The 60,948-nt window shown below is 42.3% G+C and overlaps 1 long non-coding RNA gene across 1 annotated transcript; it reads right to left on the bottom strand.

The window, feature by feature from the left end:
• Window positions 1-13,754: 13,754 nt before the first annotated feature.
• LOC105026380 lies at window positions 13,755-28,815 on the bottom strand. Its single transcript, XR_829190.5, has 4 exons — window positions 28,742-28,815; window positions 28,274-28,357; window positions 15,682-15,751; window positions 13,755-13,898 (listed from the first exon to the last, which is right to left on the bottom strand). It is a non-coding gene; the product is annotated as an uncharacterized LOC105026380 (long non-coding RNA).
• Window positions 28,816-60,948: the final 32,133 nt, after the last annotated feature.

Below are 60,948 nucleotides of genomic sequence, written 5' to 3'. Positions count from 1 at the left end.
AGTGTGAAGCGGTGGGGATGAAAATCAGTACCTCCAAATCCGAGGCCATGGTCCTCAGTCGGAAAAGGGTGGCTTGCCCACTTCAGGTTGGTGGAGAGTGCCTGCCTCAAGTGGAGGAGTTTAAGTATCTAGGGGTCCTGTTCACGAGTGAGGGAAGGATGGAACGGGAGATTGACAGACGGATCGGTGCAGCTTTTGCAGTAATGCGGTTGATGTATCAGTCTGTCGTGGTGAACAATCTACGTTCCTACTCTCACCTATGGTCATGAGCTTTGGGTCATGACCGAAAGGACAAGATCCCGGATACAGGCGGCCGAAATGAGCTTTCTCCGCAGGGTGGCTGGGCGATTCCTTAGAGATAGGGTGAGAAGCTCGGTCACCCGGGAGGAGCTCAGAGTAGAGCCGCTGCTCCTCCACATCGAGAGGGGTCAGCTGAGGTGGCTTGGGCATCTGTTTCGGATGCCTCCGGAACGCCTTCCTGGGAAGGTGTTCCGGTCCCGTCCCACCGGGAGGAGACCCCGGGGAAGACCTAGGACACGCTGGAGGGACTATGTCTCCCGGCTGGCCTGGGAACGCCTCGGTGTCCCCCCGGAAGTGCTGGAGGAAGTGTCTGGGGAGAGGGAAGTCTGGGCATCCCTGCTTAGACTGCTGCCCCCGCGACCCGGCCCCGGATAAGCGGAAGAAGATGGTATGGTATGGTATGGTAATTTGACAGCAAAGCACATTGTTGCGCCAACCCACAGTTAATTTTTATTTAGTTCAACTAGCCAACAATTCAACATCTGGGGCCGTATTCACAAAACATTTCATCTTACCTCCTAAACAGCACAAAAAGTTCCTAGTTAAAAATGTCCTATTAAAACCTATTCACAAAGTGGCTAAGATCAACTTTTTACTAATCTAAAAGAAAGGGCGGGGTTGACCCCGTTGCTATGGATGATATTGTGTTCCATGAAAAAGCTTACTATGCCCACAGTGATTGGCTGATAGGGGAGGGGTCTGTCAGTGAAGCAATTCATAGTTTTCAGTCACGTAATTGCTCTGACAGCTTGTGACCCATATACAGCCCCACTGCATTATTTACATTGCTAAAAACTGAGCTGGACTTAAGGGAATGTTTGCATATACGTAGAATCCATACCTTTTACGCACACTGTTACCAAAATTAAAGTGTACAAAAGTACACACAGCTATCTGTACATTCGATCAAGGTGGGTCAATAATGCAATTGTTTGGGAGGTGAAAGAGAAGAAATTTTTCATTTTCAACGCGAAGTTGAGTGCTAATTTACCTAAATTACCATTTGTTCTAGGGGTGGTCAGTAAAGCGCCATGCCGCCAGTATAACACAGAATCTTGAAAAATGTACCGGTAATAATATACATTTTCCCAGTGTCAGGTAAACCATTCCTACTGTTTAAATGACCCACAATTGGCATCCTGTGTTGCTGTGGAGAAGGTTGGATTGGTGTGATTTTCTCCTGTATTAACTTTGTTATTAATTTAGCTAACACTATATGTTTAACATGAAAAGTTTAGCTAGCCTAAAAACTTAAGCTAGACCATTGGAGTTGGTTGCATCAGTGCAGATGAAAACAGACCATGTCATTCATTACACTGATTACATGTAGATATGATTGCAAATAAAATATGCGGTTAGCACATCCAATGGAACTGCAACGATCTGGCATTTTGTATGATAAGTATAACTAGTAAAAGTATTACTAGTAAAAGTTATCAGAGGTGGGCAATGGAAGGAGACTATTTTTCCCGCCAAGTGGGCGTCCCCATATACACGTGAAAACTATCATTACTGAGAATGTCATGTGTTGAAATAAAGATATAAAAATTAAAATGTAGTCACTAATTAAACATGAAACCAAGAATGATATACTGACCAGTCAAGATACGTTCAGCTAATTGTCAGTCTCTTATATGTTTGGCAGCTCGTAAAGAAATGCAAGTTTTTTTAAAACTTTATTTTAACAAGGAAACCAGATGGTTTCCCGCTGCCTCGGACGGATACAATAAATTTTCTATGAAACGCGTCAAGGTGTTGTTAATGGTTTTGCAGAGTATCTCGGGAAGGCATTGCGGCCGTTTGAGCTGTTCCGGTGCATCAAGATGTTGGGCCATGGTCAATATTATGCAAATGAATTTGTCAAACGCGAAGCGTTTATCCAATGGAAGTAGAGCTAATTGTCAGTCTCTTATATGTTTGGCAGCTCGTAAAGAAATGCACGTTAATCTTTTGATGGTGCAATAATTTGTGCAATTATGTGTTCCGCCACCTACTACACCGGGTGGTCGGGCAATATGGCCATGAAGTCGGCTTTGTTTCTTTGTATTTGGAGAACATCATGAGGAAACTGAATGATTTGTCATACGATATGGGGTCAGGGGAGGGCATTTATTGTTTGATGTAATATTCTACTGACAGATGACTGAAATACATGTAGTTGGTCTGAGCTGCATAGCTGCATTTTCCCTGCGGCCAAGTAGCGTAGAGTTGTCACAACATTGATCTCCAGTGTTATTGGGTTATTTCTGTTTTTTGGTGAAGTGACAGTATTCACTGACTAGCTCTACTATGATCATAATATCCTTGTGATTAAGGCAATACCTTTTTAAAAGCTCAGTATCAGTAAATGTTTCTAAAACATTTACCTGATTACGAGGTGGATTGCCGGCAGCAGTCCTTTTAGGATTGTTTGTGACTTGGTCTTAGTGATTTAGGAGTCCTCTTGACTACTCCTAACTACTCCCAGATTTAGGAGCTGGTTTTAGCGCTAACACACTTTGTGAAATACTATTAGACCAAACGTTTTTAATGTTTTGTGAATACGGCCCCTGAACTGTGCCTTAAACTTTTTACCTCATTAAACTTAAGTTCATGTCAGCTTACAGTAATATCTTCTATCAAAATCACACGTAATTAAAATGCAGACTGCTTTATTGTCATTAAATAAAATGTGTAGATATTGCCTGGGCAGATAGTAAATACAGAACAATGCAAGAAGGATAATGCATTCAAGAACAGCACTATTGCTATCATATCTTCAACCAATACATTGAATTCAGTTAAAGCCCAAAAATCTAAATGGATGAGGGATACAATCTAATACCTTCTAATTACATACAGTGAAAACACTTTAGGGAACCATAGAACGTCCCTCAGGCAATAACAATCATAGACATATCCGACAGCGATATTTGATATTTTTCCTTCACTCAGAACAACTTAAATGCACAAAAGTTAGAAATTGATCAGGATAATTGCATTAAAAATGTGATATTTTTTGGGAGTAGTTCTTAAAGTGGAAGAGAAGGGGATCACTACTTGCCATGCAGTGACCTGACATGCTACTCTCTGGGTAGCCCTGTCTGTATTTGTCTTCCTTTTTACCACTTTTATTCTCTCCGGGGGCCCTGATTGGTACAGCAGTACAGTTACTACCTCATAGTTAGCTGGGCCATTGCAGGAACTTGAATCCTACTAGCAGTTTAGCCCGGGGGTCGCACTGAGGGCTATACAATTAGCCAGCACGATCTGAGTTTGGAGGGTTATTAATCGTATATTGTTGCCTTGCCTCATTGCTCTAGAAACTCTGCTTGGCCACTTGGGCACCTGTGAGCTCAATCAGGACAGAAAACCTGAGAATGCTTTCTGATCTAGACTTCCTTGTTGAATGAGCAGCGTAATAAGAACCAGAATTACATTGAATCTGCTTCGGAGGGGACAAATCTCAACACTGACTGTCTTAAGTTGGATGGGAGTTGCTGGGATTAAGTAGACTTTAATCAGTAATTAGATATTATGTAATATGTGAGAAAAAATAAGGTAAAAGCAACAAACAAAAAATGTATTTTTTTTACATTGGTCTTCCAACCCGAAAGTCATGTGAGTCAACATGTTACTGACCTCAGTTCGCTTTTAGATAAACTTGAGTGCTACTGGTAGACATGGGAGCACAATTATAATTTTTTTAAACTTTATTTTAACAAGGAAACCAGATGGTTTCCCGCTGCCTCGGACGGATACAATTAATTATGAAACGCGCCAAGGTGTTGTTAATGGTTTTGCAGAGTATCACGGGAACCCATTGCGGCCGTTTGAGCTGTTCCGGCGCATCAAGATGTTGGGCCATGGTCAATATTATGCAAATGAATTTGTCAAACGCGAAGCGTTTATCCAATGGAAGTAGAGTCTTTCATAAACCAGAGACAGACTTCCTTGTTGGTCCATTGTCGTATTGCAACCATAGACATATTTAAGAGTAGACGTCGCATCGACTGCTACTGCCTACTGGCGCTGATGAGCCGTGGGGGCACCATTTTGGACCGGTCAGCCGCTCCATTCAGTGTAATCTGTTTTAGCAGGTGAAATGAGCTGTCAGCGTATTTAATTAATCATACCTCAGTGAATACCTTACTGATTTTCACATGTTTTTTTTTTGCTGCAAAGGTCATACATGTAGCTATGATACAGGATACATGGTTTGGCGTATTTTAATATTCATAGTGGGCTTAACAGTAATAGAATATTCTGATATATGATATAAAGTGACCAGACGTCCGAGATCAGAACTGGGAACATAATCCCCAAAAAGGGAGAAAAACAGGGAGATTTCCAGTTTGACTATCATTCTGATTGAAACACCTAATGTGTAGATAGAGAGAGATCTGACTTTACTGCCACTATCTCTCTCTCATCTCGCAAACCCAGTGTAAGGCAAAGGAGACCAAAATCTGGATTCCTGGAGACACACACCATGAGGCTAGAGTTCATGAAACACAAACAAACCCACCAACACTTACAGCAGTATTCACATATAATGTGACAGACCACTGTTTCCAGGCAGTTTTAAGCCATTGCTTTCAATTTCAGTGTTAATCTTGTCAGAATGATGACAGATATGACATAAAGATACTATGTGTGATGAGTAAGGTTAAAGTACAGATATAAAGCTGAGAATTAGTTTTGGCATGCCGGAATTTAAAATTTAAGTCTTGAATTGTCGTGGAACCACACACACGCTCTAAAACCCCTGAAAGAGGACAGTTTTGCAGAGCTTCTTCCTCGTGCTCCCTTTCTGCAGTTCAACAGAGGTGAGTTTGGCAATGTGGTGCAGCCTTATTTTGAGAAAAATAGACAACCAATGACAACAAGTCAGAATGATGGTTGTCAATGCCAAACTGTGTCTCCTCAATGTGTTCCCCAAGCAGAAAAACATCCTCCGTTCCAATCTCCTCCCGAACGATGTGTGTGACTGTCGACACCTTAGGACCTTGCATTGGGGAAGCTTGGCGGATCACCCTCTCTGCAGCTCTCAGCACCTTATTAAAATAATAATTTAAAAAAATACATTATATTTATCCTCTCCTTGAACTGCCACCTTAACGTGGTGGAGGGGTTTTGAGTACCCGAGTGACCCTAGGAGCTATGTTGTCTGGGGCTATATGCCCCTGGTAGGGTCTCCCAAGGCAAACAGGTCTTAGGCGACGGGTCAGACTAAGAGCGGTTCAAACCCCCCTTAATGATGAAAAAAATATTGAGTACCGTGACGTCGCCCGGTATGGCGCAGCCGGGGCCCCACCCTGGAGCCAGGCCCGGGGTTGGGGCTCGTATGCGAGCGCCTGGTGGCCGGGCCTTCCCCCATGGGGCCCGGCCGGGCTCAGCCCGAACGGGCGACGTGGGGCCGCCCTCCCGTGGGCTCACCACCCACAGGAGGGACCATAAGGGGCCGGTGCGAAGAGGATCGGGCGGCAGTCGAAGGCAGGGGCCTAGACAACCCGATCTCTGGACACTGAAACTAGCTCTAGGGACGTGGAATGTCACCTCGCTGGCGGGGAAGGAGCCTGAGCTAGTGCGTGAGGTTGAGAGGTTCCGATTAGAGGTAGTCGGGATCACCTCTACGCACGGCTTGGGCTCTGGAACCACACTCCTTGAGAGAGGATGGACTCTTCACCACTCTGGAGTTGCCCATGGTGAGAGGCGGCGGGCTGGTGTGGGTTTGCTTATAGCTCCCCAGCTCTGCCGCCATGTGTTGGAGTTTACCCCGGTGAACGAGAGGGTCGTTTCCCTGCGCCTACGGGTCGGGGATAGGTCTCTCACTGTTGTTTGTGCCTGCGGGCCGAACGGCAGTGCAGAGTACCCGACCTTCTTGGAGTCTCTGGGAGGGGTGCTGGAAAGTGCTCCGACTGGGGACTCTATTGTTCTACTGGGGGACTTCAACGCCCACGTGGGCAACGACAGTGACACCTGGAGGGGCGTGATTGGGAGGAACGGCCCCCCTGATCTGAACCCGAGTGGTGTTCAGTTATTGGACTTCTGTGCTAGTCACAGTTTGTCCATAACGAACACCATGTTCAAGCATAAGGGTGTCCATCAGTGCACGTGGCACCAGGACACCCTAGGCCGCAGGTCGATGATCGACTTTGTTGTCGTCTCATCTGACCTGCGGCCGTATGTCTTGGACACTCGGGTGAAGAGAGGGGCGGAGCTGTCAACTGATCATCACCTGGTGGTGAGTTGGATCCGATGGCGGGGGAGAAAGCTGGACAGACTCGGCAGGCCCAAGCGTACTGTAAGGGTCTGCTGGGAACGTCTGGCCGAGTCTCCTGTCAGAGAGATCTTTAACTCCCACCTCCGGCAGAGCTTTGACTGGATCCCGAGGGAGGTTGGAGATATTGAGTCCGAGTGGACCATGTTCTCCACTGCCATTGTCGAAGCGGCCGCTCGGAGCTGTGGCCGTAAGGTCTCCGGTGCCTGTCGAGGCGGCAATCCCCGAACCCGGTGGTGGACACCGGAAGTAAGGGATGCCGTCAAGCTGAAGAAGGAGTCCTATCAGGCCTGGTTGGCTTGTGGGACTCCTGACGCAGCTGACGGGTACCGACAGGCCAAGCGGGCTGCAGCCCGGGTGGTTGTGGAGGCAAAAACTCGGGCCTGGGAGGAGTTCGGTGAGGCCATGGAGAAGGACTATCGGCTGGCCTCGAAGAGATTCTGGCAAACCATCCGGCGCCTCAGGAGAGGGAAACAGTGCCCTACCAACGCTGTTTACAGTAGAGGTGGGCAGCTGTTGACCTCAACTGAGGATGTCGTCGGGCGGTGGAAGGAATACTTCGAGGATCTCCTCAATCCCGCCGTCACGTCTTCCATTGAGGAAGCAGAGGATGAGGGCTCAGAGGTGGACTCGTCCATCACCCGGGCTGAAGTCACCGAGGTGGTTAAGAAACTCCTCGGTGGCAAGGCACCGGGGGTGGATGAGATCCGCCCTGAGTACCTCAAGTCTCTGGATGTTGTGGGGCTGTCTTGGCTGACACGCCTGTGCAACATCGCGTGGCAGTCGGGGACAGTGCCTCTGGGATGGCAGACCGGGGTGGTGGTCCCTCTTTATAAGAAGGGGGACCGGAGGGTGTGTTCCAACTATAGGGGGATCACACTTCTCAGCCTCCCCGGGAAAGTCTATGCCAGGGTTCTGGAGAGGAGAATACGGCCGATAGTAGAACCTCGGATTCAGGAGGAACAGTGTGGTTTTCGTCCAGGCCGCGGAACACTGGACCAGCTCTATACCCTCTACAGGGTGATGGAGGGTTCATGGGAGTTTGCCCAACCAGTCCACATGTGTTTTGTGGATTTGGAGAAGGCATTCGACTGTGTCCCTCGTGGCATCCTGTGGAGGGTGCTTCGGGAATATGGGGTCCTGGGTCCTTTGCTAAGGGCTGTCAGGTCCCTGTACGACCGAAGCAGGAGCTTGGTCCGCATTGCCGGCAGTAAGTCAGACTTGTTCCCTGTGCATGTTGGACTCCGGCAGGGCTGCCCTTTGTCACCGGTTCTGTTCGTAATTTTTATGGACAGAATTTCTAGGCGCAGCCAGGGGCCGGAGGGTGTCAGGTTTGGGGACCACACGATTTCGTCTCTGCTCTTTGCGGATGATGTTGTCGTGTTGGCCCCTTCAAGCCAGGACCTCCAGCATGCACTTGGACGGTTTGCAGCCGAGTGTGAAGCGGTGGGGATGAAAATCAGTACCTCCAAATCCGAGGCCATGGTCATCAGTCGGAAAAGGGTGGCTTGCCCACTTCAGGTTGGTGGAGAGTGCCTGCCTCAAGTGGAGGAGTTTAAGTATCTAGGGGTCCTGTTCACGAGTGAGGGAAGGATGGAACGGGAGATTGACAGACGGATCGGTGCAGCTTCTGCAGTAATGCGGTCGATGTATCGGTCTGTCGTGGTGAAGAAAGAGCTGAGCCGTAAGGCGAAGCTCTCGATTTACCGGTCAATCTACGTTCCTACTCTCACCTATGGTCATGAGCTTTGGGTCATGACCGAAAGGACAAGATCCCGGATACAGGCGGCCGAAATGAGCTTTCTCCGCAGGGTGGCTGGGCGATCCCTTAGAGATAGGGTGAGAAGCTCGGTCACCCGGGAGGAGCTCAGAGTAGAGCCGCTGCTCCTCCACATCGAGAGGGGTCAGCTGAGGTGGCTTGGGCATCTGTTTCGGATGCCTCCGGAACGCCTTCCTGGGAAGGTGTTCCGGTCCCGTCCCACCGGGAAGAGACCCCGGGGAAGACCTAGGACACGCTGGAGGGACTATGTCTCCCGGCTGGCCTGGGAACGCCTCGGTGTCCCCCCGGAAGAGCTGGAGGAAGTGTCTGGGGAGAGGGAAGTCTGGGCATCCCTGCTTAGACTGCTGCCCCCGCGACCCGGCCCCGGATTAAGCGGAAGATGATGCGATGCGACATTATATTTATATAGGGCTTTACACAGTGCTCAGACACTTTACAAAACAGAGAAAATAAGAACAAAGCAACCTTAATATACAAAGATTAAAATATATATTTTTAAAAATATTATAAAATCAAACCTTCACTGTGCCTTGTGATGGAATCACTAGGCCGCCATTGTTTTTCAGGGTTAGAAGGTGGTAGCTCTTGTCAAATGAATATGGTACAGCATCTCTGACCAAGCTCGCACCGCACACACTTGTGTAAAATTAGCTGGCCAATGTTATACCAGTAATATTTGTTTTATTTCTACAATAGCATTTGTGTGTCAGTTGTAATCTAAATCAGTGTTATGGAATATGACTTATCAAGTCTCAGTTCATAGCTGGGTGAACACACGTTCAGTAAACATAGCCTAGCTAGCTGGCTACGATTTCAGTACAGTAATATCAAAGATCCTTGCTCCTTCTCAACTCTTTGGTAATATTCTAGTCACAAAATACAACCAATAGTACGGTAATGTTAAATCTTACTTGTGAAAAGTAATCCCCCGAGCCCTGCATTCGATGGTCCGCCGATTTGAGCAGGAATAGGCTGCACAGTGCTCTGGCATCGTTGTTTCTGCTGCTACGCAACTAGGAGTATGACCGGTCCAAGATGGCGGCCGTATTTCTTGCGCCCAGCAGCCAATGCAGCTTCTCATTATAACGTGTCTTTTTATTTTGCCCAAGAGTGAGAGAGAATTTTGTTTGGTTTCATGTTAAATTTAAAAAAGTTCACGAAGGGATGTCAGCACAGCCCTCGCCCGTCCATAAGCGGCCGTGCGTTTGCAGGCAAATAATTACAAATAATAAAAGATTTGTCACACAAATAGTTTATAACAACATAACATTCCAACATAAGGAATTCTTCTCATATTAACAGGTATTCATATTTTTGCATAACTGTCTGAAAACTGTCCCAAACAGACAAAAAAATAGGCTCAATCATTTGTGCTCTGTTTGTGCCGCTAAAAGGTTTGTTTTGCTGCCACAGTTTCATACTGGATAACGCACTGGCTTTACTCTCTTTCCACTATAGCTCTGTCACTATCGGTAAGAAAGCAGTGGTAAGAAAGCAGTCGCAAAAACCTTAATCAGCAAAAAAGGAGCACAAATGATTGAGCCTATTTTGAGTGAATTTGACCAATAAAATATCATTTAATATCCAAGAAATGATAGTAGCACAAACAAAACATTTTATGGCACAAACCTGCACGAACGATTAAGCCTATTTCGCCGTAGATTTGCGCTGGATAGGGGACCCTCTTTACAGAGGTAAATACCTTTAATCACTTCTGCTCCAGATGTGCTGCTGTCATTTTAGATATTAGTCCTACATTTTTATAGATAATTCTAAAGTCTCTCACCCCCCAAAAGTATTGTTTGTGCTTCGTTTGTGATGGTTTGTGCCATTAAAAATGTTGTATGTGCTGCTTCGGTATTTTATATATTATACATTTAATTTTAGTTGATGTCGCTCAGCCCCCCAACATGCTCCAGATTGACTCAAAATAGGCTCAGTTGTTTGTGCTGGTACAGTTTCTGGTCCATAAACTGATTTTCCACTGGATAGCACATTTACTCTCTTTCCACCATAGCTCTGTCATTTCTTCAATGGTTTTGGTAAGAAAGTAGCAAAAACTATATTTTAACCGGCACAAACGGAACACAAACGATTGAGCATATTTTGAGTGAATTTGTAGCATGTTGGAGAGCTGAGTGACCTCGGAATGATCTATAAAATGTTCTTTTGGACTAATTTCTAAAAAATGACAGCAGCACAAACGATTAAAGGTATTTTACCGGTGTAAAAATGGTCGCCACCCTACTCAAAACTAGGGCAAATAGGGTTAAATTCTTTAGATATTGAATAATATTTTATAGGTCAGATTCACTCAAAATAGGCTCAATGTTTGTGCTTTGTTTTGGTCTATAAAGTTTTGTTTTTTCTACTGCTCCCTTCTGTTTCTCACTCAAATCCTTCCTTTTCATGGAAAGAAAAAGGTGCAGTGGTCTCTTAATTTTTTCCAGAGCTGTATAGCAGAGCTATAGGGCTAGTGGAAAAAGAAAACCCATTCATTATCCAGTAGGAATGCAGACTATTTACCAAAAACTATAGCAGCACAAACAAAACTTTAGCGACGAACGGAGCACAAATGATTTAGCCTGTTTTGAGGCAGTTTGGAGCATGTTTGGAGGCTGGTGACCTAAAATGAAATGTCTAATATATAAAACGCTGCATTTTCAATGCACAAACCAGCACAAACGGAGCACAAACAATTGAGCCTATTTAGATGGAATTTTGACCATGTTGGGGGGCTGGTGACACTATACCCTACAATAAAATATCTAATATTTAAAACACTGAAGCAGCCCAAATGAAAGTTGTATTGGCAAAAAGTGCCGCTATCATTTGAAATATTTTATAGGTCAAATTCACTAAAAATAGGCTCAATCATTTGTGTTCCTTTTGTGCCAATAAAGGTTTGTTTTTGCGACTGCTTTCTTACGGATTGTTACAGAGCTATAGTGGAAAGAGAGTAAAGCCAGTGCACTATCCAGTAAGAATGTAGGTATGTACCAAAAACTGTAGCAGCACAAACAAACCTTTCAGCGGCACAGAGCATAAATGATTTAGCCTATATTGAGGCAGTTTGGAGCAGGTTGTGGGGCTGGTGACAGCTAAAATTAAATGTCTAATACATAAAACGCTGCATCAGCACAAAGGAAACTTTTAATGGTGACAGAGCATAAGAGATTCTCTCACGGTGACCTAAAGCCAAAGGGAATCACTGACGGCGACGTTAAGCCAAAGAGATTTGCTCACGGCAACGTTAAATGAGAGCAAGTTGACAGTAGATCGCTTATCTCGATCTCTATGGCAGAATCCACCCCCCATATATGGCAGAATCCACCCCCCATATAGCGACGGCGTTAACATTTCTTATGCCTTATCGTGAGTGATTAACATGTGCAATGTCTGAACGTCGCCGTGAGTGTTTAACCATGTGCTATGGAATGCCAAAGGGGTCAGAATTCATGCGTTCAGAATTCATGCGTTGTTTAGCACATATGGCTGTTAAGCAAACGTCCGTGCCTGTTAAATAAGCGCTGCGCCTGTTAAATAATTGCGTGCTCCTGTTAAACTAACGGTACATTCACACTATTCGAGATGGTTCAATTCATTTCAACGAAGGGAAGCGTGGCGAGCAGGCTGATGCGTGGGATTCCTGAGAGGCAAAGAAAAAGTTTTTTCAACTTCATGCAAATCACCCGCGCCTATCGCTGGGGACTGACCAATCACGGCATTTTGCGTTTTGCGTTGTGAAATGCTCTGCGTAGGGTTAAAGGAACTTAAACAGAACATATTTTGCGGTCCTTTTTAAAAGATGGATGAAAAGATTTAACAGGTTTTAGTAGCAGTGATGGGGCTATACGATTGCACGCTATTTTCATACAGGGACGCAAACAAAAAAAATTTAGCATGGGGACAGGTGGCCGAGACAGTTGGTGCTTCTTGTGTCAGTATTATAAGTTATATACGTTAACTGACTGGTGGCTACCTAATTGTAGCACGCTGGTTTGCTAGCTAGCATTGCAGGTTGTAAGAATTACATTAATTGAGGCATATGCATAGAGTAATGTATTAAAATAAGTTTCTATTCCAATTTTAACCGTTGTAATAATCTGACATTTCTTCATACAAAAGTGCTATTCTCAAACCTTAATACACAGCTGGTGTTATGCCGCTAGTTCGCGCACAGACACATCCACAAGTATGCTACAGGCGAAGCACACTGAGCAATGCTAGCGTTGGCTATCCCAAATTCGTGAATAGTGTGAAGGCACCATAACGCGTACATTTGCACCTGTTATGGTAACGCCTACGCCTGTAGTCAACGCCTGCTAAAGTAACACTTGCGCCTGTTAATCTAACGCCTACACCTGTCACCAACGCTTACTAGATAAATGCTTACAGGTGCTAGATAAACGCTTGTCTGATTTATTATGCAAAGTTTACCACCGTAGCATGCTCCACCTTTTATTATGTAAATATCGTACTCACTCCTTACTATTCATGACTCTCAAGAAAGCTAGTTAGTTTGCAAGTCTTCCCTTGAGAAAAAAACTAAACAATTAAACATTTCATTGCCTAGCACAGTGTGGACTCTTAAAGAATTGTTTTCACCCAAAAGCAGTCAATGTTTCTCAACTTGTTTCTTGTCTTTTAAATAAAAATGTAAACGCTAAAGTAAGAAAAAAGTATACAGTAACGGCTGTTGTACATGCCTTGCTGGGCATCACTTGATAAGATACCCAGTGTCCAGGGAATTTAATTGTGTGACAGATTTTTTTAGACTTATTTCATGCAAAGGATAAGAAACCAAATACTAAACATACATAAGATGACAGGAGTCCAAATATCAAAAGTTGAATTTATTGAATATACAAGGAATTACAAGGAAGCTGATACAGGCTAGTGCAGGCTGTCAAATTGACTAGAGAAGGTCCGACCACAAGTTCTTATAAAAAGGGGAATGCCTCTGTGGCAGAGGCTGGGAATTCCTGCTGGAATGTTGAGTTGGGTTGGGAGGTTTCAGGTCATTTGGGCCAAGTTTCTTGTCTCATCAATCATATACCACAATGGCTTTGAGGCACCACCGTTTTCTTCCGTTGCGGATCCCCTGAAACCAAATTAGTTAAACCTTTTAGGTTACCCCACAGGAAAGATTAAGACATTCTGAAACAACATAATTTTGGTCATTTTATTTTTATTGATGCAAATGTCTGATTTTATTGTTTAATATGTCTTTCACTGTACTTGACTTTTATTAATGTAAAACAATTTGAGCTGCATTCCCTGTATGAATGGTGCTTTATAGATAAAGGTTATTATCATTATTAAGTTATATGATTTCATACAAATACACTTGGTGTCCTGATATTATATATAAATGTTGCAATGTTCAAACCCTACATCCCTACACAGCTCTTTGTTCATCCTTGTCTTGCCTCCTGGTCGTCCCATGCCTTTGGGAAGCCACCTCCCGATCCACGCAGTCAAGACTCTTCTCTGTCCTGATTCCTCAATTTTGGAACCAGCATCCACTGGAGGCTAGTATGGCAGAGTCCCTACCTATTTTCAGGAAACATTTGAAAACATTCCTCTTCAATGAGTACACGATCTCTGTTGTGTTAAAAAGCTGTGTTATGCCTATTTATATGATCTTTATTCCAGCACTACTTTTGCCCATGGATTGTCCAAATATTGAATGCTCTTACTACTGATTTGTTGTTGTTTCACCTAGCTTCTCTTAAATGTATGCACCTTTTGTAAGTCACTCTGGATAGGAGCATCTGCTAAATGTCCAAAATCTAAATGTAAATTGTGCTCTGCTGCTGCTACTATGAAAGGTCCCCTCGGGGATCAATTAAGTTCTATTCTATTCTAAATGTGACCATTAAAACCCATAACATCAAAGACCCACCCCAACTAACATCCCCAATAAATGGGATGTAAAGTGAAAGATAAAACATACTTTAGGCCTTGTTCAATCTCTGGGCATTCTAACATTGCTGACATGACAGATTTTACAGTCTTGAAAGGTGTTATAACAATGTAACAGTTGATATCTGGTGGCATGGCAAACTTGGTTGATGCATGCATCATCTGTGCAGTGGACCAAGTGGTGTAGGTGTTGCCAGTGAATGAATGACAGCTGTCTGAGGACGCATCTAATTTTGTCACTTTTATCATGTTTTTGGGACAGTAGGCAAACGAAAACTGTATTTAAGGTCAATTATATGTTATTGCTCACATTTCCTTTCAGTTTATTTAATTTATGTTTTAAAAAGTAGGCCACCTAATAAACATGGTGAAATCTGGTTAATATACGCTAGCTACTGTTACCGAGTTGAATCGTCTTTTTTCACTCAGAAGGAGACTAGAAAAAATAGCTAGCTTTCTTCAGACTCATGAATAGTAAAGAGTGAGTACTATATTTACATAATAAAAGTTGGAGCTTGCTACGGTGGTAAATGTTGCATATTAAATCAGACAAACGTGTATCTAGCACCTGTTGGTAACAGGTGTTTATCTAGCGTTTATCTAGCAGGCATTGGTAACAGGTGTAGGCATTACTTTAGGCACAGGCGTTAATCTAACAGGTGTAGGCGTTACTTTAGCAGGCGTTGGCTACAGGTGTAGGCGCTTATATAACAGGTGTAGGCGCTTATATAACAGGCGTAGGCGCTTATATAACAGGCGTAGGCGTTACGGTGCATTCACACTATATGGCTCAATTAATTTCCATGAAAGGAAGCGTGGCGAGCGAGGGGCTTGTGGGACGATGCATGGGATCCGTCAGAGGCGAAGAAAGAGTTAAGATTTTCCAACTTTATTCAAATCACCCGCGCCTATCTCAGGGGACTGACCAATCACGGCATTTTGCGTAGGTGGTTGTGAAATGCTCTGCGTAGGGTTAAAGGAACTTAAACAGAACATATTTTGCGGTCCTTTTTAAAAGATGGATGAAAAGATTTAACAGGTTTTAGTAGCAGTGATGGGGCTATACGATTGCACGCTATTTTCATACAGGGACGCAAACAAGCATGGGGACAGGTGGCCGAGACAGTTGGTGCTTCTTGTGTCAGTATTATACGTTATATACGTTAACTGACTGGTGGCTACCTAATTGTAGCAAGCTGGTTTACTAGCTAGCATTGCAGGTTGTAAGAATTACATCAATGAGGCATATGAATTGAGTATAGACGTATAAAATGTATTAAAATGCATGTTACAATATCCCTCTGTGCAACTTGTACCGCATATAATGCTTTTTAGAAATTCATGATCTGCTCACTAACTTATTTGCAATACCTGTAATGGTGTCATTATCTTGGTCTTCGGAAGACATTACCTTGTCTCTTTATTTTCCCTATTACTCCATCGCTCTCTTTTTCTGTAGAGTATCCACAGGGGTCACAGTGCTGTAAAAAGGAGTTCCTGGTGTCAGTCACATTATCCTATTTAACATCTTCTCTGTTCTCAGAAAATATATACCCACCAGGGCTGGGGTTAATCTCATTTTAATACAGTATCTTGGTTTAATAATCAATGTACTTCAGAAATAGAAAATCTTCTTGAAAGATGTTTTTGTTTTTTAATTACACATCCTGAACTACTACTGTCATGACTGTCATACTGTCATGACCCCATCATTATGCTTTATTAAACAGAAAATTGGTCAAAGTAATTTTTTGCTCAAAGAGTAATGGGACAGGTTCAAAGTTCATGTGCACTGGAGGGAAGTGGCCTAGACTGTTGGAGCATCTTTGCTTAGAAGATGTGTATATATAAAAATATGCATTCAGATATACTTCACCACAAAATATAATTGGCACCTAACATGGTTACAAAAATGCAACTTGATGAGCCTATCTACTTTGATAAATATTAACTTTGCGGCTTTTGCATAACATTAATAATTTAGTCCTAGTTGCATGATGACACTGACATTTTATAGGCTACTGTTCTGCAGTCATTGCATGCAAAATCCAAATAAGGAATTTGAACCAAACAAGCTTTAATAACGGCATCAACAAGAGCGTCACAAAGGCCGTTTTACAACAGTGAAAGCGCCGTTTTGGATGGCGGTTGACTGGGGGAACGGCGTATTTTGCGTGTCATTGGACGACGTGGGACGCCGTAATGTGTCATGTTTTTGACTCACTTGGCCTTCCATAGATAAACAATGTGCAACATCGGAACGTCGCCGTGAGTGTCGCCAAGAGTAAAACATGTATGTAGCAAAATAAAGATTTAACATTTCAGTCATGGGCCGTTTATCAATACGCAGTTATGTACTTATAAACTCGTTTGACGTCATCTTTCATGGCCTAAGTACGGTTACAATCCAAAGAATGCAAGTGTGTACTTGATCTGCCTCTTTTATCGAGGATGCATGGGTTGGGTGATATCCCAGAAGTCATTGCAAGATGTCAGGAGAGCAGGAAAAACTCCACAGCTGTAATAAGTTTTAACTTTTCTTATTTCAGGTAAACGGTACCTGTAAATATATGACAAGAAATTAGATGAGAAATGGGCATTGTAGTCACTGAATATTTGCTTATGTTATTTAAGAAACGGATAATTTATAAATTTACTCTGACTTTTCGATCAGCTAGCTAACGTTATTCAGTGCAGTAGAGAGGCTAAGTTAAGTAATTACAGTACCGGTAGAGAGGGACAGCTTTTTTAGAATTGCAGTTGATTTTCACTTAAAAAAAAAGTAATATACAAATGTCATATATCATATGATTATGGCTATAGTCTCCATTCAACCTTCTTCCGTTCATATTCACATTCATATTTTATTCAGGGACTACAAGGAGGTTACAGCCCTCATGGAGTGGAGGGGTATAGGCTCTGTGCACAAGCGTATGGACAAACTTCCGCTTTAGCCAGATGTTGGCATATCAGTTTCCGGTTTACTTAAGGCGATCACCTGCATCGCCCCAAAATTTCAGTTTTTAGTAGATGTCTCCAAGACCAGCCTAAAATAAGCATTAGTGATGTCCATCGAATTGTTGATGTCTGGTCCCCTGCTCCAACAAGCAAGCGGAACAAGGGATTCAAACTCTACGTATCGAGTTATCTGCACAACTATGAGGGTAAGTAGTTTACTGTGGTGTGCCGGCCTGCTATCGGCTAAGCTAGTTAGCGACGTGTTCCTTTTTAGTGTAGTATTAGGCAGGACAATAGAATGCATAAAAATTCACCCTAGCCTCAAAAACGGCAAAAGAATGCTGGCTGAGCTGGAACGCTAGCGCATCCCCATAGCAAGTGAATTGAAACGAACCTTCGTTCAGCCTCTTCTAACCTGAATGAAGCTTAAAATTCCATAGCCGCAAAAAAGCCCCAAAGCAGGTCTCCTCTTTTATTTTACTACTGTAACCTCATTTCACAACGAAACTGAAAAATAACAACTGGCATAGGAAGTAAACATCTGGTCCTATATGGTAATAATTACACTTAAACCTGTGTTAAGTGACGTATATTATATTTCTTTTTTTTCCATACAAAAGCATCACTCATCTTGTTGTGAGTTTAGGTGTTCACTAAAGCGGATGACTATTAGTAAGTAAACCGGAAACTGCAATGCCGACTTCTAGACAAAAGCGGAAGTTCATCACTACGGTGGTGCACAGAGCCTATTGCGCAATAGCCAAGTACACATGCATCTCAATCCAGATAGGCGCGTTCTCTGTCCTCGCAAACTTGCAAGACTGTTCTCGCAAGTACGCTTGGCAAGAAAGTTCTTCTCAAGGATGCAAGTACGTTCTTAGCGTACTTGGAATTGATAAACAGCCATGGGCTTAACAACACATTTGTAAAATAGTATTGTCAGTGAAAATAATTGTCACACAGATAACAACATGATATTACAACATAAGGAATCCTAATAGAAATGAACATTCAATTCACGGGAAATCGCTCTGGTGGAAATTCCTGCAGTCAGCATGCCAATTGCACACACCCTCAAAACTTGCGACATCTGTGGCATTGTGATGTGTGATGGGATGGCACATTTAGAGTGGCCTTTTATTGTGGCCAGCCTAAGGGACACCTGTGCAATAATCATGCTGTCTAATCAGCATCTTGATATGTCACACCTGTGAGGTGGATGGATTATCTTGGCAAAGGAGAAGTGCTCACTAAAACAGAATTAGACAGATTTGTGAACAGTATTTGATAGAAATAGGCCTTTTGTGTACATAGAGAAAGTCTTAGATATTTTAGTTCAGCTCATGATAAATGGGGGCAAAAACAAAAGTGTTGCGTTTATAATTTTGTTCAGTGTAAAACATATTAACAAACATAAATTACGTGGTATTACTATGGATCAAAATACACAGTTGTTATTGTCGAACCTGCATTGTTTATTGAAGATATATTTCCACTCATGGTTATTCAGAATATATGCTGCTAAAGGTGCATTTGTATATAAGTATGTATGCACCCAGAAAAGTAGTTTTTTGTTCAGATATGTACAGATATGAACAGATCATACATTAACATGAATTTCGTTAGTTCATACAGTTTTTAACCCTTGGGAGTTGATTTTGTGTTTTTTACCATTTTGCATGTTTTTAAATGACCTATTTTCTATACACATTTCTATGTTTTTCAATGTAACTTCTCATCTGAAAATTGTATTGGAGTGCAATGATTCGTTGAATGTATTATTACTTACAAACTAATTTGAGCGCAATGTTCAGAAAGCATTTTGTTCATATTTGATCAATGGTGCATTTTGGAATGCTGTTTTGAAAATGTGCAAGGATTCATTGTATCTCCTAAACAGATTTTCGAGTTGAGCACAATCGTACAGACTACCAAAGTTATCTGTGGTGGATGACAGAATAATTATTTCCCAGGTCAATAAAAACCCCTTCTTCGCCAGATCAATAAACCCTCAGTGATTTAAAAGAAAGATGGGAAGGGAGCAGTAATGAGAAGGTGAGCAACTGCTTATGATCCAAAGCATACCACCTCTTCTGTGAAGCATGGTGGAGGAAGTGTTATGGCACCTCTTCTGTGAAGCGTGGTGGAGGAAGTGTTGTGGCACAGGCATGTATGGCTGCCAATGATCTGACTGTTGAAAAAAGCACCCATCAATCACCTGACCTGCATGGACTTTTTTTTTGCTGGAGACAAACCTGAAGGCAAAAGGCCCCAAGAACAAACAGGAACTGTAGGTTGTTTCCACACATGGGGAGGGGGATTATCCAGTGATATACTGTCAAACATGGGTCGGCTGGTGCCCCCAGGCCTTCATGGCCATGCAAACTCTCCCCTTACTGACTATGAAAAGTGTCTAGGCTCCAAGAGATATTTGTGACAGAAATTGTTATCTCATGAACACTCTCCTCCAACTGGTAGTTATTCTAGTAGAATGGTGGTAGGAAGAACCAATATTCTATTTTTTATGAGATGCACCTGTATACAATGCATAGAAAGGGCATGTAAATTACACCTGCCCAATAATGGCTGATTGTGGTCCACAGGGATGTCTGGGCTGTGGTGGATGTGCCATAAGTTGGAGTTTCAATACCTGGATTTACAGTCTTGATCTTCCAATATACAGTATCTCACAAAAGCGAGTACACCCCTCACATTTTTGTAAATATTTGAGTATATCTTTATATTTGACAACACTGAAGAAATGACACGTTGCTACAATGTAAATAGGCGAGTGTACAGCTTGTATAACAGTGTATATTTGCCGTCCCCTCAAAACAACACAGCCATTACTGTCTAAACCGCTGGCAACAGAAGTGACTGCACCCTTAGTGAAAATGTCCAAATTGGGCATTTCTTCAGTGTTGTCACATGAACAGATATAATCAAATATTTACAAAAATGTGAGGGCTGTATTCACTTTTGTGAGAAACTGTACAATGAACTTTCAAAAGTTCAAATTTACAGTGCTCCATATAGGAGCTATAGAAAACGGTACGTTATTCTTAGAGGAATTACAGAATATGAATGTTGATGTAGCCCAACCTTCAATTTGTGTAGATAACAAATATGCAATGAACAACCAAAAGTTGTAATCTACTTAAGCCAAAGAAATTCACTCACGGTGACGTTAAGCCAAAGAGATTCACTCACTGCGACGTAAAGCATAAGAGATTCACTCACGGCAACATTAAGCCAAAGAGATTAGTTTACGGCGACATTAAATGAGAGCAAGTTGACGATAGGTCGCTTATCTAGATCATTATGGCAGACTCCACCCCTCATAAAGTTGTGCCGGAACTGTGGACATCCACCCACTTCACCGCCACCGCGGCCCTTGTGCAGGTGCCTTGAGCCTATCAGTGGCTAAGTCATGATATTATGAAAAAGGCCTTGATTTTATAAAATACATGTGATGATGAAAATAAACATTTTAGGAAATACAATGTGTTACTATGAAATATCATACCACTATTTTAAAGAGGCTTTATAGCAAGATTTCCTATTAAATGTGACACTTAAAATATATTTATTTAATTATTTATATATTTAATTATTGCATTTTGAGCCCTTTGGTCCTCCATACATTATTGTGTACAGCTGTTAAGCAAAATGTAAAATCCATCCATCCATCCATCCGGGGCCGGGTCGCGGGGGCAGCAGTCTAAGCAGAGATGCCCAGACTTCCCTCTCCCTAGACACTTCCTCTAGCTCTTCCGGGGGGACACCGAGGTGTTCCCAGGCCACCCTTTTCCGACTGAGGACCATGGCCTCAGATTTGGAGGTACTGATTTTCATCCCCACCGCTTCACACTCGGCTGCAAACCGTCCCAGTGCATGCTGTAGGTCCTGGTTTGAAGGGACAAACAGAACAACATCATCCGCAAAGAGCAGAGACGGAATCGTGTGGTCCCCAAACCTGACACCCTCCTGCCCCTGGCTGCGCCTAGAAATTCTGTCCATAAAAATTACGAACAGAACCGGTGACAAAGGGCAGCCCTGCCGGAGTCCAACATGCACTGGGAAAAAGTCTGACTTACTGCCAGCAATGCGAACCAAGCTCCTGCTTCGGTCGTACAGGGACCTGACAGCCCTTAGCAAAGGACCCAGGACCCCATACTCCGGAAGCACCCTCCACAGGATGCCGCGAGGGACACAGTCAAATGCCTTCTCCAAATCCACAAAACACATGTGGATTGGTTGGGCAAACTCCCATGAACCCTCCAGCACCCTGTAGAGGGTATAGAGCTGGTCCAGTGTTCCACGGCCCGGACGAAAACCACACTGTTCCTCCTGAATCTGAGGTTCTACTATCGGCCGTATTCTCCTCTCCAGTACGCTGGCATAGACTTTCCTGGGGAGGCTGAGAAGTGTGATCCCCCTGTAGTTGGAACACACCCTCCGGTCCCCCTTCTTAAAAAGAGGGACCACCACCCCGGTCTGCCATCCCAGAGGCACTGTCCCCGACCGCCACGCGATGCTGCAGAGGCGTGTCAACCAAGACAGCCCCACAACATCCAGAGACTTGAGGTACTCAGGGCGGATCTCATCCACCCCCGGTGCCTTGCCACCGAGGAGTTTCTTGACTACCTCAGTGACTTCATCCTGGGTGATGGACGAGTCCACCTCTGAGCCCTCATCCTCTGCTTCCTCAATGTAAACAGCGTTGGTAGGGCACTGATTCCCTCACCTGAGGCGCCGGATGGTTTGCCAGAATCTCTTCGAGGCCAGCCGATAGTCCTTCTCCATGGCCCCACCAAATTCTTCCCAGGCCCGAGTTTTTGCCTCCACAACCACCCGGGCTGCAGTCCGCTTGGCCTGCCGGTACCCGTCAGCTGCCTCAGGAGTCCCACAAGCCAACCAGGCCTGATAGGACTTCTTCCTCAGCTTGACGGCATCCCTTACTTCCGGTGTCCACCACCAGGTTCGGGGATTGCCGCCTCGACAGGCACCGGAGACCTTACGGCCACAGCTCCGAGCGGCCGCTTCAACAATGGAGGTGGAGAACATGTTCCACTCGGACTCAATATCTCCATCCTCCCTCGGGATCCAGTCGAAGCTCTGCCGGAGGTGGGAGTTAAAGATTTCTCTGACAGAAGACTCGGCCAGATGTTCCCAGCAGACCCTTACAGTATGCTTGGGTCTGCCGAGTCTGTCCAGCTTCCTCCCCCGCCATCGGATACCAACTCACCACCAGGTGGTGATCAGTTGACATCTCCGCCCCTCTCTTTACCCGAGTGTCCAAGACATACGGCCGCAGGTCAGATGAAACGACAACAATGTCGATCATCGACCTACGGCCTAGGGTGTCCTGGTGCCACGTGTACTGATGGACACCCTTATGCTTGAACATGGTGTTTGTTATGGACTTACTGTGACTGGCACAGAAGTCCAATAACTGAACACCGCTCGGGTTCAGATCAGGGGGGGCCGTTCCTCCCAATCACGGCCCTCCAGGTGTCACTGTTGTTGCCCACGTGGGTGTTGAAGTCCCCCAGTAGAACGCTGGAGACCCCAGTTGGAGCACTTTCCATCACCCCCCCCAGAGACTCCAAGAAGGTTGGGTACTCTGCACTGCCGTTCGGCCCGTAGGCACAAACAACAGTGAGAGACCTACCCCCGACCTGTAGGCGCAGGGAAACGACCCTCTCGTTTACCGGGGTAAACTCCAACACATGGCGGCAGAGCTAGAGGGCTATAAGCAAACCCACACCAGCCCGCTGCCTCTCACCATGGGCAACTCCAGAGTGGTGAAGAGTCCATCCTCTCTCAAGGAGTGTGGTTCCAGAGCCCAAGCCGTGCGTAGAGGTGATCCCGACTATCTCTAGTCGGAACCTCTCAACCTCACGCACAATCTCAGGCTCCTTCCCCGCCAGCGAGGTGACGTTCCACGTCCCTAGAACTTGTTTCCGTGTCCAGGGATCGGGTTGTCAAGGCCCCCGCCTTCGACTGCCGCCCGATCCTCTACGCACCGACCCCTTATGGTCCCTCCTGCAGGCTGAGCCCGGCCGGACCCCGTGGGGAAAGGCCCGGCCACCAGGCGCTCGCATACGAGCCCCAACCCCGGGCCTGGCTCCAGGGTGGGGCCCCGGCTGCGCCATACCGGGCGACGTCACGGTCCTCAAAATGTTTTCCATCATAAAGGGTTTTTGAACTGCTCTTAGTCTGACGTGTCGCCCAGGACCTGTTTGCCTTAGGAGACCCTACCAGGGGCATATAGCCCCAGACAACATAGCTCCTAGGGTCACTCAGGTACTCAAATCCCTCCACCATGTTAAGGTGGCAGTTCATAGAGGACAAAAATGTAAAATAGTTAATCAAATAAATTGGTACTTTGTATGCTATGTGTCAAAACTGGAACACACGTAGATAACTTTATGAGGTGTCTTTCTAAGACACGTCTAATGCACATTGTTCAACAGCTGGAGACTGGAATATGACTAGATAAAAACTTGTTTTGATTGTTTTAGTTTGTATTCAGCCATCTATACAACCCATCTATCCCCTGCATGGTTTTAAACACACCTGTCTAATTATAATATGACACAAGGAAAATGGGAAATGTCACATGAGGAAGATAGGAAATAGATAAATTATTCAAGTGTTCTAGGCCTGAAAAAATATTAAAAGTGAGGTGTTGAAAAATATTAAGGGTGAGTAAATGATAAATGAGTTAAAGTAATTATTTTTTAATTTATTTTGTTGGCTTATAGTAGGCAAAGGACACGATTTAACACTTTTATATTTAACTATCCTTTTAAATAATATACTTATCAAATAACCTTTTACTGACATTTGTCATTCCTGGGAAATCCATAGCATTAAATTAAATGTTTCAGTCTTGAACCCCACAAGGACCTGTTGCCATAACCAATCAGAGCTACAGTAAGACTTTATGCAAATGTGCCATTTGCTACAACACCTATGTCAGTTGCTGCAGCAAAAACTAAAATGTAGATAATTAGCAATCATTGTTTGTTAATGCAATGGTGATGGGCATTCCGGCTCTTTTCAGTAAGCCAGCTTTTCGGCTCAGCTCACCAAAAGAAGCCGGCTCTTTTGACTCCCAAACAGCTCTTTAAAAAATATGTTGTATTTTTTCAAGTCAAACAGTTTGCGATAGTTTGACTATGGTTGGTGTTCAAACTATTCTAATTAAAAAAATGTATTAAGTCATACTCGACCTGAACCACAATATATTTTAAAAAGCTTTGTTATGAAAATTTGTTATGACAAGGAATGCTATTAAACAAAAAAGCATTTAAAGTATAACATTTTAATGTATATAAACAAAGTGCATATAAATCTAACCATTTAAAACAAATACAATCTGAACATCATAATTGAAAAATGAATTACAATTAGCAAAACTGCAGCATCCCACACATTGAAATAAATGTAAAAAAAGCATGCTATACACATGTACATTTAAAGTATAGCTTTTTTATGTATATGAACAAAGTATGAATGTAACAATAAATGTGACATACATATAAATGTAGTCATGTATAAATGTAACAATTCAAAACAAATACAAACTGAACAACACAATACAGTGTAATTTCCATATACAGTTTAATTTCTAAAACCTTTGTCCTCCATGATTGAAAATGGCTGGAAATCGTTGGCAATCATTTTAGCCAATGCAATATCAATTTGGCCTTGTTTTGCTACAGACAGACTTTGGCATAAGCTGGCACATAGAAGACAGGTGAGGCTGTTATTCTGAGCAGACAGTCCAAACGAATGTGTGCGCTTGAACATTTAGGCCTATATTATTTTATTTATTTATTTGAATTAGTTAATTCTATTCATTTAAATATTTTGATTATTCATATCATATTTGTTTATGTTTTTATAAAAAGATTCGGCTCTTCTGATATGTGAGTCGGCTCCCAATGTTCACCTACAAGAGCCAGCTCTTAGAGCCGACTCGTTCGCCAATGACCCATCACTATAAAGTAACAAGATTCCTCTGAATGTTTAACTATAAATATGTAAGTACCTCAGGTGTCCTCTTACATTTGGGAACATACCAGTCCTGATCGTGAAACCATTCAGGCCCCCCCCCCCCCCCCCCGTAGCCCTACCAGTGCACATCAACCGACGTTACTGTTACACAACCACATCAACTAGCTACAGTGATTAGCTACAATCTATGAGGGAAAGCACATAAACCTTGTAAACATTTTCATCTGGCGGTCAAATTTCGCTAGCACCGAATCTGTTCACAATGCATATACAACAATATTAACTTGCCTGTCTGACTGTGGCTCCCATTTCATCGATGCCAATTAATTTGATTGGCACGGGATATGCTAACTGTGGGTGACATTAATAAGGCCAGTGTAAACGAGCTAGATAATAAAGTTATTCAACTTTCTAGATAGCTTGTCCACCAATTTGAACAGAAATAGTGTATAATTCCTAATTGCTTGAAACAGCAAACAATGTCATTCACTTACAAACTGATAACTATTTGTTTGACTAACAAGCAAACTATATTAATAATTTATTGAACTTCATCTGTTCTGCCAAGAATACCTTACTATGTCATGCTGTGTGTATTCAAACTTTTATCAAGTTTGTATATAACTATTGCTATATTTGATGTATTTTACATATACTACCTAATTTGTATTTGCTTTATATCTGTAAATTACTTCAAATACTTTCCTATTTAGAGGCAGTTATTTATTTTACAGACAGGTCTAGTTATATACTTTAATATGGCAATAATCAGAGTCAGGCTCTAATGTAAAAAAACGTATGAATGTATTCCTGCATTGAACACTACATAAAGGCTCTTGTATTTGCTCCATTATTTAAATCAAAAGCTATTTCTGTATGAAGATGCTATAGGATTTGCTCCACTGTTTGTTTGTAAGACACTCGTTACCTGAATGGATACAATGGCCTGGTTTATCAGTGAATATAGTATTTTTTATCAGTGAATATAGTCTGGTTTATCAGTGAATGTAGTCTGGTTTATCAGTGTGTATAGTCTGGTTTATTAGTGTGTATAGTCTGGTTTATCAGTGGGTATAGTCTGGTTTATTAGTGTGTATAGTCTGCTTTATCAGTGTGTAGGCCTATAGTCTGGTTTATCTGTGTGTATAGTCTGGTTTATAAGGGTGTGTAATTTGGTTTATCAGTGAGTATGGTCTGGTTTATTAGTGTGTATAGTCTGGTTTATCAGTGTGTATAGTCTGGTTTATTAGGATATGTAATCTGTTTTATCAGTGTATTGTCTGGTTTATTTATGTGTATAGTCTGGTTTATTTGTGTGTTTAGTCTGGCATGTTTGTGTGTTTAGTCTGGTTTATTAGTGTGAATAGAGGTTATTCAGGAGTTCCCCTCTAAATTATGGTTGAATAGCTTTTCAAAACTGCTTTTGTTGTATGTTTGTTGTATTTCTCCACCCTATTTCTCCTTCTCTTTGACTTCCTGTGTCAGCAACATGGTAACATACCATAAGCCAAGCCATTCCACAGACCAATTAAGTCTCTTGCATTATCTCAGGTGGGTGGTGATAACTACCTGTGTGTGCTATACCATTTATTTTGCTTTGCTCAATGGATCATTTGTTGAAAAGATGTGCTCTGTCCATCCTTGTTGATGGAAATGTTCTCCAAATGAATAATGAGAACATCTGGGTGCCAGAAGTGCCATTCAGGTATCAGTGGGCATCTCTCTGAAAACTAGAAAATTCTTTTTATACACCGCACTGATTCATCGCTCTAAAATAGCTCAGTAAACAGGCTAGGATATGATGCAAAACATTGACGATTTACTAATAATAGGCACTTCATCTAAAGATAACTTTATGAGGGCTACCGTAGGTATTGCAGACATTTTATCTAACAGTTTTTCACAATCGTTAACACAAACTGGTTTTATAAACTAAATAAAATGTATATAGTTTTTTTAATCAGGGAATTTGATTAAGAACCAATTCTTATTTACAGCAACAACCTTGGGTAATATTACAGGGGGAGGAGGAGCTATTAGGGTTATACATTTTGCTCAGGGACAGAATTACATAGCTTTAACTTTGAATTAGGAGGGGGATTATAACCTGGGACCTTTCAGACACTTGCCTCAACCACTAGTACACCTTGGTGTCCTTTATACACAAAATCATCTTGCTGTGAAATAACACATGGATTCATTTAGTAACCCAAAATTTGTTAAACTAATCAGAATACATTTATATAAGTGGTCACCCTTTGTCTTAATGACATCTTTGCACACTTTACATTTTTTGCAACATTATTTGTTGAGTTTTTCTGTTTTTCTAACCTTACCCTTAACCTTCATCCTAACCCTAAGTAATCAGTACTGTGATGCCTAACCTTAACCTTAGTCCTAACCTTAACACCAGTACTGTGATGCCTAACCTTAACCTTAGTCCTAACCTTAACACCAGTACTGTGATGCCTAACCTTAACCCTCAGTTTTTCCATTTTGATTTGATACATTAAGGACCAACAAAATAGTGGATCATTAAAATGCAACGTAATAGCGAGTCATTAAAAACACTGGAGACATGTTGATATTGAATGTAATTGCACCGTTTTCTGTCCATTCTGAACATAATTGTTGTTTACAAAATAATTCCATTTGAACGTAATTCCTGAGAGGTACGGTCACCACAACACTGGATTGATCAGTGCTTCTAGGGCACTTCAGAGTGATGTCAGTGGATCATGTACCCTAATAGACAGATGTGCTTTTTTAGTGTTTATTATGATTGTGTTTGGATTTTTGGGAATAGTGTTTTGCATGCTGCGTGTTGTATATTTCAAGTGTGTATTGATGTATAATGTGTATATTGCATATTTCAATTCTAAAATAAAGATGACATGAAACTATCAGAGCAAAGTGCGTTTTAGGAGACCAGGGTGAGCTGACAAATTCTCAATATGATTCTCCTTAACACATTCAAACAGAAAGGATTGTCCAAGCCAGGATTTTGAGAGAATTACCTCTTACATTCCAGAGCAGATCTTCCGTGGGTAGACAACTGTGGATACCATTACTGATGTGGTGAGGAGGAAACATCTCCATAACTGAGAGAAGGAGCAGAACAGATGAGTCATCCAGAACAGCCTGCACACTACAGGAAAAACATCAAATTCCATTTGACAGATATTGATTGGCTACTTTGGCCTTCAAAATCCTTCAAGCATTTCATTTTGTTTCTTTCACCAAATGGGCCTTTCAGTTTTTCTCTTGCATATCGCACAGTTGACTTAAAGGGAAATCGGTACATTCATTAAACGTGGCCAGAAAAAACAAGCAAACGACAAATCTCATCAATAACACATGCAACAGTCCAACATTTGAAAAGCCTATCCATATTTTATTTATTATAACTAATGAGAATAAATATCAAATGGTCAGAAGAGGTCTATAGTTAGACAATAAGGGTTTGTGGTATATTGCCTATTTACCTGTGCAAAAGACAATTCCTGTCACGTCCTGCCTCGGCAACCTTGCTGTGCCAGTTACTCCAATGCCCTCTCTCCCTCACTTTATCACGGACACCTGTTTTGTTGATTATTGCCCGCACCTGTTTCCCTGATCACAGACACTATTTTAGTTCCTGCAGCTCCAATGTGTGCTGTTGGGCTTTGTTTTGGTTTACCCAGATGTTACATTGTTCTGTTTGTTTCTGTCGCTTTGTTTTCGATTTCGTCATGTTTTTGTTTCTTTATTAAATGTCCTCTATTTTCCCTGCGCCTGTGTCCTGCATTATCTTTCAACGTGACAATTCCTAAGCATGCTTTACGTGGAGTGTCTGGATACAGTCCTTAGCTTTTGGCTATGAATACAAACCCCCAAGATATCTTATCAGTAAGAATTCTGGCTTGTTGTAAATTACCAAAGTTATACATTTTCAGTAATTGTAATAATAATAATTATTATTATGCCAATAACGCTGCCTACAACTTTTTAAGATACAAATACAAAAACAACTTTTAGGAATACACTGGTCCCTAAATGGTCAAACTCCTTGGCCAATTAAACTATCCTAATTTTAAACTGTCTAAATTGTATACACTATAAACAATTATAATTGGCATATATTAAAAATGTATCTCATTAACAGTAACTTTATGAATGTTAAAGCTAAAGACACTAAACTAACTTCAAGGGCAATGCTAACATCAAACTGTTGGTAACTGTTAGTAACTACTAACAACAACCAACTAAATCTGAATTAATTTGACATAAAATAACCCACTACTGTAGTTCTAGAACTGTTTAAACTCCAGACACTAAACCAACTATAACACTACAGAGTATACTATCCAATCAGTCAATAACATTTTTACTTCATGAACTTCACTGATTAGGGGTTGACCAATATGCTTTTTTTCAGGGCCAATACCAATTATTAGTGATCAATGAGAACGATTACCAATATTTGGGTCCGATATTTTACTGTCAAAAGTTTACATTTTTTTAATTATATTTTGAAGAATAAAGTGCAGGGAGCTCCTAGAAGCTTTTCTTGTGAACTGGAATTTTATATACATGTAGATAAAATAATTAACTAAATCGCTCCCCTAATCTGGTACATTTCACTTTAACTTAAACTTTTCTGTGGGGTAGCCATCTGCAATGAAAGGGGGTTTCAAAAGAGTTAGAGGGTTGAAAAATTTAAATATGGTTAAATTATTAGAGTACAAAAATGCTTCACTCATTACAGAAAAAAAAGCATTGCAAAGCATTGTAAGTTGGTTCCAATGCAATGAATATAATGTCAGTCGCGATCTGTACCATTAGTCAAGGTAGGCAGCCGCCTATGGCCCCAGAAGGCTTAGGGACCCGTGAAAATTCTAACTGTAATACAATTAAAAACAAGAAAAGGAACCAGGCAAGCCTGGTTTGGCCGGCCCGCGATTAGAAAGGATGAATGTTGTTGCCCTCGCTGATTTCGAACTGGAGTTGTCCCATGTGACAGGCTGTGTCTTCAACCACTATGCTATGTGCCGAGTGTTGGTATAGGGTCTCGACATTAGATCATTTTGTCATGCATTAACATCATGCCAAGTTGGAATGTTTAGCTAGACACCATTAAGCATTGTGTTAAACAGACTAATGTTTCTTATTTAATTTACTTCCACCACAAATAGCATCTATGAACTGTATGGCTTTTGCCACTGGCTGTTTTAACAGCATATTAGCCAGTAATAGGCTTAGTATCAACTAACTTACTGCTTGGAATAGTCATAAGAATTGAGCAATTTCTAGCGAGACTGAAGATGAACATTACACTGCCAAATCTATTTAATTTGATGACACAAAAACGTTCATTCGTGAATGACATTGATACAATAACTGTCAATATAGATGACAATAACTTACATTTCCGTCGTGTGAAAAGACGAGAGAATCTTGGAAACCCTGCCTCTTTTTCTAAGAAAGGGGTCTATATTACCCCAAAAGCAAGCACGGGTGCATACTTCAAAATCCAACAGAAATAGTGGCAATATAACTGTAAATACTTTTATTTTAGGCTTACTACAACTTAGCTACTGAAGGTTGTAGCCAGCAAAGTTTTCGTATATCCTAAACAAATCCTAGTGCATAATTTGTTTTGAGTGTGGTGAGATTCGAACACCAGTCAACTGCTAAGGGAACCTGTCATTCCAAACAACATTATATTGGCAGAGTATTTCTGCTATTGCGTCATGCTAACAGAGTATGACCGGCCTTGGTATAAATTGTGGGATTTCTTGCATAGCGCATTCCATTGAACGTATTCTAATATATGAATGTGGGGGGAAATCGAGAAGCCGCGTTAATCTCAGGCGTTTTGTAATAGACATGTTATGTGCGAAACAATAAAAGGTGCAACAGAATTTCCTCACAACGGAGGTAAACGCTTTAACGTTAGCAAAGTTGACGTTACGTCAACTTTCTGTGGTCAGTCAACCACGGAGTGTGGAGTGCCGGTCAAGGTTCTATATCGTGAATCTTTGCCCATAGGGGCTTCGCTCCTATTGCTTTATAAGAGGGACCTCCTCGGCGAAGTACGCCAGCCTGTCCATCCTCACCTGTAAAGGGAGGACAGCACAGCCGGTGCACACAAGCTCGTCCTTGGCGCCGTCGCAAGCATGCAGCGGTCCCAAACACGCACAGCACAGTGTGTGCGTGTCGACCGCCGCATCAAGCTTGGTACACCGGCATGCCAACCGGGAAGTCGGCGGCCGGGGTGCTGGACTAGCAGGGACCGCTCCAGCAGTCGAAGGTGGTGAAGCTATCCTTGGCTTAGTGGAAATCACCAATGATTGCATACTAAGCTTTTCTCGTGAAGAAAAAAGGGAGTCTGAGTTGAGTGTGACAACCTCTTTTATAGCCATGGGGCAGATGGCCATGAGAGGTGTGATTTGGATGTTTACATTTTCAGTGACTGCCTATTGGCAGACAGGTAAACCAATAGGAGCGAAGTCCCTATGGGCGACGCTCCACTCATAGAACTGGAGTTATGACAGTAACTATCGTTATATCTATGTGCAGGTGGGTGGACTACATAGGGACCGGGGTAAAGGTGCAGAATTCTGAACGATGGCTTTTTATGATACTTTTTCATGGTAGCTTATTTATGGTAGCTTATTACTTGGAATACAGTGGAGATTTTCATCCCAAATCTCATCAGTGTATTCTAAATTACATTACCTACGAGCCTAAACTTTGAGGCACAAGTTATCAATAGATTTTTACTAAACATTTTAAAGTTCCCTTTTGAAAGAGCTTTTTCAAATGTTGAGATTTTCATCCCAAATCGCATCAGTATATTCTAATAGTTTAAAGTTTCCTTTTGAAATAGCTTTTTCTAATTTTGAGATACTCATCCCACTTCTTAACAGTGTATTCTACATGACATTACCTAAAAGCCTCAAGTTTGAAATTGTAAAAATCATCAAGCATAGACTTTTTACTAATATTTTACATTTTCCTTTTGAAATAGCTTTTTAAAAAATTCTGAAATTCATCCCAAATCACATCAGTATATTCTACTTGATATTGAGATCCTCAAACTTTGATTCTTCCAATACTGATGCAGGAAAATATTTACTAGAAAAAGATGAAACCCTGTACACTCAGCGTAACATATTTTCTTTTTGTTATATTTTGGGGGGGTTATTGTTATTATTTGAATGACAGGACAGTATAAAGGAGCAGCTAGGGAGACCGGTATATTAACTTGCAATCTCTGCTCATGTCAAACATTTTGCTGAGTGTACACCAATGATATTTATGAAGTTGATGGTTTATTGGATAATGTTTCACAGCACTGTCATTCTATTCTTTTAATCTTATATGATTTAATTATATACTGTACGTGTGACAAGGTGACATACATCTGTAGCAATCTGAAGAACCCAAAATAGTCACTAAATGATGAATGACAAAACCCATGAACGTTACCTACATTTTAGTAGCTTCCAGTGACATACTCTCCCTTTGCAACCCTTCGCATATTTTTCTATAAGGACTGCAGAAGTCCTAAAACGAAGAGAGAGAGGGGGGGGGGGGGTGATTCCAAGGTTCCCTCCCCTTTTTCATTAAAAGAGATGTACTGCAGAATTCCTTAACCACTTCATATTCATGGAGGTTATATGGTATGTATTCTTCAGTATTAGGCAGTAAAAAAAATGTCTATGCCTGGTTACAGGTAAGTGAGAAGGGATGTGGTGGGGTGAGGGTATGGCTGCAATGGGTGGAGCAGGTCTGTGTGGAGACAGCGCTCGCCTCATCCCCCATTTCTCTGATCTGTCATTTCACTGGCATTTACTGCATATTTCATTCCGCCTTTCCGTAAAGACTGTTGATTTCTCCCCACAATTCCATTATTAACATAAGAGGCGAAATGAGAATTGCGCACACGCACTCTGTCTCTCTATTTACCTCCCCCATCCCCCTTTCGGCCTCTGTTTCTGGGAGTGAGAGGTAAAAACTGTCCAAGCATGACAACATCTAGCGAGCTCTCTTATTTAAAGTTACTTAACCCATCACAGGGCTTGAAGACTTTGCTAGCTCTGAACACTACCTGATGGCCTAATAATCTTCTCTCTGTAGTGTAATGGGTGCCAACACTTTGTTGGTTATTATTTATTTTATCCTACATCACCTTATTGTCCACCAAGACCACTCACCATCCATACCCTGACATAACCTGACATTTCCAATATGGAGGACACACACTCTTTGGAAGATTCTGGAAATGTACAATGTCTAAGGATAATGTTTTCTAGCTGGTGTTCTGCCACATCCCGGTGCAAATAGTGGCCATGTAATGGTTCAGCCCCTCACTGATTTTATGTGGAGACATTTAAAGAGGCATTCTGGTCGAGTTAATGCACACTGAGGTGTGTCAAAAAGACCCAGCAGGTTTCCTGGACCGTTTTTAAGAGACAGGTGTTGTATGGCTTCCATAGTGATGTATCTGTAGTAGAGGGCTCTGGGGTTTGCTGGAGCCTTGACAGAGATAATTATTCAGGGAAATGGAGGGGTGAAACAGCTTTAAATACTGCTGCTCCACTGTTTTAGGCTTCACTGCATAAGCAAATAACGCTCTGTGTCTCTTTAAAAAGGCATTCCTTTTCCAGTGAGCTCAAGGGGAAAATAGCCTCGCCAAAAAGGTTTCTACAAGATACAGCTTTTTTTTTTTAGCTGACAAATAAATTGGTTCCAATTTTAATGGTTTTTGCTTTGGAAGCACTGCTGCTGTTAAAAAATACATATTTCAATGCTCTGCAATGTCATTTCTGAGTAATTGCAACTGGTGGAGGTGTTAATAATCCTTACACCAGTAATGGATTCACTTAACCACTTTACTCCAGGTACCCTAGGTTTTTTTGTCAAATCCCTTGATGATTATATAAATGTTTTACAGTTATACTTGTTCTGTCAAATTAGTTCTTTTAGCATCATGCATTTACTGAAATTACAGACTTTTCCTATGCTAAATGCAGATCGTGAGGGCCCGACGTTCTCTACTGGGACCTGTGCTCACAGGCCAGCACCATGCAGCTCGATTGGCATTCGCCAGAGAACACCAGAATTGGCAGGTCCATCATTGGCACCCCATTCTCTTCACAGATGAGAGCAGGTTCACACTGAGCACATGTGACAGACGTGAAATACTTTGGAGACTCTCATTTGGAGATGATGTTACAACATCATTCAGCATGACCGGTTTGGCGGTGGGTCAGTCATGGTCTGGGGAGATATATCCTTGGAGGGTCGCACAGACCTCTACGTGATAGCAAATGGTACTTTGACTGCTGTTAGGTACCGGGACGAAATCCTCATGCCTCCTAGATTCCTCCTAGTGTAGGACAATGCTGGTCTCATGTGGCTAGAGTGTGTAGGCAGTTCCTGGATGAAGAATGCATTGATGCCATTGACTGGCCCTCATGTTCCCCAGACCTGAATCCAATTGAGAACCTCTGGGACGTTAGGTATCGGTGCATCCAAATAGCACCACGGATTGTTTTTATCCCTGAAACTGCTCTGTGAAAATGGGTGTTTGGCTAGTTTGAGATGACAGTAAATTGGTTTGATTGGGCTGAAGTTTTCTTTTTAATTTAAGAAAATAATAATTCAGGTCACATCCTATATCATATAAAAGGAATCAAACTTTGGTTTCCTTACCTGCCAACTTTGGAGCATGGTTGTACTGACATACTCTAAATTCATAGGCTTCTAGTCCTCCAGTTTAATAGGCATCTTAGATATCTGCTTTGCCTTGTAACTGTGAGATGTAAATGCCTATATTAACAATGCCATGTCATTTAAGATGCATGACTTCACAGTAATGTAATCCATCATTTTACAATGTGAAGTAAATCCATGTGAATATAATTAAATTATTCTTGCAGTCGGGTCATTGAATTATATTACTTGCTGAAATATCTCATATTTATTCTTTAATCGGTTAGTCATATTTTAGAAAGGGCTGTTCATTAATTTGTATAGTGATATCTGAGTCCATATGAGGTTTCTACCTCACATGGAATGAATGAAGCATTTTGTTGTTTGGTTGAAACGGTTTTCTAAGCTGAGGTTTAAAAAAAAAAAATTACCAGCAGTAATCATATGATGCAAGAGGTTTGTTTAATTTCCTGAGAAGTCACTGCGGATCTAGAGCCTAATCATCCTGGCTAGGGCAAGAGGTGACTCCAGGTCTGTGTTATTTTTGCCCATCATGATCTTTTCTTTTTATTGGCCAGCCTGAAATGAGTTTGCGCTGTTCTGTGAGGGGAGTAGTACACATTGTTGTATGACATCTTCAGTTTCTAGGCAATTTCCTGCATGGAATAGCTTTCATTTCTCAGAATAAGAATAGACTGACGAGTTTCAGAAGAATGTTCTTTGTTTCTGGCCATTTTGAGCTGTAATTGAACCCAAAAACGCTGACGCTGAAGATTCTGAACTAGTCTGAAGAAGGCCAGTTTTATTGCTTCTTTAATCAGCACAACAGTTTTCAGCAGTGCTGCCATTATCACAAAAGGGTATTCTAATGATCAATTTGCCTTTTAAAATTATGAACTTGGATTAGCCAACACATTGTGCCATTAAAACACAGGACTGATGGTTGCTGATACTGGACCTCAGTACACCTGTGTAGATATTCCATTGAAAATCAGCCATTTCCAACTACAATAGTAATTTACAACATTAACAACATATATTCTGTATCTCTGATTCATTTTATTTTATTTTAATAGACAAAAGATTTGTTTTTATTTTAAAAACAACAAGGACATTTCTAAGTAACCCCAAACTTTTGAACTGTAGTGTACACTCACCTAAAGGATTATTAGGAACACCATACTAATACTGTGTTTGACCCACTTTTGCCTTCAGAACTGCCTTAATTCTACGTGGCATTGATTCAACAAGGTGCTGAAAGCATTCTTTAGAAATGTTGGCCCATATTGATAGGATAGCATCTTGCAGTTGATGGAGATTTGTGGGATGCACATCCAGGGCACGAAGCTCCCGTTCCACCACATCCCAAAGATGCTCTATTGGGTTGAGATCTGGTGACTGTGGGGGCCATTTCAGTACAGTGAACTCATTGTCATGTTCAAGAAACCAATTTGAAAGGATTCGAGCTTTGTGACATGGTGCATTATCCTGCTGGAAGTAGCCATCAGAGGATGGGTACATGGTTTTCATAAAGGGATGGACATGGTCAGAAACAATGCTCAGGTAGGCCGTGGCATTTAAACCATGCCCAATTGGCACTAAGGGGCCTAAAGTGTGCCAAGAAAACATTCCCCACACCATTGCACCACCACCACCAGCCTGCACAGTGGTAACAAGGCATGATGGATCCATGTTCTCATTCTGTTTACGCCAAATTCTGACTCTACTATCTGAATGTCTCAACAGGCAACATTCTTCCAGTCTTCAACTGTCCAATTTTGGTGAGCTCGTGCAAATTGTAGCCTCTTTTTCCTATTTGTAGTGGAGATGAGTGGTACCCGGTGGGGTCTCCTGCTGTTGTAGCCCATCCGCCTCAAGGTTGTGCATGTTGTGGCTTCACAAATGCTTTGCTGCATACCTCGGTTGTAATGAGTGGTTATTTCAGTCAAAGTTGCTCTTCTATCAGCTTGAATCAGTCGGCCCATTCTCCTCTGACCTCTAGCATCAACAAGGCATTTAAGCCCACAGGACAGCCGCATACTGGATGTTTTTCCCTTTTCACACCATTCTTTGTAAACCCTAGAAATGGTTGTGCGTGAAAATCCCAGTAACTGAGCAGATTGTGAAATACTCAGACCAGCCTGTCTGGCACCATCAAACATGCCACGTTCAAAATAGCTTAAATCACCTTTCTTTCCCATTCAGACATTCAGTTTGGAGTTCAGGAGATTGTCTTGACCAGGACCTCACCTCTAAATGCATTGAAGCAACTGCCATGTGATTGGTTGATTAGATAATTGCATTAATGAGAAATTGAACAGGTGTTCCTAATAATCCTTTAGGTGAGTGTATATATTCACACAAACCAATGGCACATATGAAAGCAAAACCACAACTTTCGCCCCTGCAAAGACACAATGAGCAACTCAGTGACAACAGAGAAATAAAGTTTGTGAGGGAATTAATGTTAACTCACAATATAATTGATGAATTTGATTCCTTCAACAAAGGATAAAGAAGAACAATCACTAATGCAGTATTAACATATTCTTTGCAGTGGTGGCCAGTTACACAAGTACACAAGTACAAGACATCGTCCAGTCAGCCTCCTAGTGACAAACATTGTATATGATGGAGTGTCGCACTCAACAACTTGGCAGCAACATGAACAAATTGATTTTCTGACAGATTAAAAAAGATTAAACCAGCCATAAAAACAACAGGAAAATGCTTAATGGACCATATGCGCGCACTAAGCTTTTATATGTATTATTTTCCTTTCCTTCATTGCCATTCATCTTATTTATGCTGACAGGACGGATAGCTGTCAATACAAGCCAATCTGTCACACTGAATACTGTGTCCTGTGGATGAGTCCCTTAAAGGGGAAGGCATCTTCATTTTTGATTCTGGGGCTCTCTCAGACAGGCTATTTGGAATGTCCACTTCAAAATAGTTCTGCATGTGAGCAGTCTCCAGGGGTTCAGTCCCAGGTCAGCTAAGGAAGTTACTTGCCATGGTGACCTGTGTTTAAAGAAGTAATTAACCAGTAATTAACCAGGCTGGCAGACAGTCAGACAACCCACTGATTGAGTTCAGGAAGTGTTTAGAAGTACTGTGGAAACTTAAAGTTTAGTTATTCCATCCATACATAAGGTTAAAACCATAATTAATGTATTTAGTCCCTGCCCTACACAAGTGACTCTCCCTTCAGTTGTGGTCCAAAACTCTGTTCAAGGTCAGAAATATGGCCAGTAACATAAACCGATTACTTTAACTATTCAAATCTCATACGTAATACATACAACCTCTAAATTGAGGAAAGCAATGTAAAAAGAAGTGACCTTAACTCTGTACTCCTAATACCGTTTAATTTCATAGACATTCTCTATAGGAAAGAGATGGACTTTCAATTACATTGTTAATACAACTATGTAGATCTCCCTGCACTAATCTCCTCTGGATTTACAGCCTAGACAGCAACGTTGCCGTTCTCGAGCTGTGAGACACACGTCTCCCTTCCTTAGATCTGACTTTATTATTGGAGTTACTAGTAAGGATCCAGCGACTTTCTCCAAGCCTACCAATGGCATTGCAAAAATCAAACAACCATATCCCTCCATAACATCCCCCTCTTTTTCTTTTCTTCTCCTTTTCTTCATTCCTTTCACTATGTTTCCCTTTCTTACGTTTTCCTTTTCTTTCTTAAATCCATGACAACTAAATGCTGTCCCTTCAACACAGATGCCTCTGTAAAACAGAGCATACGGGAGGCCATTACATGAAGCTGAGTGACTTAAAAAGCAAATCCTTTCTGCTCAAAACTGCGTGAGCCGGCTGCCAAACCACAGGACAGGTTTTCCCTGAAGGAAAGGTGTATTTTGGTTGGGGGAAATAAGAACCGCAAAGTGTCCGCGCATAATCCTATTCCAGATGTCAGTTTCTCCCAACTCTACCGATCACTCTACAGAGTTGCTTCCCAGCTTTCTCTCCTGAGGAATAAAACATGGAAGGAGTTACAAAGCTCTGAAAACATGCCTGTTTTTAAAACTGTCTGTAAGCATATTGTAAAACAACCATCACATTCTCAAGCTTCCCTTTTCCTTAGCAACACATTTAAATTTTCTTCCCATTTCCATCTGAACAATTGCATTTTGGTCAATGAAATGTAGTCCGAAAGTCTGCTTTTTTGTTGGTCTCATTCCTAGACTCCTCAGATAAAACTTGAGGAAGGTTTGGTGGATCCTTGCTTAAAATTTGGCCTTCCATAGCCTTTGAAGTATACCATCAGATATCAACAATGAAAGACACAAAGCAAATGTATTTGTGAAAGTTTGACTGCCATTTATGAATTGCCTCTTCTCACTTGGTCACGTAGCCATCATGGTCAAAATTTGTAATTACTGTTATGCAAATTGCATTAGGGAATTGGAAATATACTGACATTGCTAAAGTGGGTCAATATTAAATAGAAAGTAGCTTTACTTCATTCACTAGCAAAACCTGGAGACGAGATTACTTGTTTGTTGGTCCTGTCTGTCAAGTATCAAAATGAGAATTCTTAAAGTGAAACTTTTAGTATTAAAACACACACTGGTTTCTGGGTTGCACCAGCAGTAAAACTCACAACTCGTCGTCGTAACTGCCATTCTTACTTTGTGATTGATTTGTACTTTTGCCTTATCAGACGGGTGGCCCTGAAGTATTCACCCACCTTGGATTTTTCTAATTTCTATTGTAATATTATAAAATCAAAATTGATTAAATACATTTTTGCCACTGAAAAATACATTAAGTGAAAAATCAGAAAAGGAACCAGGTAAGCCTAGTTCAGCCGGCCCGCAATTGAAAGTGATAATTGTTGTTACACTCACTGGATTCGAACCCGGGTCTCTCATGTGCGGTCCAGCCGATTGTAGGTATATTGAAAAATGTGACCTGAAGTAACCCCTATCTGTCGCTTGTAAACAAAAAGGTGCCCTGAAATGACCCCTCTTCCAGACATCGGTTCAAATCCTACCTCAGGCCATTTTTCAATTGAACTTATTATGAAAAAAATAAAGACATGATCAAGTCCTGAATCAATCAATCAAATGTATTTATAAAGCCCTTTTTACAAAAGCAATTGTCACAAAGTGCTTTTACAGTGACGCCCGGCCTTAAACCCCAAGTAAACAAGCAAAAAACAGTTGTGTTGAATTTCAGTGGCTAGGAAAAACTCCCTAGGAAGGCCGAATATTAGGAAGAAACTTAGAGAGGACCCAGGCTCAGAGGGGTGACCAGTCCTCTTCTGGCTGTGCCGGGTGAGATATTAAGAGTCCAGTTGGAATAATTAATACATTTATCTGGGCTAAATCCAGAGTCTATTTAACTTTAGACTAGGTCAGAAGTATGACCAGATGGACAAGAACAGGGACAGCAACGTGGCCCCCAAACCAGTTACTCCGCAGGTGTGGACTAGGACCTCATGTCCTCCTAAAGTTTAAAACGGGAGGAGACTGGAAAAATTCAGAAAATGCATTCCTCATATCAACAACGATTTATAGTGGAGAAGGAGAACTTAGTGGGGAAGGAGAACTGACCCAATCCCCAATCACAATAATATAGCAGTGTAAGACCTTGGAACTGAGACGGGGGGGTCTGGCGACACTGTGGCCCTACCCGGGGGAGGCCCCCGGACAGGGCTCAACAGGCAGGAAATCAATCCACCCACATTGCCAGGCATCAACCAAAGGGACACCCCCCTAACCGCAACCACCCTGAATGAGGGCCGAGCAGAGTACAGCCCAATTGCACAAGTGCGCAACAGAGAGAAAACAACAAGCCAGTGACTCTTCCCCCGAAAGGCATTGGAGGGAGGGCATCCCAGTGGCGACAGGAGCCCACCTGGCAAGACAGCAAGGGTGGACAGTATCAAGCCTACTGGTCACCTTCACGCCCCCGGGCCAGGCTACACCTAATTATAAATTATAAATTAGTAGACACTTGAAAGTTTGCACTGAGTTTGCATTTCTAACCTTAATTGAATCATTCTTCATGTTAACAATCCAGTTGTAATTAAGTATCATACCTATTATCCTTCCACTATCTTTCCAAAAGAATGCTGTGTGTGTGTGTACGGTATATACATGCCTGAATGTGTGTGTGTAAATATGTGTCTGTCTGTGAATAACTATGTATAAATACTTATGATAAACATTTACAAGTTTGTTTGCACTGTTGAAGGTCAGTTGAAGCTGTAAATATTACATAATAATCCACTGATTCTGAATGCAGAGATCCTTCCCTTCATGACAAATTGTGATTTTAACAACATGAGATCTCAGGACCTTTAGTTTTCCTTTCATGACATTACTCCATCTATTAGGAAAGGATTGGCATGTTTAGTGGGTTCATGAATAATAAAACAAGAATATTTGCTTAAAGTGTTTAATTAAAGTAATCTGACATGTTGCAAAATATTGCAACAGTAGGATCAACTATAATTATAATTTTCAAAAGGTATTTACACAAATCCATCCATCCATCATCTTCCGCTTATCCGGGGCCGGGTCACGGAGGCAGCAGTCTAAGCAGAGATGCCCAGACTTCCCTCTCCCCAGACACTTCCTCCAGCTCTTCTGGGGGGACACCGAGGCGTTCCCAGGCCGGCCGGGAGACATAGTCCCTCCAGCGTGTCCTAGGTCTTCCCCGGGGTCTCCTCCCGGTGGTACGGGCCCGGAACACCTTCCCAGGAAGGCCTCCAGGAGGCATCCGGAACAGATGCCCAAGCCACCTCTGCTGACCCCTCTCGATGTGGAGGAGCAGCGGCTCTAATCTGAGCTCCTCCCGGTGACCGAGCTTCTCACCCTATCTCTAAGGGATCGCCCAACCACCCTGCGGAGAAAGCTCATTTCGGCCAACTGTATCCAGGATCTTGTCCTTTCGGTCATGACCCAAAGCTCATGACCATAGGTGAGAGTAGGGACGTAGATTGACCGGTAAATCGACCTCATTCCTTCACCACGACAGACTGATACATCGACCTCATTACTGCAGAAGCTGCACCGATCCGTCTGTCAATCTCCCGTTCCATCCTTCCCTCACTCGTGAACAAGACCCCTAGATACTTAAACTCCTCCATTTGAGGCAGGAACTCTCCACCAACCTGAAGTGGGCAAGCCACCCTTTTCCGACTGAGGACCATGGCCTAGGATTTGGAGGTACTGATTTTCATCCCAACCGCTTCACACTCTGCTGCAAACTGTCCCAGTGCATGCTGAAGGTCCTGGTTTGAAGTGGCCAACACGACAACATAATCCGCAAAGAGCAGAGACGAAATTGTGTGATCCCTAAACCTGACACCCTCCGGCCCCTGGCTGCGCCTAGAAATTCTGTCCATAAAAATTACAAACAGAACCGGCGACAAAGGGCAGCCCTGCTGGAGTCCAACATGCACTTGGAACAAGTCTGACTTACTGCCGGCAATGCAAACCAAGCTCCTGCTTCAGTCGTACAGGAACCTGACAGCCCTTTGCAAAGGACCCAGGACCCCATACTCCCGAAGCACCCTCCATTGGATGCCACGAGGGACACAGTCGAATGCCTTCTCCAAATCCACAAAACACATGTGGATTGGTTGGGCAAACTCCCATGAACCCTCCAACACCCCGTAGAGGGTATAGAGCTGGTCCAGTGTTCCACAGCCCGGACGAAAACCACACTGTTCCTCCTGAATCCAAGGTTCTACTATCGGCCGTATTCTCCTCTCCAGTACCTTGGCATAGACTTTTCCGGGGAGGCTGAGAAGTGTGATCCCCCTGTAGTTGGAACACACCCTCCGGTCCCCCTTCTTAAAAAGAGGGACCACCACCCCGGTCTGCCATCCCAGAGGCACTGTCCCCAACCGCCACACGATGCTGCAGAGGCGAGTTAACTAAGACAGCCCCACAACATCCAGAGACTTGAGGTACTCAGGGCGGATCTCATCCACCCCTGGTGCCTTGCCACCGAGGAGTTTCTTGACTACCTCTGTGACTTCAGCCCGGGTGATGGACGAGTCCACCTCTGAGCCCTCATCCTCTGCTTCCTCAATGGAAGACGTGACGGCGGGAATCTCTTTGAGGCCAGCCGATAGTCCTTCTCCATGGCCTTACCGAACTCCTCCCAGGCCCAAGTTTTTGCCTCCACAACCACCCGGGCTGCAGTCCGCTTGGCCTGCTGGTAACCGTCAGCTGCCTCAGGAGTCCCACAAACCAACCAGGCCTGATAGGACTCGTTCTTCAGCTTGACGTCATCCCTTACTTCCGGTGTCCACCACCAGGTTCGGGGATTGTCGCCTCGACAGGCACCGGAGACCTTACGGCCACAGCTCCGAGCGGCCGCTTCGACAATGGAGGTGGAGAAGAGGCCCGCCGCCTCTCATCATGGGCAACTCCAGAGTGGTGAAGAGTCCATCCTCTCTCAAGGAGTGTGGTTCCAGAGCCCAAGCTGTGCATAGAGGTGATCCCGACTATCTCTAGTCGGAACCTCTCAACCTCATACACAATCTCAGGCTCCTTCCCCGCCAGCGAGGTGAAGTTCCATGTCCCTAGAACTAGTTTCCGTGTCCAGGGATCGGGTTGTCGAGGCTGCCGCCCGATCCTCTACGCACCGACCCCTTATGGTCCCTCCTGCAGGTGGTGAGCCCACGGGAAGGCGGCCCCACGTCGCTCCTTCGGGCTGAGCCCGGCCGGACCCCGTGGGGAAAGTCCCGGCCACCAGGTGCTCGCATACGAGCCCCAACCCCGGGCCTGGCTCCAGGGTGGGGCCCCGGCTGCGCCATACCGGGCGACGTCACGGTCCTCAAAATTGTTTCCATCATAAAGGGTTTTTGAACTGCTCTTAGTCTGACCCGTCGTCCAGGACCTGTTTGCCTTGGGAGACCCTACCAGGGGCATATAGCCCCAGACAACATAGCTCCTAGGTTCACTCGGGTACTCAAACCCCTCCACCATGTTAAGGTGGCAGTTCATGGAAAAACTCAGGATGCACTAATCAAAATAGGTCAAGTAACAATCAAACAACCCTTCATCTGACATTATGGCAGTGTGAAGGGGCAGTGGTGTCTCACAGGTCACCTTTGACAAGATATTTATTCAAAGCAGTCCTCTATGGATGACCATCCTGCTTTTAAATAGTTTGTAACCAACATGGGACCTCAATTCATGTCCAGACCTACTCATGATTCAAGAATCTATCAAGTGGCCATTCATGCAATGAAAACACCTCTGCACCACCACCAATTGTTTGACAGCTCATCAAAAAACTTGATCATCCTACAGTCAGTGACTCACCGTGGCTCTTATCTATGGTTCGAGGTACACACAAACCTTTACAGGCTATAATCATATTGCAGATGTGCATGCCACCCATTAGAATGTTATCTATAAGCTCTTTGGAAGAGTAATGGAAGTTGCACCACTTAATGAGCCTGCAGTCCTTCTGCCAAAGTTTAAGACCTCTTCAAGAGATCCCCAATTTTCTCCCCTCCCAATTTTGCCATAACACAATTTATGACGCATTTTTCCCTGCAATTATGGCCTTCTGGTCTCATCACAAAAACTCCACAGCAGGTGCAAGACAATAGAAGATCAAGAAGTTTCCTCAAAGCAGATTTTGTCAAGCAGTCCAGATTGCAATCACACTGCTCACTCTAAAAGTATGTTTTTACTTTTACAGTGGACTGAGGAGAATGCATTCTCCTGCCAACAACCATGATTGAGCATGCAAGAGTCAGACCACAAGGGGTCGCCATCGTGCTGTGAAAAGGCTACCCTGTCGGATATCCACCCGTCTCACATGAGCACTGTCAGTTTGCCACAACCAGGACTCGGAACACCTGGCCAAAATGAAGCAGCTGTGCTGTGAGGCAGTGACTTAAACCTTGTGCGCCACTCAGTGCAGATCAACTGTTGTTTTAATACAAGAAAGTGCCTGAACATGACAGAAGTGTAAGTGAAATGTAGCTTATTTCACCCCAATTATGAATGCAACACGCTAACAAGCTCATAGAAAATGTAAAAGCAGGGAGGGGGCAATAAATAGGCTAAATTTGTTGTTTACATTTTGACATTCCACTAATTACTATGTGAAGATAATAAATAATAACAGCGACAACCTTTACTAGGCTACACACAGTATTTGTTCTGCTGCAGTTTTTGAGGCCATACTTCCAAATCTTCATGGCCTGGTCTAGTTCTACTGCAACATATGAAGTGCTACAACAGGAAGATTAGGCTTATCTGAAATGTTTCAGAATACAAAATAACTTTCATCTTATACACAAGAAAACATGCAATGTTGAAGAGAAGGCACGGAGCCCAGTGCCAGGTCCCTATAGTGATTCCGAAACCATTTTTCTTTCTGTAGTTGTCAGGTCTCTGTCAAAAGCTGGCTAGACAAACAGCTTTTAGTTGATAAAATACTATGTTCATTGAAGAGTGGAGAAGACATTTTGGCACATTGTTGTAGATGCCCCAACCACTAATCCATTTTGCAGTGCCAGCAGCACAGTCAGAGATATACACAGACAGAGATTCTTCAAAGATATGGCTGTATGGCCTGCCCTATCTTTGAAGAACACAAAGTGGGATCCATTTGTTGTTGTTGGCTAAGTTCGCAAAATTTGCAGGTGTAGCAGCATGATGTTGTTAAGAGATTATGCACAGGAATTTTATTTAGAAGTTTTAGTGCAGAGCCCCTTTTATATTGAATTAGCAACAAGGACAGAACTAATGTGTCAACTGGGGGTGATGTATTTCTATATATTAATTTACATTGCTATTAATAAGATAATTTTATAGTCGCTAGTTTGCTGTTATTTATTTGGTGTAAAAACTTTTTTCTTCGCTACCTGATTTTTAGAAAGTGCGTAAAAGGATTGGTTTGGTCCAGCCGGTCGTTTTTCCAGCAATTGCTCTCTTTCATTTGGCATCTCCCTAAAAACATGGCATTTCACCAGAGAATGGAGCCTTATGTCATATATCACACCAAGCTCAGTGTGAATGATTTGTTGTCCTTGTATGTTCTCCGCAGCAGTATCAATGTATTTTATAAAGCTTGATTCCACCAACAGGAAAATAGCTCGTACATGAACATTTTACAAATAACACAAAAGACAGATTTAATTTGGAATTTATCCAAAAATATTTTAACACAAATGAGTGGTGGACTGTGTACATGATTTTGACAAAATTGTTGAAAGTGCAGTCACACGTAGATGCTTTTTACTATAGCTGAGTGACTTGACTGAATACAGCACTTAACTTCAATAATTTGAACAATATCAATTCAATGGATTAAGAATGTAATTGATGGGTGACAGGTACACCTTTTGATAATGTTACTATAAATGTGAGCAAAGACTTTGAAAACCGTCAAGCATAAGTCATTTTTAAGAGGCTAGGATACATTAAAAACGCCTACTGAATAAATCAGAATTACCTTTTTAATATTGGGTCACCCTAATATTATGGAATGGTTAATTGACCACCCCAGAAGGTAGTGAAAATTCATGGATCCATTGATCCTGATCCCCCCAATCTGCGATACAATCCTATGCTCTTGCCCCTAGAGTGGCTTTTTATTGTGGCCAGCCTAAGGCACACCTGTGTAGTAATCATGCTATTTTGGACCATTCCTCCTTACAAAACATCTGCAGTTCAGTTAGGTTTTATGGTCGCCAAGCTTGGACAGCCCACTTCAAATCATCCCACAGATTTTCAATGATATTCATTGTACTTGTTCCTCTGCATAAATGCCAGGTAGATTTTGAGCAGTGTTTTGGGTCGTTGTCTTGTTCAAATATCCAGCCCCGGCATAACTTCAACTTTGTGACTGATTCTTCAACATTATTCTTAATAATCTGCTGATATTGAGTGGAAACCATGCGACCCTCAACTTTAACAAGATTCCCAGTACCGGCACTGGCTACACAGCCCCACAGCATGATGGAACCTCCACCAAGTTTTACTGTGGGTAGCAAGTGTTTTTCTTGGAACACTGTTCTTTTGCCGCCATGCATAACGGCCCTTGTTATGACCAAATAACTCAATCTTTGTTTCATCAATCCACAGCACCTTATTCCAAAATGAAGGTGACTTGTCCAAATGTGATTTTGCATACCTCAAGCGACTCTGTTTGTGGCGTGTGTGCAGAAAAGTCTTCTTCTGCATCACTCTCCCGTACAGCTTCTCCTTGTGCAAAGTGCGCTGAATTGTTGAACGATGCACAGTGACACCATCTGCAGCAAGTTGATGTAGTAGGTCTTTGGAGGTGGTCTGTGGGCTGTTTTTGACCGTTCTCACCATCCTTCGCCTTTGCTTCTCCGATATTTTACTTGGCCTGCCACTTCTGGCCTTAACAAGAACTGTGCCTTTGGTCTTCCATTTCCTCACTATGTTCCTCACAGTAGACAATGACAGCTTACATTTCTGCGATAGCTTTTTGTAGCCTTCCCCTAAACCATAATGTTGAATAATCTTTGTTTTCAGGTCATTTGAGAGTTGTTTTGAGGCCCCCATGTTGCCACGCTTCAGAGGAGAGAACAACAACTTGCAATTGGCCACCTTAAATACCTTTTCTCATGATTGGATGTACTTGTCTATGAAGTTCAAGGCTTAATGAGCTCACAAATCCAATTGTGTGTTCCAATTAATCAGTGCTAAGTAGTTACAGGTATTCAAATCAACAAAATGACAAGGGTGCCCACATTTTTGCATAGCCTATTTTTCACATCTAATTTAATTTCATACAACTTAATATTGCTACACTAAAACTCTTTGTCTGGAAAATACCCCAGTACTCAGATTTTATTAGAAAATGAATGCCATGCCACTGTGATAGTTTTCTGTGACAACAGAGTAAATTATTATGCAGCCTCAGAGGGGTGCCCAAACTTTTTCATATGACTGTATATATATATATATATATGTATACATAAAGTATCTCACAAAAGTGAGTACATCCCACACATTTTTGCAAATATTTGATTATATCTTTACATGTGACAACACTGAAGAAATGACACTTGGCTACAATGTAAAGTAGTGAGTGTACAGCTTGTATAAAAGTGTACATTTACTGTCCCCTCAAAATAACTCAACACACAGCCATTAATGTCTAAACCGCTGGCAACAAAAGTACACCCCTAAGTGAAAATGTCCAAATTGGGCCCAATTTGCCATTTTCCCTCACCGGTGTCATGTGACTCGTTAGTGTTACAAGGTCTCAGGTGTGAATGGGGAGCATGTGTGTTAAATTCGGTGTCATCACTCTCACACTCCCTCATACTGGTCACTGGAAGTTCAAAATGGCACCTCATGGCAAAGAACTCTCTGGGGATCTGAAAAAAAAAAGAATTGTTGCTCTACATAGAGATGGCCTAGGCTATAAGAAGATTGCCAAGACCCTGAAACTGAGCTGCAGCACGGTGGCCCAGACCATACAGCGGTTCAACAGGAAAAGTTACACTCAGAACAGGCCTCGCCATGGTTGACCAAAGAAGTTAAGTGCACGTCTTCAGCGTCATATCCAGAGGTTGTCTTTGGGAAACAGACGTATGAGTGCTGCCAGCATTGCTTCAGAGGTTGAAGGGGTAGGGGGTCAGCCTGTCAGTGCTCAGACCATACGCCATATACTGCATCAAATTGGTCTGCATGACTGTCGTCCCAGTAGGAAGCCTCTTCTAAAGATGATGCACAAGAAAGCCCGCAAACAGTTTTCTGAAGACAAGCAGACTAAGGACATGGATTACTGGAACCATGTCCTGTGGTCTGATAAAGGTGTGAAGCGTGTGTTGCGGCAACAAGGTGAGGAGTACAAAGACAAGTGTATCTTGCCTACAGTCAATCATCGTGGTGGGAGTGTCATGGTCTGGGGCTGCATGAGTGCTGCCGGCACTGGGGAGCTACAGTTCATTGAGGGAACCATGAATGCCAACATGTACTGAGACGCAAGGTCACTAACATCCACCAGCTCTGTGATGTCGTCATGGAGAAGTGGAAGAGGACTCCAGTGGCAAACTGTGAAGCTCTGGTGAACTCCATGCCCAAGAAGGTTAAGACAGTGCTGAAAAATAATGATGGCCACACAAAATATTGACACTTTGGGCCCAATTTGGACATTTTCACTTAGGGGTCTGCTCACTTTTTTTGCCAGCGGTTTAGATATTAATGGCTGTTTGTTGTAAATTTGCACTGTTATACAAGTTGTACACTCGCTACTTTACATTGCAGCAAAGTATCATTTCTTCAGTGTTGTCACATGAAAAGACATAATCAAATATTTGCAAAAATGTGAGGGGTGTACTCACTTTTGTGAGATACTGTATATATATATATATATATATATATATATATACACACTCACCTAAAGAATTATTAGGAACACCTGTTCAATTTCTCATTAATGCAATTATCTAATCAACCAATCACATGGCAGTTGCTTCAATGCATTTAGGGGTGGGGTCCTGGTCAAGACAATCTCCTGAACTCCAAACTGAATGTCAGAATGGGAAAGAAAGGTGATTTAAGAAATTTTGAGCGTGGCATGGTTGTTGGTGCCAGACGGGCTGGTCTGAGTTTTTCACAATCTGCTCAGTTACTGGGATTTTCACGCACAACCATTTCTAGGGTTTACAAAGAATGGTGTGAAAATGGAAAAACATCCAGTATGCGGCTGTCCTGTGGGCGAAAATGCCTTGTTGATGCTAGAGGTCAGAGGAGAATGGGCCGACTGATTCAAGCTGATAGAAGAGCAACTTTGACTGAAATAACCACTCGTTACAACCGAGGTATGCAGCAAAGCATTTGTGAAGCCACAACACGCACAACCTTGAGGCGGATGGGCTACAACAGCAGGAGACCCCACCGGGTACCACTCATCTCCACTACAAATAGGAAAAAGATGCTACAATTTGCACGAGCTCATCAAAATTGGACAGTTGAAGACTGGAAGAATGTTGCCTGGTCTGATGAGTCTCGATTTCTGTTGAGACATTCAGATGGTAGATTCAGAATTAGAATGAGAATATGGATCCATCATGCCTTGTTACCACTGTGCAGGCTGGTGGTGGTGATGTAATGGTGTGGGGAATGTTTTCTTGGCACACTTTAGGCCCCTTAGTGCCAATTGGGCATTGTTTAAATGCCACGGCCTACCTGAGCTTTGTTTCTGACCATGTCCATCCCTTTATGACCACCATGTACCCATTCTCTGATGGCTACTTCCAACATGGATAATGCACCATGTCACAAAGCTCCAATCATTTCAAATTGGTTTCTTGAACATGACAATGAGTTCATTGTACTGAAATGGCCCCCACAGTCACCAGATCTCAACCCAATAGAGCATCTTTGGGATGTGGTGGAACGGGAGCTTCGTGCCCTGGATGTGCATGCCACAAATCTCCATCAACTGCAAGATGCTATCCTATCAATATGGGCCAACATTTCTAAAGAATGCTTTCAGCACCTTGTTGAATCAATGCCACGTAGAATTAAGGCAGTTCTGAAGGCGAAAGGGGCTCAAACACAGTATTAGTATGGTGTTCCTAATAATCCTTTAGGTGAGTGTATATATATATATATATACTTTTATAAGTTAAAATACTTCAGCTCCAGAAGAAAGGTTCTCCATAATTACCCTGTGGTCGCAGTCACCCTGCTTTCAGAATGTTCTGCAATAATGCTTACAGACATGTTAAGATTTTGTTCCCCAAAATAAATATTATAACAATAATAATTATGTAACTTTTAATAACAAAACACTCCTGCATTAGGGTTCTTAGGCTGTCTGTAGACTGTTTTTAGAAGGGTATTACCTAAGCCATCAAACGCACTCGTTTAACAAACAACTCCATTGAGGAGTAGGATTTTACACAGTATTGGGTTGGTTTTCAAATTTTTTGATAGAACTTAAAAAATGCTATAACAGAATATGATAATACTTCATTCTGTAATAAGATATGAAGCAGCATGCTATAGTCTAAGAAATAGCCAAGCCTTTTTTGGCTCCTGACTCCGGACCACACATGCCCCCTGTTGACGGCCCCGTCTTAGCTGACTCTGTGCCTTCTCTGTCTCCCCCTATATACCAGTCTCCCTAGTCTCTTCTTATTATTATATTGTCATAAAAAATGGCCAAGCCTTTGTTTAATACTCTGATAATCCTAACACAATTCATAATTTAATTCTTCAGAATCATTTCAGGGAGAACTGAGGCAATGTTGGGGGGGCTGCAGCAAAGATTGGGAAATGCGCTGTCCAAAACAAGTCCAGCCAAATCAGGCTACCTTTTGGTCCATGTGTCATGTCATCATCATCCCAGTACTCCTTATGAGATGAGGTTTTCGGTCGTGGTGGTGTTTGGACCCATCTTTTTCAGGATCAAAAAGGAGTTAAGCTGGTGGGCATGGTCAGGGGCGCAAGGTCAGGGTCGCATGTTCAGGGGCATGTTCAGGGGCGCATGGTCAGGGGCATGGTCAGGGGCATGGTCAGGGGTGCATGTTCAGGGGTATGGTCAGGGGCGCATGGTCAGGGGCATGGTCAGGGGCGCATGTTCAGGGGCATGTTCAGGGGCGCATGGTCAGGGGCGCATGGTCAGGGGCATGGTCAGGGGCGCATGGTCAGGGGTGCATGGTCAGGGGCGCATGCTCAGGGGCATGGGAGTGGCGATAGGCACATCGGACCATCACCCAACATAATTTTCATATCTTAATGGCCTCTTCCAATCTTGATAGTGTTTAAAACAATTCTTTGAAATTCTATACATTTCTCCTCGATGCCAATAAAAATATGTACTTTTCAATTATTCAGTCAAATCTATTGAAAGTGACTTTGAAACATACAGTAATTAACATGCTTATCAAAACAGCTGTAGTGTCATTAGTCATTTGCAAGGGTCATTTTGAAAATATGGAATGGATTGATCTGATGATATTTATGTCCTTATACCCAACAAAATAAAATAATTTAATTAGACCAACAATACAGCACACACACACATTTTATATACATTATAAGTTGTAGCATGCCAAGGGACAAAGACAAAAAAGCAAGTGTGGATGCTGAGCCTGAAGGTGTTTATTTCCGCAAATTAGACAAATAAACTAAAGAACAAGGGAAGGACAAAAAGCCTCAGCAAGTCCTTGCAGATGCTTTTATCCAGAGGATCTTTCCATAATGACTGTATATCACATGGACGTCCCATACTGCTGCTGGGAGCATGACCCAGGTGTAGGAAAGGGGTGCTTGTACCTGTTTTTGCACTGAAAAACTTGTGTCGGTCTAAGGAGTATACCAGAAATTGTTGAGGGTGATTTACGAAATACAGAGATTTACGAAACATGGCTCAAATGCCATATAATACAATGCAGTCTATTATGTTATTATCTGGCCATCAATTACAATAAGGTTGAACATATTTATTACTTTATACAGATAGCTAATGCTGTGTATTGGGTCTAATTAGGATGGATATAAACGTACAGTCTGAAATAGTCTTGCTATCCATCTGTTTGTTAACATTAGCAAGATTATATTAAGTTTGAATAAGCCAATAATATAAATATGATAAATAAAAAATGGAAACTAACATATGTTTTGTCTAAAATTAAACATATCGACAGACAGTAACTGAAGGTTACTAGAGGTAAACCAGACACGTGTTAGTAGCTGATCAGATTAGATGCTAAAGAAACACATAGAAACTAAGTTAATTTTTCTAAATACAGAAATACTGTATGAATGAACTTTTTTGCCCCCTCTGTCAGTGGTGGAAGTCTTTGCTCTGAACTTTGCACCGCTCTCTTTGCACTGAGCTTTTTTACTAAGGAGCCATGCTGTTGTAATATGTGCAGAATGTGGTTTGGCATTGTCTTGCTGAAATAAGCAAGGCCTTCCCTGAAAATGACGCTGATGATGGCAGCATATGTTGCTCCAAAACTAGTTTTTATTGTTCAGCATTAATGGTGCCTTCACAGACGTGCAAGTCACCCTTGCCATATGCATTAATGCACCCCCATACCATCATGGATGTTGGCTTTTAAACTGTGTGCTGATAAGAAGCCGGATGGTCCCTGTCTTTAGCCCGGAGGGCACAGTATCCATGATTTACAAAAATAATTTAACATTTTGATAAGTTTTCCACTTCACCTCAGTCCATCTTGAATGAGCTCAGGCCCAGAGAAGGTGGAGGCAGTTCTGGATCTTGTTTATATATGGTTTCTTCTCTGCATGGTAGAGTTTTAACTTGCATTTGTGGATGCAACAATGTACTGTGTTCACAGACAATGGTTCCTGAGCCCATGAAGTGATTTCCAGTACAGAATCATGCCTGTTTTAATGCAGTGCCACCTGAGGGAGGACAAGGCCATCCAACATTGTTTTTTGGCCTTGTCCCTTGCATACAGAGATTTCTTCAGATTCTCTGAATCTTTTAATGTTATTTTGTACCATAGATGATGAGATCCCCAAACTATTTACAATTTTATGTTGAGAAATGTTATTCTTAAATTGTTGCACTATTTGCCTGCACAGTCTTTCACAGAATGGTGAACGCCTCCCCATCCTCAATTCTGATAGACCAATCCTCTCTGGAATAATCTTTTAATATCCAATCATGTTACTGACTTATTGCCAATTGACCTAATTAGTTGTGTGATATTCCACCAGGTTTAGTTTTTTAGCATTGCACAACCTTTCCAGTATTTTGTTACATCTGTCCCAAAGGTTTTGAAACGTGTGGCTGGCATCAAGTTCAAACTTTGATATGTTGTCTTTGTACTATTTTCTATTGAATATAGGGTTTATCCAGTAGATCCAGTAGATGGTATCCAGTAGATGGCGTAGTACTGATATGAACAGTTTCCAGAATTGACTGTTCCTGAGAGACATGGCTGCAGCCAGATGCATCTCCACTTTAACTTATGCCTAGAAAAATATTTAGTCTAGCAATTATTCAAGCTATTATTGGAGGAACAGGACAAAAATTAGGCTTAGACCTGAGAGTGAGTTAGAAAGCAGTTAATAGCCCACGGAAGCACTGGGAAAAGATGAATGCATTTTCCACCTCTCACAAGGGAACTACTGCTTTGATAGGCGTATCAAAGCAGTAGTTCGTCATTCTAGATTGCTCTAGATTCATATAAAATTATGCCAAGCAAGTGGACATGCAAATAAAATGTGCAATTTTCCTGATTATTAAGCTCTTGTCTATACATGTTAGCACTGCAGGCAACTTTATACTTTTGTAGTTAGGGCTAGCTTTTAGCTATAATCTAGCGTACTATGCAACTGCTCACAGTATTGTCACTAGTGATGTGCAATTTGCGAATGACTCGTTCAAGATTCACAAGTCTTTTTTTCCTGTGACTCGTTCAATTGTATCGTTCATTCGAACGTTTGGCAGCAGATTTCTACAAAAGGATCACTTGATTCATACCTGCCTAAGTAAGAAATACTGGTGGACGACTGACTCGTTCAGTTGTATCGTTCAATTGAATTGTTGTTTCTTTAATTTGAACGACTGTCAGCAGAGTTCTACTGAAACACGGAATACACTATTAGTTTTACGTTCAGAAAGAAAAATAGATCAAGGCAGTGGCATTATAAAACAAATATGTTTGTTACAGATAATTAGACAAATGGTAGGCCTAATAAATCAATGTAGTAGTTGATTTTTGATTGTAATGAAAAACACCGATTAAATCGTACACCGAGCCTTTGCCTAAGTAAAAATTACTCATGAATGATTGAATCGTTTAGTTTTATCGTTCCATTGAACTGTTGTTTTGTTCATTTGAACAACTGACAGCGGAGTTCTTCCTAACACTGTTAGTTTGGATCAAGACAGTAGCAAACAATGTTTGTAACAAATAATTGGAAACATGGTAGGTCTAAAATAATTAGCCTAATGTAGTAGATTTTTGATTGTAATGATAAACATATGAAATCATACACTACTCAAGTAAAAAAGACTCATACATTTTTATCGTTCAAATGATAACGAGTTTGAACATTTTCTGGGAGTGCTGCGTTCGTTTTGCGACAGATACTTGTACCGCTAGTGGGCCTTCATCTCCCACTTTGAGGTGGACGATCTTTATTGAAATAAATTGAATGCGGGGCAATGTAACGGGTGCAAAAAATCACCAGACAACAACGTTTGTTTCAGAGAGGACCTTTTTTCAGTTTCGGCACGTGCACTGCAGAGGACTATTGCATCCACCGCTGACGGTTTCAGTGAGTTTACAAGCTCTACCTTGGTGTTTGCATTATTTTCTTCTTTGTGTTACTACGTTACTTCGGGCAGGCAAGAAGTAATGTAAGTAACAATAAATATTATTAGTATATATTACTTAGGTAACAAGGGACTAGTTTACTGTGTAATACAGTACCCCAACCTTGCATATGCGCAATATTTACATACACAGCCCCAATTGGCATATTGGATGGTCTTAGTGTCCACACCTTACACAAATGATCAGTCATTGGTCTATTGTAAACAGATCACAACTGCTAACCTTTTTTAAACCCGTCTTATTTCAACCTCCCACTGTGAAAATATCATTATAACAAACCAGGAAAGTCATGATTTTAACTGCATTGGTCAGTAAAAGCTAACAGAGAGGAGACCCAAAGTGAGAGCAGGCATGACATTAAGATTCTCCCCATGTGCTCCCAGATGCTATTCACGCCTTTCTCAGGGATCTCCTCCAGGCACTGCTTCCAAGGTGAGTGTGCTTGGTCCTGAGGAGTTGGGAGGCAGAGATAGCTGAGAGAAGCTATTAAAATATGGGCAGGAATTTCTGTTATCTCGCCCACCGAGGCTGTGAACTAGGCTTTGTGTTATTATGGAGATAAAATGCCCAGACGCTCAGAACGGAGGAAGGGGGAGGAAGGGAGGGGGCATAGGAAAGTCAGATTTATGGCAGTAGGGAAGCTTAAGGTTATTACATCTGAAGATTACTCGACTGCGAAATTGTTGAAGTTTTACGAGAAGTTGGGGGATTTAGGCGGGTCTTAAACAGAAGGCATCATAGGCCAACGAAACATTATTCCGAATTATTTTGGCCCTCTTTCTTGTCTTTGTTCTCCTGTCCTTTGAGCTCAAAACTAATGCCATATTGAATATTTTTTTTAACACCAATTAAGGTGCAGCACTCATTCCCCCTGCTTCTGGTAGCATTTTCAGTAGTTGAGTAATCCAACAATAGATGTATACTGGCCAACCAGCCCAAAGGCCTACATTTATTGCATAATGTAATTTTATTGAACTATTATTTAACTAGGTAAGGCAATTGAGAAACAGTTCCCATTTTCAGTGACTACCCTGGCCAAAGGCATTCAATTGCAAGACAAGACAATACATAGAACAACAGAAATACGATAAAATATATATATACAGCACCTGTCAAAAGTTTGGATAGACTTATTCATTCATTGATATTTTGGTATTTTTCTATTTACCACATTGTAGAGGAATAGTGAAGACATCAAAACTGTGAAATAAAACATTTATTTCATAGAAGAAATTGTGTGATGGTGTGTCGGTACTTTGCGGGCGACATTGAATACTTTTCTTCTTCGAAAATTAAAGCATTTTCTGTTTGCTACTTGACCAAATCATGCTCCCTAAAAGCTAAAGTGCAATCTCTTCTCCGGTGTCCACTTATCATTATTTCAATATTGCAACATGACACATTCTTTTACACTATTACTGTGATAAATTCACTGACAGAGACCCCTCCCCTATCAGACAATCACTGTGGGCATAGTAAGAAAACTTGTTCGTAGAACACGACATCCATTGCAACGCGGTCTGCAGCGCCCTTTCTTTTAGCTCAAGACTTCTCCCTGTTCCTTAGTAAAAGTTGGTCTTAGCAGCTTTGTGAATAGGTTTTAAGAGGAACTCTTAGCTAGGAACTTTTAGTGCTTTTTAGGAGTCCGTTCATTTTCATATTGCTGTCTGATTCATCTACTGTATTTCTCTACTTGCACATTATTTAAAAAAATCTTTTGCCTAGCATTCAATTTGGTACTGCAGGGTTACTGACTGTTTTACCTATCTGAACTCGATTTTGGCTGGTGGCACAATATTATAATAATGGAACAAATAATGAATGCTAGAATAGAAGTTGTTTTAGAAGGGGAAAATGTACCCAAAACATTTAAATAAAATAATCTATAAAAAACTAGTTTATTTATTCCAAAATGCCATGCCAAAATGGCATCATATTCATGAGAGACACTGTATGACAATATTTTCCTCCTGTTCTCTTGAAAAGAAAGACATTCTTTTCAACAAAAGTATAATCTCTAAAGATACCTGCCTAACATCACTTCCTCCAAATCTTCCCCAAAAAATATGTTCCTCCTCTGTGGAACATATAGGCAGCCTCCCCCATCAACCTCTGGTAACACATTAAAGGAAGCTGCCACTTCTGTTCCAAAGAAACCGTTTGGCGCTTCTCTCCTGGCTACAGTATACTCCCGTTCTACTCTTTCTGGTTGTCTCTCACTATTTTTTTTACCAGACTCTCCATCTGAGAATTAGCTACAGTGGGCTTATTCAGGTCATGTTTGTTTTCTCTCTGTAAACACCAAACCGATTCTCAGAGTGGAACATGCTAGCAGGGCAAGTCAGTGAATAAAACATCTCACACAGTATAGAACAAAACGTTCCTTTAAGACACAATTTTCACTCATTATTTTGATTTGGAAATGGGGATATTCCCTAAATCTAACTGCACAAAAGTAAAATTTTCAGCATAACTATCATTTGTTACCTATATCAGTATTACAAAACAATTTTCATCTGAGATTGGATAATCGCTAACAAATCAGAGTATCAATGCTAAGGTAACATTTTCTAAATGCCACTTTACCCATGTGTTCTGATCAACCCATCATTTTCACACAATTATTTCCGGGACTAATCAGGATTCCTTTTCGAAGGAGTTCAAATCCAATAACTTTGTGGTGGTCAAACAAACATCCATGGGTTGTGGTGTAGCTTTCATTATATAGCACAGTTTGGGTAGCCAGAAGTGAAGCATATTGCTGAGATATATAAAAGAATTACATGCACACCTGTACAAATGCAGTAGTCCTAAATTATCTGTGGCATGCTGGGAGAGCTCAAGATGAGTACTCCTACTTTAGTCTTTTTCATTCCGTCTTTACCCATTTCTTAATTTACACAATATTTCATTTATTTGAGTCAGAGGGAGCTGGCAAATGTGGCTCGGGAAAGGGAAGTTTGGGGTCCCCTGCTGGAGCTGCTGCCCCCGCGACCCGATACCGGATAAGCGGATGAAGATGAGAGATGAGATGAGTCAGAGGGAATCCACATAGTCCCAACTGTGATTTTAAAGAGCAATAACTTTTTGTATAGACTAGTTAGTGGTGTGTGTGTGTTCATGCATGTGTGCGAGAGTATGTGTTGCATGCATGTCTACACGTGAGCAGGTGTGCCTGCAGGCGCACGCATGTGCGTGTGTGCATGTGTGCACACGCGGTAGGAAGGGGCAGCTAGATATGTGGTGGACAGAGGATTTACCCAGTGTTTGTTTACACTCAGAAGCGGCTGTCTCTTCCTGATCCACTTGATAATTCCCTGTGCCTTGGTGGAGGGAAAATTCATTAACCTCCCTGCCACACAACCATTTCTTGAGATGTGCATGTTTAATGTGGCTTAAAGGAGCTTTATAAAGCTGTAAACATTGGCTAATTGGCAGGACTATAAGCATCGCAATGCATCACACACACCAGCTAACTCATTAAGAGATGGTCTTATTTGAACATGATTGCACCGCACCACTCACTAGCTCTTTACGCCATCCCCTTTACTTTAGCACTCAGCTCCCAGGGAACTAAACAACCACCCTGAGGTCAATAGTGACCACCAAACATACCCAAGAGGCCCACTCAGCTGCCCCCACTGGGGAAAAAACTCAGTCAAGGAGGCTGTCTGGAGTATTGAGGGTGGAGTATTGGTCTGGATACACTGGGGCCGATGGATGGAGGACTAGAGGTTTCACACGTTGCTGAGGTGTTTTCTGCCAGCTACACAGAAAAAAATAGGTCAAAACACGGGCTGATTGCCACGCTTCTAATTACACTAATGGCTTCATTACTGGCATTAATTTAGCCCTCATCAGTCTTTTGCAAGTGATTATCTAAAGCGGAGGAGGAGCTCAACACAGTTTAAAAAGAAAATGATTTTTAATAGCGCAAAAAAGCCCAATTTCCCAGCATTGTGTGTTCTCTCAGGACAGTTGTTTGTCTCACTGCATTTTGGAGGTTAACCAGACCGGCGGGAAAATTGCTCACTGTGTAAGCATGACCTGTTTAGTTAAAAACTCCATTACTCTTAGATTTAGACCATATTTTGCAATCCAAACTAGAATAACAGTACACAATTCACACCGCTAAGGGAACACTGAATTCACACAAAATCTACAACCAATTGAGGGCTGGATTCAAACAAACACAGAAAATCAATGTAAATAATAGAAATAACAGGCTGTTCCAACTCACAATGTGACTCATCAGGAGCATGCCCCCACCTGCCTGTATGAACTCCCGACAATGTCTGGGCATGCTCCTGATGAGACGGCGGATGGTGTCCTGGGGGATCTCCTCCCGGACCTGGATCAGGTCATCAGTGAGATATTGGACTGTCTGTGGCACTACTTGGCGGCGTCAGATGCACCGATACATAACGTCCCAGAGGTTCTCAATTGGATTCAGGTCTGGGGAATGTGAGGCCCAGTCAATGGCATCAATGCCTTCGTCATTCGCCTTCGCCTACACTTTAGACACATGAGGCCGGGCATTGTCCTGCACCAGGAGGAACCCAGGGCCCACTGCAAAAACGTAAGATCTGATGATGGGTCTGAGGATTTAATCCCGGTACCTAAAAGCAGTCAGGGTACCGTTAGCTCGCACCTGGAGGTCTGTGCGATCCTCCAAGGATATGCCAGCCCAGACCATCACTGACCCACTGCCAAACCAGTATTGCTGGATGATGTTGCAGGCAGCATAATGTTCACTACGGCATCTCCAGACTCTTTCACATCTGTCACATGTGTTCAGTGTGAACCTGCCCTCATCTGTAAAGAGAACGGGGCGCGAATGGCTGTCCTGCCAATTCTGGTGTTCTCTGGCGAATGACAATTGAGCTGCTTGGTGCTGGGCTGTGAGCACATGTCCCACTAGAGGACATTGGGGCCTTAGTCTGCTTCTGACAGTTTGGTCAGAAACATGCACACCAGTAGCCCGCTCAAGGTCTTTCAGTGGGGCTCTGGCAGTGCTCCTACTGTTAGTCCCTGCACAAATGAAGAGATACCGGTCCAGCTGCTGGGTTGATGCCCTTCTATGGCCCTGTACAGCTCTCCTTGTGTAACGGCCCGTCTCCTGGTATCTCCTCCATCCTCTTGAGTCTGTACTGGGAGACCTAACCTTCTTGCAATGGTACGTATCAATGTGCCATTCTAGAGGAGCTGGACTAACTGTGCAACCTGAATGGGCTGCAGATACCGCCTCATGCTACCAGTAGTGACAAGGACACTAGCAAAACACAAAACTTGAGAAGAATCAGTCAGGAGAGGAGTGAGCAATTATCTATGGCCACCACCTGCAAAACCCTTCCCTTTTTGCTGTTGCCTCTCCAGTGCACCTGTTGTCACTTTAATTTGTACCAAAACAGGTGATTCTGATTCACAATCGCTTATGCTTCCTAACTGGACAGATTGATATCCCTGAAGTTTAAATGACTTGGTGTTATACTGTGATGATTAGGTATTCCCTTAATTTTTTTGAGCAGCGTATTTTAAATATATTCAAAGCATATTTCAAGTGTACTAACATATAATACTTTTTATCATATATTTTAAGTATACTAAAGTATGATACACAACCCTGATTCCAAAAAGTTTGGGATGCTGTGTAAAATTTTAAGAAAAACA

This window comes from Esox lucius, chromosome 8 (genome assembly GCF_011004845.1).
Source record: "Esox lucius isolate fEsoLuc1 chromosome 8, fEsoLuc1.pri, whole genome shotgun sequence".
Lineage (NCBI taxonomy): Eukaryota > Metazoa > Chordata > Actinopteri > Esociformes > Esocidae > Esox > Esox lucius.
The sequence above is the reverse complement of the archived record's forward strand: the minus strand, read 5'-3'. Positions and strand labels throughout refer to the sequence as shown.